At 46.4% G+C, this 72,089-nt stretch overlaps 1 protein-coding gene across 2 annotated transcripts; it reads right to left on the bottom strand.

The window, feature by feature from the left end:
- Positions 1-46,420: 46,420 nt before the first annotated feature.
- FAM216B (family with sequence similarity 216 member B) lies at positions 46,421-71,021 on the bottom strand. 2 transcript variants are annotated; one of them, XM_069232895.1, is made up of 4 exons: positions 70,139-71,021; positions 61,859-61,941; positions 60,674-60,794; positions 46,421-46,770 (listed from the first exon to the last, which is right to left on the bottom strand). In XM_069232895.1, exons 2-4 carry the CDS (start codon positions 61,937-61,939, stop codon positions 46,655-46,657), a joined length of 318 nt encoding a protein of 105 aa, XP_069088996.1. In that variant the 5' UTR covers positions 61,940-61,941; positions 70,139-71,021; the 3' UTR covers positions 46,421-46,654. The 2 variants fall into 2 exon arrangements, with proteins under 2 accessions (XP_069088996.1, XP_069088995.1); XM_069232894.1 differs by having other exon boundaries at positions 70,103-71,003.
- Between the last annotated feature and the right edge of the window lie 1,068 nt (positions 71,022-72,089).

Here is a 72,089-nt window from a genome sequence, read left to right as displayed (position 1 = left end):
CATAACCCAAAAGGGCAAGTTTAGGGGTGTATAACAGTTTGAGATCAGTCATCGCCTCTATCGCCCGCAGCACCTCTGTCCAGTATTCACGCAGAGCAGCACAGCTCCACGCTAGATGCAGAAAATCTGCATCCGGGGACCCGCATTTAGCACAGCATGCATCCGCATGCAGACCCATACCTCGCAAGCTATGGGGTGTGTAATACAAGCGATGCAGGTACTTAAAGTGAATAAGGCGCAGCCTGTAGTTAGAGGACAGCTCCCGCAGATGCGCACAACATTTTCGCCACACTTCATCAGGAATTGTCTCGCCAATGTCCGTCTCCCATCGCGCTTTAGCTTTGATCTTAGTTTCAGGTGTCTCACTCTGCACACAAGCATAAAGCTTGGTAATAAGCCTGCGCGGGGACCGCGTTTGACACATTAGCTCCAGCGCCCAGCACACCAGAGGCATCTCAGGGAAACAGGGAAAATGCGTGCGTTGCATCGTGCCAGTCCTGAGTACATACAACCGGTGCAACGCAGTATCTCGCCCGTCCTGAAGAGCTGCCTCCAAGGACATAAAGACACCCCATCAGGAAACCACGCACCCAGGGCAGCCAAGTTAGCCTCCCGAAGAAACTCACGCACAAGGGCATCTCCCGACAGCTACGTATCCGCAACATCCAGCACCGGCATCGCAGGTGCAAAGGGCGCACATAGATTGGCACGTCGCAACAACGCAGTCCAAGCTCTCGCTGTACAATTCACAGTGTTAACCCCATACGATCGGGACCTAAACGGGCTCCCGATCACCCGCGGTAATCTGTCAGGCCACACGGCATCACTTTCAGGTGCCAAGTGCGGCAGGTATCTAGTGGGGTGCAGCCAAAAATGTGCAAAATGTGCCTGAGCACAGTGAAAATATAGCTCTTAAGTCCGGGGCAGCCAAACCTCCCATCTCAAACGGAAGTGTCAATTTTTCCCACGATATTATGGGCTGTCCACCCGCCCAAGCCAGTTTTATTAGCGCAGACCTGAGTCTTTGTAAAAAACTTGCAGTTAAGACAAGGGGTAGGTTGACAAACAGATATAAAACATTTAGGCAGAATGACCATTCTCTCATTCTTAATGGGATTCATTGGCATACATCTTGTCTACACTTCTGGAAGCTATTAGGAGCACTCTTACCCCTAACATTCAAGATGGCCAGCAAGCAGCTAAACTAATCATTCGCTGCGGTATTGATACTACTGACTGGGTCGAGCTATGGCTTCCTCAGTCGTTCTACGTCACCGTGCCTGATTAGGTACCCCCAGGTTTCCAAAGCCAGTCCAAGCCACATTTATTGACATTCCGTTTGATTGCGCCCATTTATTTGGTGCACAGGCAGACTAATCTTTAAGGCATTTTCGTGACAGTAGGGGTGGAACAGTGAATTAGCTTGGTTCAACTCTACCTTTTTGCCTAGTTGATAACTCCTGTACTTTTTGATAAAGTGTTATTTGTCTTTACTTATTTCATGGATCAGGCAAGTTTCGGCAGGGCTGTGAGGCTTTTTTAGTTATGTCTGTTCAACCGAATGGCGGAGTTTCTGCTTTCAGCAGGTGTTACTTTTCCTTAAACTGTTTTTGGGGTATATAGTGCCTGGAACCCTGTGGTGCTTTTCATGTCTGATGTTTCAAGGCTGCTTTCATTATCGCCATCACTTGGTGCAGAGTGATGGTTTTCCACTTTGTTTGTCAATAACAGCCTTTTAGAGGATAACCACTTTTAATGCACTTGATATAAGAAAAGCTTGTGCTTAAGAGTTCTTACCTTCATGGTATATACCATACTGTAAGTGGAGTATTTGCTTGTATGCTGGTGAGCATTCTTATATATGAGCACAGTTGGATTCCTTAACTTGTGGGCTGTTGCACCTTCATTTGAGGGTACAACAGAGTTGCTCCCCCAGCAGAGAGTTAGTTTTTTAACTTGTGAGATTATGGATTTATACTAGTGTAGGAAGTTGGCTCTGTATGTGCTATTTCAAAGTAAGGAATAGCATGCACAGAGTCCAAGGGTTCCCCTTAGAGGTAAAATAGTGGTAAAAATAGATAATACTAATGCTCTATTTTGTGGTAGTGTGGTCGAGCAGTAGGCTTATCCAAGGAGTAGTGTTAAGCATTTGTTGTACATACACATAGACAATAAATGAGGTACACACACTCAGAGACAAATCCAGCCAATAGGTTTTTGTATAGAAAAATATCTTTTCTTAGTTTATTTTAAGAACCACAGGTTCAAATTCTACATGTAATATCTCATTCGAAAGGTATTGCAGGTAAGTACTTTAGGAACTTTAAATCATAAAAATTGCATGTATACTTTTCAAGTTATTGACAAATAGCTGTTTTAAAAGTGGACACAGTGCAATTTTCACAGTTCCTAGGGGAGGTAAGTATTTGTTAGGTTAACCAAGTAAGTAAGACACTTACAGGGTTCAGTTCTTGGTCCAAGGTAGCCCACCGTTGGGGGTTCAGAGCAACCCCAAAGTTACCACACCAGCAGCTCAGGGCCGGTCAGGTGCAGAGTTCAAAGTGGTGCCCAAAACACATAGGCTAGAATGGAGAGAAGGGGGTGCCCCGGTTCCGGTCTGCTTGCAGGTAAGTACCCGCGTCTTCGGAGGGCAGACCAGGGGGGTTTTGTAGGGCACCGGGGGGGACACAAGCCCACACAGAAATTTCACCCTCAGCAGCGCGGGGGCGGCCGGGTGCAGTGTAGAAACAAGCGTCGGGTTCGCAATGTTAGTCTATGAGAGATCTCGGGATCTCTTCAGCGCTGCAGGCAGGCAAGGGGGGGGGTTCCTCGGGGAAACCTCCACTTGGGCAAGGGAGAGGGACTCCTGGGGGTCACTTCTCCAGTGAAAGTCCGGTCCTTCAGGTCCTGGGGGCTGCGGGTGCAGGGTCTCTCCCAGGCGTCGGGACTTAGGATTCAAAGAGTCGCGGTCAGGGGAAGCCTCGGGATTCCCTCTGCAGGCGGCGCTGTGGGGGCTCAGGGGGGACAGGTTTTGGTACTCACAGTATCAGAGTAGTCCTGGGGTCCCTCCTGAGGTGTTGGATCTCCACCAGCCGAGTCGGGGTCGCCGGGTGCAGTGTTGCAAGTCTCACGCTTCTTGCGGGGAGCTTGCAGGGTTCTTTCAAGGCTGCTGGAAACAAAGTTGCAGCCTTTCTTGGAGCAGGTCCGCTGTCCTCGGGAGTTTCTTGTCTTTTCGAAGCAGGGGCAGTCCTCAGAGGATGTCGAGGTCGCTGGTCCCTTTGGAAGGCGTCGCTGGAGCAGGATCTTTGGAAGGCAGGAGACAGGCCGGTGAGTTTCTGGAGCCAAGGCAGTTGTCGTCTTCTGGTCTTCCTCTGCAGGGGTTTTCAGCTAGGCAGTCCTTCCTCTTGTAGTTGCAGGAATCTAATTTTCTAGGGTTCAGGGTAGCCCTTAAATACTAAATTTAAGGGCGTGTTTAGGTCTGGGGGGTTAGTAGCCAATGGCTACTAGCCCTGAGGGTGGGTACACCCTCTTTGTGCCTCCTCCCAAGGGGAGGGGGTCACAATCCTAACCCTATTGGGGGAATCCTCCATCTGCAAGATGGAGGATTTCTAAAAGTTAGTCACCTCAGCTCAGGACACCTTAGGGGCTGTCCTGACTGGCCAGTGACTCCTCCTTGTTGCTTTCTTTGTTCCCTCCAGCCTTGCCGCCAAAAGTGGGGGCCGTGGCCGGAGGGGGCGGGCAACTCCACTAAGCTGGAGTGCCCTGCTGGGCTGTGACAAAGGGGGGAGCCTTTGAGGCTCACCGCCAGGTGTCACAGTTCCTGCCTGGGGGAGGTGTTAGCATCTCCACCCAGTGCAGGCTTTGTTACTGGCCTCAGAGTGACAAAGGCACTCTCCCCATGGGGCCAGCAACATGTCTCTAGTGTGGCAGGCTGCTGGAACCAGTCAGCCTACACAGATAGTTGGTTAAGTTTCAGGGGGCACCTCTAAGGTGCCCTCTGTGGTGTATTTTACAATAAAATGTACACTGGCATCAGTGTGCATTTATTGTGCTGAGAAGTTTGATACCAAACTTCCCAGTTTTCAGTGTAGCCATTATGGTGCTGTGGAGTTCGTGTTTGACAGACTCCCAGACCATATACTCTTATGGCTACCCTGCACTTACAATGTCTAAGGTTTTGTTTAGACACTGTAGGGGTACCATGCTCATGCACTGGTACCCTCACCTATGGTATAGTGCACCCTGCCTTAGGGCTGTAAGGCCTGCTAGAGGGGTGTCTTACCTATACTGCATAGGCAGTGAGAGGCTGGCATGGCACCCTGAGGGGAGTGCCATGTCGACTTACTCATTTTGTTCTCACTAGCACACACAGGCTTGTAAGCAGTGTGTCTGTGCTGAGTGAGGGGTCTCTAGGGTGGCATAAGACATGCTGCAGCCCTTAGAGACCTTCCTTGGCATCAGGGCCCTTGGTACTAGAAGTACCAGTTACAAGGGACTTATCTGAATGCCAGGGTGTGCCAATTGTGGATACAATGGTACATTTTAGGTGAAGGAACACTGGTGCTGGGGCCTGGTTAGCAGGGTCCCAGCACTCTTCTCAGTCAAGTCAGCATCAGTATCAGGCAAAAAGTGGGGGGTAACTGCAACAGGGAGCCATTTCTTTACACAAGCCCCCCCCAGCCCACAGGCCAGGAGACTCAGCCCAAGCTGGGAGAGTCTTCCTAGTCTGTCAGGCGAGGAAGAGTAGGAGAAATAGGCTGGTTAGTTGCAGGGCCTACTCTGCCTTACATCCTTCTGTTCAGGTCATTCCCTTTGGGGAACTGACCTACTTCCACAGTGATAGGACCTAGTCTGAATTGCCTCTTGTCTGCCTCTTCAATGTCTCCACCCATTCTTTCTATTTTGGTCTTAGAGGTATCCACCTCTGCTAACCTTATCTTGGCCAGGGTTACCCCTAGCTTACCCAGAGAGGTTACCCAGAGCTGGAGTAACCCCACCATGACCAATAGGGTCAGGGGGCCTAACTTGCTATTTGGCATGGGGTCAGACCACCATGCTAAGGATAGTGCAGCCATAAAGGCTAACACCCAGCAGAGGCCACTGACAGCTGTCAGTGCCCAGAACCACACCTTTAGCTCTTCACCTAAAAGGGAAGGGGCTAAGTTACAGGCCTCTTTGGGTTCAGGTTGCCTGTCTGCTGTATTAGAGTGGGGGGTTACCACATCTTGTAGTAAACACCCTTCTTCCACTCTTTCTTCTGTTAGCTGAGGAGCCACCCACTCAGGTTTAACAGTTGCCTGACTAGCCAGGACTTCTTGTGGGTCAGGTTGGACTTTATCAGGGCCATTTTTGGAGTTCTCCCCTACTGGAGCAGAATCTCCTTGGCTTGCTGTAACCTTGGCTAAAGGTTGTCCACCCTTCCTACTCTGTTTTCTTTTCTTCTTCTTCTGGGGCCTGCTTGCATTTACTGCAGAGGCAGGACTTCCAGAATCCTTGGGAGAGGACTGGCACTGGACCAGTTCCTCTCTTGGGCTCTGACTAACCTCTGGGTAGTCATTTCCAAGGAGACAATCAAGGGGGAGGTCTGTACTGACTACTATCCTTCTCCAGCTAAGAGTGCCACCCACTTCTATGGGTACTAAAGCCACAGGCCTCTTAGTGACCCTGTCTAGGCTAACTCTTACCCTGGCAGTCTCACCTGGGATGTACTGGTTTGAGAGCACCAGCCTGTCATGCACAATAGTGTGACTGGCACAAGTGTCTCTCAGGGCAGTGGTTGGGATTCCATTCACCAGTAGGTGGTGGAAGTGTCTACTTCCCTCTGGAATCTCCAACTCACCTGTTGGGCCCTGTTTCCAGTTGAAGGCTATGAAGACCTCCTCATCTGAGGAGTCATCTCCCATGGCTACACTGGTTACCCCTGGAATTTTGTTCTGGGGTTTGTTTTTGGGACAAGAAGTGTCCTTGGTGTGGTGCCCAGACTGTTTACAGTTGTGGCACCATGCCTTAGTGGCATCCCAGTTCTTACCCTGGTACCCACCTTTGTTTTGGGTTGTGTCTTGGGGCCCACCCACCTGTTCTGGTTTTTGGGGGCCTACAGAGGACTCTTTTTCTTTGTTTCTAGTGTCACCCACTTTCTCCTGGGGAGTTTTTGTAACCCCTTTCTTTTGGTCACCCCCAGTGGAAGTTTTGGTTACCCTAGTCTTGACCCAGTGGTCTGCCTTCTTTCCCAATTCTTGGGGAGAAATTGGACCTAGGTCTACCAGATACTGATGCAACTTTTCATTGAAGCAGTTACTTAAAATGTGTTCTTTCATAAACAAATTATAAAGCCCAACATAGTCACACACTTCATTTCCAGTTAACCAACCATCTAGTGTTTTTACTGAGTAGTCTACAAAATCAACCCAGGTCTGACTCGAGGATTGTTGAGCCCCCCTGAATCTAATTCTATACTCCTCAGTGGAGAATCCAAAGCCCTCAATCAGGGTACCCTTCATGAGGTCATAAGATTCTGCATCTTTTCCAGAGAGTGTGAGGAGTCTATCCCTACACTTTCCAGTGAACATTTCCCAAAGGAGAGCACCCCAGTGAGATCTGTTTACTTTTCTGGTTACACAAGCCCTCTCAAAAGCTGTGAACCATTTGGTGATGTCATCACCATCTTCATATTTTGTTACAATCCCTTTGGGGATTTTTAGGATGTCAGGAGAATCTCTGACCCTATTTAAGTTGCTGCCACCATCGATGGGACCTAGGCCCATCTCTTTTCTTTCCCTTTCTATGGCTAGGAGCTGCTTTTCCAAAGCCAATCTTTTGACCATCCTGGCTAACAGGGGGTCATCTTCACTGGAGTTATCCTCAGTGATTTCAGAGGTGTTGGTCTCTCCTGTGAGGGAACCAGCATCTCTGACTATTATTTTTGGAGTCAGGGTTTGAGGGACCCTGTTCTCCCTAGATAGGACTGGTAGGGGGGAATTTTCCTCCAAGTCACTATCCTCTTCCTCTGAGTTGCCACCCTCAGAGGGGTTGGCCTTTTCAAACTCTGCCAAAAGCTCCTGGAGCTGTATTTTGGTAGGTTTGGGGCCCATTGTTATTTTCTTTATTTTACAGAGTGACCTTAGCTCCCTCATCTTAAGATGGAGGTAAGGTGTGGTGTCGAGTTCCACCACAGTCACATCTGTGCTAGACATTCTGCTTCTAAAAGTTGGAATACTTTTTAAGAATCTACAACTGGTTCTAGAATCTAATTCAAACTTTTACAAACTTTTAAACTCTAAAAAGAAATGCTAAACAGGATCTAACACAAGGCCCTAGCAGGTCTTTTAAGAATTTAGAAAACTTTTCAAATTGCAAAAATCAATTTCTAATGACAATTTTGGAATTTGTCGTGTGATCAGGTATTGGCTGAGTAGTCCAGCAAATGCAAAGTCTTGTACCCCACCGCTGATCCACCAATGTAGGAAGTTGGCTCTGTATGTGCTATTTCAAAGTAAGGAATAGCATGCACAGAGTCCAAGGGTTCCCCTTAGAGGTAAAATAGTGGTAAAAATAGATAATACTAATGCTCTATTTTGTGGTAGTGTGGTCGAGCAGTAGTCTTATCCATGGAGTAGTGTTAAGCATTTGTTGTACATACACATAGACAATAAATGAGGTACACACACTCAGAGACAAATCCAGCCAATAGGTTTTTGTATAGAAAAATATCTTTTCTTAGTTTATTTTAAGAACCACAGGTTCAAATTCTACATGTAATATCTCATTCGAAAGGTATTGCAGGTAAGTACTTTAGGAACTTTAAATCATAAAAATTGCATGTATACTTTTCAAGTTATTGACAAATAGCTGTTTTAAAAGTGGACACAGTGCAATTTTCACAGTTCCTAGGGGAGGTAAGTATTTGTTAGGTTAACCAAGTAAGTAAGACACTTACAGGGTTCAGTTCTTGGTCCAAGGTAGCCCACCGTTGGGGGTTCAGAGCAACCCCAAAGTTACCACACCAGCAGCTCAGGGCCGGTCAGGTGCAGAGTTCAAAGTGGTGCCCAAAACACATAGGCTAGAATGGAGAGAAGGGGGTGCCCCGGTTCCGGTCTGCTTGCAGGTAAGTACCCGCGTCTTCGGAGGGCAGACCAGGGGGGTTTTGTAGGGCACCGGGGGGGACACAAGCCCACACAGAAATTTCACCCTCAGCAGCGCGGGGGCGGCCGGGTGCAGTGTAGAAACAAGCGTTGGGTTCGCAATGTTAGTCTATGAGAGATCTCGGGATCTCTTCAGCGCTGCAGGCAGGCAAGGGGGGGGTTCCTCGGGGAAACCTCCACTTGGGCAAGGGAGAGGGACTCCTGGGGGTCACTTCTCCAGTGAAAGTCCGGTCCTTCAGGTCCTGGGGGCTGCGGGTGCAGGGTCTCTCCCAGGCGTCGGGACTTAGGATTCAAAGAGTCGCGGTCAGGGGAAGCCTCGGGATTCCCTCTGCAGGCGGCGCTGTGGGGGCTCAGGGGGGACAGGTTTTGGTACTCACAGTATCAGAGTAGTCCTGGGGTCCCTCCTGAGGTGTTGGATCTCCACCAGCCGAGTCGGGGTCGCCGGGTGCAGTGTTGCAAGTCTCACGCTTCTTGCGGGGAGCTTGCAGGGTTCTTTCAAGGCTGCTGGAAACAAAGTTGCAGCCTTTCTTGGAGCAGGTCCGCTGTCCTCGGGAGTTTCTTGTCTTTTCGAAGCAGGGGCAGTCCTCAGAGGATGTCGAGGTCGCTGGTCCCTTTGGAAGGCGTCGCTGGAGCAGGATCTTTGGAAGGCAGGAGACAGGCCGGTGAGTTTCTGGAGCCAAGGCAGTTGTCGTCTTCTGGTCTTCCTCTGCAGGGGTTTTCAGCTAGGCAGTCCTTCCTCTTGTAGTTGCAGGAATCTAATTTTCTAGGGTTCAGGGTAGCCCTTAAATACAAAATTTAAGGGCGTGTTTAGGTCTGGGGGGTTAGTAGCCAATGGCTACTAGCCCTGAGGGTGGGTACACCCTCTTTGTGCCTCCTCCCAAGGGGAGGGGGTCACAATCCTAACCCTATTGGGGGAATCCTCCATCTGCAAGATGGAGGATTTCTAAAAGTTAGAGTCACCTCAGCTCAGGACACCTTAGGGGCTGTCCTGACTGGCCAGTGACTCCTCCTTGTTGCTTTCTTTGTTCCCTCCAGCCTTGCCGCCAAAAGTGGGGGCCGTGGCCGGAGGGGGCGGGCAACTCCACTAAGCTGGAGTGCCCTGCTGGGCTGTGACAAAGGGGGGAGCGTTTGAGGCTCACCGCCAGGTGTCACAGTTCCTGCCTGGGGGAGGTGTTAGCATCTCCACCCAGTGCAGGCTTTGTTACTGGCCTCAGAGTGACAAAGGCACTCTCCCCATGGGGCCAGCAACATGTCTCTAGTGTGGCAGGCTGCTGGAACCAGTCAGCCTACACAGATAGTTGGTTAAGTTTCAGGGGGCACCTCTAAGGTGCCCTCTGTGGTGTATTTTACAATAAAATGTACACTGGCATCAGTGTGCATTTATTGTGCTGAGAAGTTTGATACCAAACTTCCCAGTTTTCAGTGTAGCCATTATGGTGCTGTGGAGTTCGTGTTTGACAGACTCCCAGACCATATACTCTTATGGCTACCCTGCACTTACAATGTCTAAGGTTTTGTTTAGACACTGTAGGGGTACCATGCTCATGCACTGGTACCCTCACCTATGGTATAGTGCACCCTGCCTTAGGGCTGTAAGGCCTGCTAGAGGGGTGTCTTACCTATACTGCATAGGCAGTGAGAGGCTGGCATGGCACCCTGAGGGGAGTGCCATGTCGACTTACTCATTTTGTTCTCACTAGCACACACAGGCTTGTAAGCAGTGTGTCTGTGCTGAGTGAGGGGTCTCCAGGGTGGCATAAGACATGCTGCAGCCCTTAGAGACCTTCCTTGGCATCAGGGCCCTTGGTACTAGAAGTACCAGTTACAAGGGACTTATCTGAATGCCAGGGTGTGCCAATTGTGGATACAATGGTACATTTTAGGTGAAGGAACACTGGTGCTGGGGCCTGGTTAGCAGGGTCCCAGCACTCTTCTCAGTCAAGTCAGCATCAGTATCAGGCAAAAAGTGGGGGGTAACTGCAACAGGGAGCCATTTCTTTACAACTAGTATTCCTTATAGGGAACTTGTAATATTAACAGCTCCTTGGGAGTGTTAGTATATTGTTTTCTCTGTTCAAAGAGGTTTCTTTATAAGGACTTTACAGCACTAAAGGTTTACTAAGTCCTAATAAAAATGCACTGTTCCAAGATAGTAAAAAAGAGAAAAGGACATAGGGCAGTCCTATTATTTGAAGCAAGAGCCCTCACACATCCAATGGATGTCATGCTTCATCATTGGGTCTGCTCCTCGTCAGACCGGCGCTGCAATGTCTGCGGGCACCCCACAAGGGGGTCTCTTTGCCGGAGATCTTTTCTCAATGGTGCCATAAACCACGGTGTAGGCGCAGAAAAAAAGAGGAGAGAGAAGAGAAGAAAGGGATAAAATTGGCTCAAGGCCCAAATATAGAGCAATCAATTTATTAATCCTAAGTGGGTATTGGCCAAGGTTAAAACAACAGAGAGAGTGTAGAATGAGATAATGCTCATTCACTCTCTACAATGCTTAGAAAAGCAGGAGGCGAGGGACTACCTTGCACTCCCTTCGATGGGTCAACATGTTTCGCGTCTCAACGGTCCATACGGATCCAGTGACTCTTCTTCAGGACCAAACAAATCAATACTTCTCCTTAATTCAACAGATAGACATCAGTTAATCTAAAACTGTCAGTCTCAATGTCTCCAGTCACTTACACAAGTCAACTGCACATCTGGCTAGTCACATATACAGCTCAACCGTCCCCAATATGGAACAGGCTCCATAGGAAACCACAGGCCTGGAGACGGGTGCAAATACCTTCCAGGCTGCCCGTTCACCGGCGGTACACCTACCCACGGCCGCATTCCCATAACTAAGTCCTTCTTTTATTGTCAAATAAGGTAGCTGTTGATCTACACTAATTGTGGTCTACGTTCTACTTTTACCTGTGATATGGTAGTATCAGTTTTGGTAGAGTGGATACTTTAGAAGCCAGAAAGTATCATCTTGGGGACCTTAAGACTTTTCCTTGTTTTGGTCTTAAAGGTTTTATACTAGATAGCAGTCACAGTTTGATGTATTTTCTATACTTTATCATAGACATTTGAATGATGTTGACATGTTCTTTGAACATTGTTCTTAACTTTTTCTTACTTATGTTATCATGGGTCTTTGCTGAGACGTATCCATCTGTAGATTCTGTTCATTTTCTTGTATAGAATAATTAATATTATTAACTCTTTAGGAGTTGTTCTGTCTGTTTGCATTCAAAACATCTTTTTTTTCGGAAGTACTTATTCTCTATGAAGATATTTTTATCTGTTGTGCTTGAAGAGGGTAGATGCTAATACCTCATCTAGGTACAACTGTTTTCATTGTTACCTGACTCTAGTTGTTGTAGGTTGGGTTCACACTTTAAGAAGGGTTGTCATAAGACATAATATACAAAATCAGACAGATTCTTTTTATTTCAGAATCTTGTAAATTTTCAGTTTTTGCATCATTGACACCTTTTCTAGTTCATCTGTAGATAAGTCTTATTCATTATAAGAGACACATATTCACCTTGGTTTCCGTCACACTACCACAGTCCCTCTTTCATACTTGGCAGTTTATTCAGCCTTTTATAAATATTTAATATAAATAAAGAGAAATATTTTTCATTGGTTACTACATAGGTGTTTGTTGTTTATTCCCCTATATCAGTATGTATATGTATGTGTGTGTGTGTGTGTGTATGTATATATGTTCGATGGCATGTGTAGCTGCAGATACACATGCTGTGCACATCCCGCCATCTAGTGTTGGGCTCGGAGAGTTACAAGTTGTTTTTCTTCGAAGAAGTCTTTTCGAGTCACGAGATCGAGGGACTCCACCCCTTTCGGCTCCATTGCGCATGGGCGTCGACTCCATCTTAAATTGTTTTCTTTCCGCCATCGGGTTCGGACGTGTTCCTTTTCGCTCCGCGTTTCGGTTCAGAAAGTTAGCTAAAATCTCGGAAACTTTGACGGTATTGTTTGCGTTCGGTATCGGGTTAGTTACAACAGATCGACACCGAATTTTGAAGAGCTCCGGTGGCCCTTCGGGATTTTCGATTCCCCAGCGGGGCCTGGTCGGCCCGACCACGTGCGTCTTCAAGGCTAATGGAACGGACCCCATTCCGCTTCTGCCCCGAATGTCACAGCAAGTATCCTTATACAGATCAGCATCTGGTCTGTAATTTGTGTCTGTCTCCAGAACACAAAGAGGATACCTGTGAGGCCTGTCGAGCGTTTCGGTCGAGGAAGACGTTAAGAGACCGAAGAGCAAGAAGACTACAAATGGCGTCGGCGCCGACAGGACAACAACATTTGGAGGAAGAGGAAGAAACCTTCTCCATCTTGGATTCGGACTCGGATGAGGTCGATCCCGAACAGACGCCGAAAACCGTGAGTAAGACGTCACAACACAAAACTCATGGAAAAACCGCTAAAGCCCAGGGGACGCCACCGCCAGCAGGCGATGGCTTAACCTGAAAAATAGGTGACCGACCATCGGCACCAAAAAAGGGCATGCATGTGTCGAAGTCATCCGACTCCGGTTGAGATACCGGCACAGAGCAGACTCGACCCCGAGTCAGAACAATCTCGACACCGAGAGGGCGGCACCGAAATGAGTCGGCATCGAGAGATCAGTACGCCGGAAAAAAAAAAAAAAGTATCTTCGGAGCCGAAAAAGACTGCCGAAAAAGTTTCCATACCGAAACATCCGGCTTCGGAACCGAAATTGAGTTCCTACACCGAGGAACAGGGCCTGTCCTCACAGATGCAAGGACACAGATTCGGACAGGAACTAGAGGCAGGGGAGCCAAATTACACTCAAAGAAGGCTCCACATTCAAATAGACACAGGGAAGATCAGTACTCTCCCTCCAATTAGAATGAAAAGAAAACTTGCCTTCCAAGAGAAAGACAAGCAGCCACAGGCAAAGGTGGCAAGACAAGTGACTCCGCCACTATCTCCACAACGCTCACCACAACCATCACCGGTAGCCACTCCACCAATGATGCAGTCCCCAACTCATACAGCGAGGAGTCAGGATGATCCCAATGCATGGGATCTTTATGATCCGCCTGTATCAGATAACAGTCCCGACTGTTATCCAGCAAGACCGTCACCACCTGAGGACAGCACTGCCTACACACAGGTGGTATCAAGAGCAGCTGCGTTTCATAATGTCACCCTGCACGCAGAACCTATAGAGGATGACTTTCTCTTTAATACACTGTCGTCCACACATAGCCAGTACCAGAGTCTCCCTATGTTACCAGGAATGCTCAAACACTCCAAACAAGTGTTCCAGGAGCCTGTGAAGGGCAGGGCCATTACTCCAAGGGTGGAGAAAAAGTACAAACGGCCACCAACAGACCCTGTGTACATCACGCAGCAATTAACACCAGACTCAGTGGTAGTAGGGGCAGCTCGCAAAAGGGCGAACTCGCACACCTCAGGAGATGCCCCACCTCCAGACAAAGAAAGTCGCAAGTTCGACGCAGCAGGGAAAAGGGTTGCGGCACAGGCAGCCAACCAGTGGCGCATTGCCAATTCACAAGCATTGCTGGCGAGATATGAAATGCAACATTTCATAGAACACCTGCCCAAAGAGTTCCAAAAAAGAGCACAACAAGTGGTGGAGGAAGGCCAGAGTATCTCGAACAATCAGATACGTTCAGCAATGGATGCAGCCGACACAGCTGCTAGGACTGTAAATACAGCAGTAACCGTACGGAGGCACGCATGGCTACGAACCTCAGGATTCAAGCCGGAAATACAACAAGCGGTCCTGAATATGCCCTTTAACGGACAGCAGTTGTTTGGGCCGGAGGTGGACACTGCTATCGAAACACTTAAAAAGGACACAGATACGGCCAAAGCCATGGGCGCACTCTACTCCCCACAGAGCAGAGGCACTTTTCGGAAAACACATTTTCGAGGGGGGTTTCGGGGACAGAGCACAGAACCCTCACAAACAAGACCCACTTATCAAAGTCAATATCAGCGGGGAAGTTTTCAGGGACAATACAGGGGAGGACAGTTCCCAAAGAGTAGAGGGAAGTTCCAGAGTCCCAAAACTCCACAAAATAAACAGTGACTTCAACGTCACAAATCCCCAACACGTAACACCAGTGGGGGGGAGGCTAACCAATTTCTACAACGACTGGGAGGAAATAACAACAGACACGTGGGTCCTAGCCATTATCCAGCATGGTTATTGCATAGAATTTCTACAATTCCCTCCAAATGTCCCACCGAAAACACACAACATGTCCAAACAACACATGGATCTCTTACAACTGGAGGTCCAAGCGTTGTTGCGAAAAGATGCAATAGAGCTAGTACCAATTCATCAGAAAGGAACAGGAGTTTACTCCCTGTACTTTCTCATACCCAAAAAAGACAAAACTCTAAGAACTATACTAGATCTCAGAACATTAAACATATACATCAAATCAGATCACTTTCACATGGTGACACTGCAAGACGTGATCCCATTGCTCAAACATCAAGACTACATGACAACACTAGACCTCAAGGATGCGTATTTCCATATACCTGTACATCCTTCCCACAGCAAGTACTTAAGGTTTGTAATCCAAGGGGTACATTACCAGTTCAAAGTGTTGCCATTCGGGATAACAACAGCGCCAAGAGTTTTTACAAAATGTCTGGCAGTAGTGGCAGCTCATATCAGAAGGCAGCAAATACATGTGTTCCCGTACCTAGACGATTGGTTAATCAAAACCAATACGCAAGAACGGTATTCACAACACACAAAGTATATCATAGAAACCCTTCACAACCTAGGTTTCTCACTCAACTACAACAAATCACACCTACAGCCGTGTCATATACAACAATACTTAGGAGCAACAATCAACACAACAAAAGGGATTGCCACTCCAAGTACACAAACGGTACAGGCATTTTAAAACGTAATACAAGCCATGCACCCAAAACAAAAGTTACAGGTAAAATTAGTGATGAAACTACTAGGCATGATGTCCTTATGCATAGCCATTGTCCCAAACGCAAGATTGCACATGCGGCCCTTACAACAGTGCCTAGCATCACAATGGTCACAAGCACAGGGTCAACTTCAAGATCTAGTGTTGATAGACCGCCAAACATACACCTCGCTTCAATGGTGGAACACTATAAATTTAAACAGAGGGCGGCATTTTCAAGACCCAGTGCCTCAATACGTAATCACAACGGATGCCTCCATTATAGGGTGGGGAGCACACCTCAACCAACACATCATCCAAGGACAATGGGACACTCGGCAGAGACAGCTTCACATAAATCACTTAGAACTACTAGCAGTATTTCTAGCGCTGAAAGCATTTCAACCTATAATAACACACAAACACATTCTTGTCAAAACAGACAACATGACAACAATGTATTATCTGAACAAACAGGGAGGAACACACTCGACACAGTTGTGTCTCTTGGCACAGAAAATATGGCATTGGGCGATTCACAACCACATTCGCCTAATAGCGCAGTTCATACCTGGAATTCAAAACCAGTTAGCAGACAATCTCTCTCGGGATCATCAACAGATCCACGAATGGGAAATTCATCCCCAAATACTAAAGACTTACTTCCAAAGGTGGGGAACACCGCAAATAGACCTATTTGCAACAAAAGAAAATGCAAAATGCCCAAACTTCGCATTCAGGTACCCACAGGCTCACTCTCAGGGCAATGCATTATGGATGAGTTGGTCAGAGATATTTGCATACGCTTTTCCCCCTCTCCCACTCCTTCCATATCTAGTAAACAAATTGAGTCAAAACAAACTCAAACTCATACTATTAGCACCAACTTGGACACGACAACCTTGGTACACAACACTACTAGACCTCTCAGTAGTGCCACATATCAAACTACCAAACAGACCAGATCTGTTAACTCAACACAAACAACAGATCAGACACCCAAATCCAGCATCGCTCAATCTAGCAATTTGGCTCCTGAAGTCTTAGAATTCGGACATCTAGACCTTACACAGGAATGTATGGAGGTCATAAAACAAGCTAGAAAACCAACCACAAGACATTGCTATGCAAATAAGTGGAAAAGATTTGTTTATTACTGCCATAATAATCAAATTCAACCATTACACGCATCTGCTAAAGACATCGTAAGCTACCTACTACACTTACAAAAGTCAAAGTTAGCTTTTTCATCCATTAAAATACATCTCACCGCAATTTCAGCTTATCTGCAAATTACGCACTCAACTACATTATTCAGGATCCCAGTCATAAAAGCATTTATGGAGGGTCTGAAAAGAATTATCCCACCAAGAACACCACCAGTTCCTTTGTGGAACCTCAACATAGTCTTAACACGACTTATGGGTCCACCTTTTGAACCCATGCACTCATGTGAGATACAGTACTTAACATGGAAAGTAGCATTTCTCATAGCTATCACATCTCTCAGAAGAGTAAGCGAAATACAAGCATTTACTATAGAAGAACCCTTTATTCAGATGCATAAACATAAAGTAGTTCTACGAACAAATCCTAAATTCTTACCTAAAGTCATATCACCGTTCCACTTAAATCAAACAGTGGAACTAACAGTATTCTTTCCAGAACCAGATTCTGTAGTTGAGAGAGCATTACATACATTAAACATTAAAAGAGCACTAATGTACTACATAGATAGAACTAAACAAATTCGCAAAACAAAACAATTGTTTGTTGCATATCAAAAAACTCATACAGGGAATCCAATATCCAAACAAGGCATTGCCAGATGGATGGTTAAATGTATTCAAACCTGTTATATAAAAGCAAAAAGAGAACTGCCTATTACACCAAAGGCACACTCAGCTAGAAAGAAAGGTGCTACCATGGCCTTTCTAGGAAACATACCAATGACTGAAATCTGTAAGGCAGCCACATGGTCTACGCCTCATACATTTACCAAGCATTACTGCGTGGATGTGTTAACAACACAGCAAGCCACAGTAGGACAAGCAGTATTACGGTCTTTATTTCAAACAACTTCAACTAGTACAGGCTGAACCACCGCTTTTGGGGAGATAACTGCTTACTAGTCTATGCACAGCATGTGTATCTGCAGCTACACATGCCATCGAACGGAAAATGTCACTTACCCAGTGTACATCAGTTCGTGGCATGAGATGCTGCAGATTCACATGCGCCCACCCGCCTCCCCGGGAGCCTGTAGCTGTTTTAAGTTGAGAAACAATTACCCCGCCATCTAGTGTTGGGCTCGGAGTGTTACAAGTTGTTTTTCTTCAAAGAAGTCTTTTCGAGTCACGAGATCGAGGGACTCCTCCCATTTTGGCTCCATTGCGCATGGGCGTCGACTCACTTTTAGATTGTTTTCTTTCCGCCATCGGGTTCGGACGTGTTCCTCTTCGCTCTGTGTTTCGGTTCGGAAAGTTAGTTAAATCTCAGAAAATTTGACGGTATTTTTTGCGTTCCGTATCGGGTTAGTTAACGCAGATCGACACCGAATTAAAGAAGAGCTCCGGTAGCCCTTCGGGGCTTCTATCCCCCAGCGGGGCCTGGTCGGCCCGACCGCATGCGTCTTCAAGGCTCATAGAACGGACCCCATTCCGCTTCTGCCCCGAATGCCACAATAAGTATCCTTACACAGATCAGCATCTGGTCTGTAATTTGTGTTTGTCCCCCGAACACAAAGAGGATACTTGCGAGGCCTGTCGGGCATTTCGGTCGAAGAAAACGCTACGGGACTGGAGAGCACGAAGGCTTCAAATGGCATCTGCGCCATCAGGACACCACGACGTCGAAGAAGAGGAGACTTTCTCCATTGCTGACTCTGACAAGCCTGAAACGGAGCAGCCGGCGAAAACCGTGAGTAAACCAGCCCCGGCCAAAACTCATGCCAAAATCATGAAGGCCCAGGGGACACCACCGCCAGCAGGCCATGGCTTAACCCGTAAAATCGGTGACCAACCATCGGCATCGAAAAAGGGCACACACGTGTCGAAGTCATCCGACTCCGGTCGAGATACCGGCACAGAGTATACTCGACACCGAGAACCTGGCTCCGACCAAACTCGACATCGAGATACCGGCTCCGACCAAAGTCGGCACCGAGAGATCGGCACCCCGAAACCGAAAAAAGTGGCATCGGATCCGAAAAAGACTGTTGAAAAAGTTTTGCTGCCGAAACGCCCAGCTTCAGAGCCGAAAACAAGCTCCTACTCCGAAGAACAAGGCCTTTCAGCTCAACTACAAGGCCATAAATTTGGACAAGAGCTAGAGGTGGGGGAGCCAGATTATACACAAAGAAGGCTCCATATTCAAAAGGAAACAGGGAAAATAAGAACTCTCCCTCCTATTAAGATGAAAAGGAAACTTGCTTTCCAAGACACAGAAAAACAACCAAAATCAAAGGTGGCAAAAGAAGTAACTCCACCTCGTTCTTCGCCACAACCATCACCACACCACTCACTGCAACCGTCACCAATTGCAACCCCCCCCTACGATTCAATCTCTAACGCACACAGGGATGAGCCAGGATGATCCAGATGCATGAGATCTATATGATGCACCAGTATCTGACAATAGTCCAGACTGCTACCCAGCAAGGCCATCACCACCTGAAGACAGTACTGCTTACACGCAGGTGGTGTCCAAAGCAGCTGCATTTCACAATGTGGCACTGCACGCTGAACCGATTGAGGATGACTTTTTATTTAATACTTTGTCGTCAACACACAGTCAGTACCAAAGTCTTCCAATGTTACCAGGGATGTTGAAACATGCGAAACAAGTATTTCAAGAGCCTGTCAAAGGCAGAACCATCACACCTAGGGTGGAGAAAAAGTACAAGCCTCCCCCTACAGACCCTGTGTACATCACGCAACAACTGACACCTGACTCAGTAGTAGTAGGCGCAGCATTTAAAAGGGCTAATTCACACACCTCTGGAGATGCACCACCACCCGACAAAGAAAGTCGAAAGTTTGATGCAGCGGGGAAAAGAGTTGCAGCACAGGCAGCCAATCAATGGCGCATTGCCAATTCACAGGCTTTATTGTCAAGATATGACAGAGCTCATTGGGATGAAATGCAGCACTTTATAGAACATCTTCCCAAGGAGTTTCAAAAGCGTGCACAACAAGTGGTGGAGGAGGGCCAAAGTATCTCCAACAACCAGATACGATCGGCACTGGACGCAGCGGACACAGCCGCAAGAACTGTGAATACAGCGGTCACTATTTGGAGACACGCATGGCTACGCACCTCTGTATTCAAGCCAGAGATCCAACAGGCTGTGCTTAATATGCCTTTTAATGGACAGCAGTTGTTTGGGCCGGAGGTGCATACAGCTATAGAGAAACTGAAGAAGGACACTGATACGGCCAAGGCCATGGGCGCGCTCTACTCCCCACAGAGCAGAGGCACATTTAGGAAGACACAATTTAGAGGGGGGTTTCGGGCCCAAAGCACAGAACCCTCAACCTCACAAGCCAGACCCAAATACCAGGGCCAGTATCAAAAAGTAGGCTTTCGGGGACAATACAGAGGTGGACAGTTCCCTAAAACCAGAGGAAAGTTCCAAAGCCCAAAGACCCCTCAAACTAAACAGTGACTTCAGTGTCACAAATCCCCAACACATAACACCAGTGGGGGGGGAGACTCACAGATTATTACAAAAATTGGGAGGAAATAACAACAGACTCGTGGGTCCTAGCCATTATCCAACATGGTTATTGCATAGAATTCATACAATTACCACCAAATGTGCCTCCAAGGACACACAACATGTCCAAACAACACTTGGATCCATTACAACTAGAAGTCCAAGCGTTATTACAAAAAGAGGCAATAGAACTAGTACCCAAACATCAGAAAGGAACAGGTGTCTACTCCCTGTATTTTCTAATACCAAAAAAGGACAAAACTCTGAGGCCCATATTAGATCTCAGAGCATTAAATATTTACATCAAATCAGATCACTTTCACATGGTGACACTTCAAGACGTAATTCCATTGCTCAAACAACAAAACTACATGTCAACATTAGACCTCAAGGATGCTTACTTCCATATACCTATATATCCTTCCCACAGGAAATACTTAAGGTTTGTAATCCAAGGAGTACATTACCAATTCAAAGTGCTACCATTCGAGATAACAACAGCACCAAGGGTATTTACAAAATGCCTTGCAGTAGTAGCTGCACATATCAGAAGACAGCACATACACGTATTCCCGTATCTAGACGATTGGTTAATCAAAACCAGCACTCAGAAACAGTGTCTTCAACACACAAAATACGTCATAGAAACCCTTCACAAACTAGGGTTCTCACTAAACAACCAAAAATCACACTTACAGCCGTGTCAAATACAACAATACTTAGGAGCAACAATCAACACAAAAAAAGGGATTGCCACTCCAAGTCCACAAAGGGTACAAGCATTCCAAAACGTAATACAAAGCATGCACCCAAACCAAAAGTATCAGGTAAAATTAGTGATGAAACTACTAGGCATGATGTCCTCATGCATAGCCATTGTCCCAAACGCAAAATTACACATGCGCCCCTTACAACAGTGCCTAGCAATACAATGGACACAAGCACAGGGTCAACTTCAAGATCTAGTGTTGATAGACCGTCAAACACACACCTCGCTTCAAAGGTGGAATCCTGTAAATTTAAACCAAGGGCGGCCTTTCCAAGACCCAGTGCCTCAATACGTGATCACAACAGATGCTTCCATGGTAGGGTGGGGAGCACACCTCAACCAACACAGCATCCAGGGACAATGGGACACTCAGCAGAAACAACTTCACATAAATCAGCTAGAACTACTAGCAGTGTTTCTAGCGTTGAAAGCATTTCAACCACTAATAGCCCACAAACACATTCTTGTCAAAACAGACAACATGACAACAATGTATTACTTAACCCCTTAGCTGCTGGGCCGTTTCCCCCCCAGTGCTGAGCCCTTTTTTGGCTATTTGGGGTAGTTCGCGCTTAGGCCTTCATACCTTTTTGTGCACATAAGCTATCCACGCCAAATTTGCGTCCTTTTTTTCCAACATCCTAGGGATTCTAATGGTACCCAGAATTTGTGGTTTCCCCTGGAGGAGACCAAGAAATTAGCCAAAATACAGTGAAAATTTTGTTTTTTCCACAAAAATGGGAAGAAAGGGCTGCCGAAGAAGGCTTGTGGTTTTTCCCCTGAAAATGCCATCAACAAGGGTTTCTGGTGCTGAAATCACCATCTTCCCATCTTTCAGGAACGGGCAGACTTGAATCAGAAAACCACATTTTCAACACAAATTTGGCATTTTACTGGGACATACCCCATTTTTACTATTTTTGGTGCTTTCAGCCTCCTTCCAGTTAGTGACAGGAATGGGTATGAAACCAATGCTGGATCCCGGAAAGCTAAACATTTCTGAAAACTAGACAAAATTCTGAATTCAGCAAGGGGTCATTTGTGTAGATCCTACAAGGTTTTCCTACAGAAAATAACAGCTGAAATAAAAGAATATTGAAATTGAGCTGAAAACAACAGCAATTTTTCTTTCTGTTTTACTCTGTAATTTTGTCCTGCGATGTCAGATTTTTAAAAGCAATATACTGTTATGTCTGCTGGACTCTTCTGGTAGGGGGGATATAAAGGGCTTGTAGGTTCATCAAGAACCCTAGGTACCCAGAGCCAATAAATGAGCTGCACCCTGCAGTTGGTTTTCATTCTATACTGGGTATACAGCAATTCATTTGATGAAATATGAAGAGTGAAAAATAGGTATCAAGAACACCTTTGCATTTCCAAAATTGGCTCAAGATAAGGTTTTGAGGAGCAGTGGTTTTTTGCACATCTCTGAATTCCAGGGTTCCCATAATAGCATGTGAATTGCAGGGCATTTCTCAAATAGACATTTTTTTTACACACTCTCTTATATTTGGAATGAAAAAATGCCAAGAAAGATAAGGGGCAATAACAATTGTTTTGCTATTCTATGTTCCCCCAGGTCTCCCGATAAAAATGATACCTCACTTGTGTGGATAGGCCTAGCGCCCGCGACAGGAAATGCCCCAAAACACAACATGGACACATCCCATTTTTTGACAGAAAACACAGCTTTTTTTTCCTAAGTGCCTGCCTGTACATTTTGGCCTCTAGCTCAGTCGGCACCTAGGGAAACCTACTAAACCTGTGCATTTTTGAAAACTAGAGACCTAGGGGAATCCAAGATGGGGTGACTTGTGGGGCTCTGACCAGGTTCTGTTACCCAGAATCCTTTGCAAACCTCAAAAAGTGGCTAAAAAAACAAGTTTTCCAAAGTTCTGGAATCTGAGAGGAGCCACAAATGTCCTTCCACCCAGCGTTCCCCCAAGTCTCCCGATAAAAATGATACCTCACTTGTGTGGTTAGGCCTAGCGCCCGCGACAGGAAATGCCCCAAAACACAACGTGGACACATCCCATTTTTTGACAGAAAACACAGCTGTTTTTTGCAAAGTGCCTGCCTGTAGATTTTGGCCTCTAGCTCAGTCGGCACCTAGGGAAACCTACCAAACCTGTGCATTTTTGAAAACTAGAGACCTAGGGGAATCGAAGATGGGGTGACTTGTGGGGCTCTGACCAGGTTCTGTTACCCAGAATCCTTTGCAAACCTCAAAAAGTGGCTAAAAAAACAAGTTTTCCTCACATTTCGGTGACAGAAAGTTCTGGAATCTGAGAGGAGCCACAAATTTCCTTCCACCCAGCGTTCCCCAAAGTCTCCCGATAAAAATGATACCTCACTTGTGTGGGTAGGCCTAGCGCCCGCGACAGGAAATGCCCCAAAACACAACGTGGACACATCCCATTTTTTGATAGAAAACACAGCTGTTTTTTGCAAAGTGCCTGCCTGTACATTTTGGCCTCTAGCTCAGTCGGCACCTAGGGAAACCTACCAAACCTGTGCATTTTTGAAAACTAGAGACCTAGGGGAATCCAAGATGGGGTGACTTGTGGGGCTCTGACCAGGTTCTGTTACCCAGAATCCTTTGCAAACCTCAAACAGTGGCTAAAAAAACAAGTTTTCCTCACATTTCGGTGACAGAAAGTTCTGGAATCTGAGTGGAGCCACAAATTTCCTTCCACCCAGCGTTCCCCCAAGTCTCCCGATAAAAATGATACCTCACTTGTGTGGTTAGGCCTAGCGCCCGCGACAGGAAATGCCCCAAAACACAACGTGGACACATCCCATTTTTTGATAGAAAACACAGCTGTTTTTTTTGCAAAGTGCCTGCCTGTACATTTTGGCCTCTAGCTCAGTCGGCACCTAGGGAAACCTACCAAACCTGTGCATTTTTGAAAACTAGAGACCTAGGGGAATCCAAGATGGGGTGACTTGTGGGGCTCTGACCAGGTTCTGTTACCCAGAATCCTTTGCAAACCTCAAAAAGTGGCTAAAAAAACAAGTTTTCCTCACATTTCGGTGACAGAAAGTTCTGGAATCTGAGAGGAGCCACAAATTTCCTTCCACCCAGCGTTCCCCCAAGTCTCCCGATAAAAATGATACCTCACTTGTGTGGGTAGGCCTAGCGCCCGCAACAGGAAATGCCCCAAAACACAACGTGGACACATCCCATTTTTTGACAGAAAACACAGCTGTTTTTTGCAAAGTGCCTGCCTGTACATTTTGGCCTCTAGCTCAGTCGGCACCTAGGGAAACCTACCAAACCTGTGCATTTTTGAAAACTAGAGACCTAGGGGAATCCAAGATGGGTGTGACTTGTGGGGCTCTGACCAGGTTCTGTTACCCAGAATCCTTTGCAAACCTCAAACAGTGGCTAAAAAAACAAGTTTTCCTCACATTTCGGTGACAGAAAGTTCTGGAATCTGAGAGGAGCCACAAATTTCCTTCCACCCAGCGTTCCCCCAAGTCTCCCGATAAAAATGATACCTCACTTGGGTGGTTAGGCCTAGCGCCCGCGACAGGAAATGCCCCAAAACACAACGTGGACACATCCCATTTTTTGACAGAAAAAAACCCTGTTTTTTGCAAAGTGCCTGCCTGTAGATTTTGGCCTCTAGCTCAGTCGGCACCTAGGGAAACCTACCAAACCTGTGCATTTTTGAAAACTAGAGACCTAGGGGAATCGAAGATGGGGTGACTTGTGGGGCTCTGACCAGGTTCTGTTACCCAGAATCCTTTGCAAACCTCAAAAAGTGGCTAAAAAAACAAGTTTTCCTCACATTTCGGTGACAGAAAGTTCTGGAATCTGAGAGGAGCCACAAATTTCCTTCCACCCAGCGTTCCCCCAAGTCTCCCGATAAAAATGATACCTCACTTGTGTGGGTAGGCCTAGCGCCCGCGACAGGAAATGCCCCAAAACACAACGTGGACACATCCCATTTTTTGATAGAAAACACAGCTGTTTTTTGCAAAGTGCCTGCCTGTACATTTTGGCCTCTAGCTCAGTCGGCACCTAGGGAAACCTACCAAACCTGTGCATTTTTGAAAACTAGAGACCTAGGGGAATCCAAGATGGGGTGACTTGTGGGGCTCTGACCAGGTTCTGTTACCCAGAATCCTTTGCAAACCTCAAAAAGTGGCTAAAAAAACAAGTTTTCCAAAGTTCTGGAATCTGAGAGGAGCCACAAATGTCCTTCCACCCAGCGTTCCCCCAAGTCTCCCGATAAAAATGATACCTCACTTGTGTGGTTAGGCCTAGCGCCCGCGACAGGAAATGCCCCAAAACACAACGTGGACACATCCCATTTTTTGACAGAAAACACAGCTGTTTTTTGCAAAGTGCCTGCCTGTAGATTTTGGCCTCTAGCTCAGTCGGCACCTAGGGAAACCTACCAAACCTGTGCATTTTTGAAAACTAGAGACCTAGGGGAATCGAAGATGGGGTGACTTGTGGGGCTCTGACCAGGTTCTGTTACCCAGAATCCTTTGCAAACCTCAAAAAGTGGCTAAAAAAACAAGTTTTCCTCACATTTCGGTGACAGAAAGTTCTGGAATCTGAGAGGAGCCACAAATTTCCTTCCACCCAGCGTTCCCCAAAGTCTCCCGATAAAAATGATACCTCACTTGTGTGGGTAGGCCTAGCGCCCGCGACAGGAAATGCCCCAAAACACAACGTGGACACATCCCATTTTTTGATAGAAAACACAGCTGTTTTTTGCAAAGTGCCTGCCTGTACATTTTGGCCTCTAGCTCAGTCGGCACCTAGGGAAACCTACCAAACCTGTGCATTTTTGAAAACTAGAGACCTAGGGGAATCCAAGATGGGGTGACTTGTGGGGCTCTGACCAGGTTCTGTTACCCAGAATCCTTTGCAAACCTCAAACAGTGGCTAAAAAAACAAGTTTTCCTCACATTTCGGTGACAGAAAGTTCTGGAATCTGAGTGGAGCCACAAATTTCCTTCCACCCAGCGTTCCCCCAAGTCTCCCGATAAAAATGATACCTCACTTGTGTGGTTAGGCCTAGCGCCCGCGACAGGAAATGCCCCAAAACACAACGTGGACACATCCCATTTTTTGATAGAAAACACAGCTGTTTTTTTTGCAAAGTGCCTGCCTGTACATTTTGGCCTCTAGCTCAGTCGGCACCTAGGGAAACCTACCAAACCTGTGCATTTTTGAAAACTAGAGACCTAGGGGAATCCAAGATGGGGTGACTTGTGGGGCTCTGACCAGGTTCTGTTACCCAGAATCCTTTGCAAACCTCAAAAAGTGGCTAAAAAAACAAGTTTTCCTCACATTTCGGTGACAGAAAGTTCTGGAATCTGAGAGGAGCCACAAATTTCCTTCCACCCAGCGTTCCCCCAAGTCTCCCGATAAAAATGATACCTCACTTGTGTGGTTAGGCCTAGCGCCCGCGACAGGAAATGCCCCAAAACACAACGTGGACACATCCCATTTTTTGACAGAAAAAAACCCTGTTTTTTGCAAAGTGCCTGCCTGTAGATTTTGGCCTCTAGCTCAGTCGGCACCTAGGGAAACCTACCAAACCTGTGCATTTTTGAAAACTAGAGACCTAGGGGAATCGAAGATGGGGTGACTTGTGGGGCTCTGACCAGGTTCTGTTACCCAGAATCCTTTGCAAACCTCAAAAAGTGGCTAAAAAAACAAGTTTTCCTCACATTTCGGTGACAGAAAGTTCTGGAATCTGAGAGGAGCCACAAATTTCCTTCCACCCAGCGTTCCCCCAAGTCTCCCGATAAAAATGATACCTCACTTGTGTGGGTAGGCCTAGCGCCCGCGACAGGAAATGCCCCAAAACACAACGTGGACACATCCCATTTTTTGATAGAAAACACAGCTGTTTTTTGCAAAGTGCCTGCCTGTACATTTTGGCCTCTAGCTCAGTCGGCACCTAGGGAAACCTACCAAACCTGTGCATTTTTGAAAACTAGAGACCTAGGGGAATCCAAGATGGGGTGACTTGTGGGGCTCTGACCAGGTTCTGTTACCCAGAATCCTTTGCAAACCTCAAACAGTGGCTAAAAAAACAAGTTTTCCTCACATTTCGGTGACAGAAAGTTCTGGAATCTGAGAGGAGCCACAAATTTCCTTCCACCCAGCGTTCCCCCAAGTCTCCCGATAAAAATTATATCTCACTTGGGTGGGTAGGCCTAGTGCCCGCGACAGGAAATGCCCCAAAACACAACGTGGACACATCACATTTTTTGACAGAAAACACAGCTGTTTTTTGCAAAGTGCCTGCCTGTACATTTTGGCCTCTAGCTCAGTCGGCACCTAGGGAAACCTACCAAACCTGTGCATTTTTGAAAACTAGAGACCTAGGGGAATCCAAGATGGGGTGACTTGTGGGGCTCTGACCAGGTTCTGTTACCCAGAATCCTTTGCAAACCTCAAAAAGTGGCTAAAAAAACAAGTTTTCCTCACATTTCGGTGACAGAAAGTTCTGGAATCTGAGAGGAGCCACAAATTTCCTTCCACCCAGCGTTCCCCCAAGTCTCCCGATAAAAATGATACCTCACTTGGGTGGGTAGGCCTAGCGCCCGCGACAGGAAATGCCCCAAAACACAACGTGGACACATCCCATTTTTTGACAGAAAACACAGCTGTTTTTTGCAAAGTGTCTGCCTGTACATTTTGGCCCAAAGCTCAGTCAGCACCTAGGGAAACCTACCAAACCTGTGCATTTTTGAAAACTAGAGACCTAGGGGAATCCAAGATGGGGTGACTTGTGGGGCTCTGACCAGGTTCTGTTACCCAGAATCCTTTGCAAACCTCAAACAGTGGCTAAAAAAACAAGTTTTCCTCACATTTCGGTTACAGAAAGTTCTGGAATCTGAGAGGAGCCACAAATTTCCTTCCACCCAGCGTTCCCCCAAGTCTCCCGATAAAAATTATATCTCACTTGAGTGGGTAGGCCTAGTGCCCGCGACAGGAAATGCCCCAAAACACAACGTGGACACATCACATTTTTTGACAGAAAACACAGCTGTTTTTTGCAAAGTGCCTGCCTGTACATTTTGGCCTCTAGCTCAGTCGGCACCTAGGGAAACCTACCAAACCTGTGCATTTTTGAAATTTAGAGACCTAGGGGAATTCAAGATGGGGTGACTTGTGGGGCTCTGACCAGGTTCTGTTACCCAGAATCCTTTGCAAACCTCAAAAAGTGGCTAAAAAAACAAGTTTTCCTCACATTTCGGTGACAGAAAGTTCTGGAATCTGAGAGGAGCCACAAATTTCCTTCCACCCAGCGTTCCCCCAAGTCTCCCGATAAAAATGATACCTCACTTGGGTGGGTAGGCCTAGCGCCCGCGACAGGAAATGCCCCAAAACACAACGTGGACACATCCCATTTTTTGACAGAAAACACAGCTGTTTTTTGCAAAGTGTCTGCCTGTACATTTTGGCCTCTAGCTCAGTCGGCACCTAGGGAAACCTACCAAACCTGTGCATTTTTGAAAACTAGAGACCTAGGGGAATCCAAGATGGGGTGACTTGTGGGGCTCTGACCAGGTTCTGTTACCCAGAATCCTTTGCAAACCTCAAAAAGTGGCTAAAAAAACAAGTTTTCCTCACATTTCGGTGACAGAAAGTTCTGGAATCTGAGAGGAGCCACAAATTTCCTTCCACCCAGCGTTCCCCCAAGTCTCCCGATAAAAATTATATCTCACTTGAGTGGGTAGGCCTAGTGCCCGCGACAGGAAATGCCCCAAAACACAACATGGACACATCACATTTTTTGACAGAAAACACAGCTGTTTTTTGCAAAGTGCCTGCCTGTACATTTTGGCCTCTAGCTCAGTCGAGATAGAGATACACAAAAGGAAAAGAAGTTCGCTCGCAGTTAAACGTAACAGCAAAAGTGCAATTAGCCATGTACCAGGGGCGATGGCCAAGGCGGTAACAAAACCTCCCGAAGGAGGGACAAAGGTAAACCATTTTCCATTTTGAAGGGCAAGCCCACGAACGAGTGGTAGTGATGGGCGTGAGGTGGGCGTTGTTAGAAGCCCAGATACACACCAACAAGTCAGAAAAGCAGCGCATGGGCGCTGCAATGCTTGTCCTTAAAAAAAAAAATATATATATATATATCTATATATATATATATATAGATATATATACATATAGATATATATACACATATATATGAGAGAGAGAGAAAACAAGACACTCATGTCACAAACCTTTTTTTTTATACATGTGTGCTTGCCCTTGGCAAAGCACACATGTATAAAAAAAAAAAATGGCCCCATTGATGGTCACCCTAAGGGCTGACCACCAACAATTTGTTTTTTTTTCCTGTTTTTACCCTGGCGATCGCCCCCCCCAGGCAAAACGACACTTTTTTTTTTGCCCCTGGGGTCGGCCCGTGTTCTAAGGGGCGACCCCGCCATTTTGTTTTCATTTTTTTGTTTGTTTTTATACTTTTTTTTTTTATTGTGGGGGGCGCGATCGCCCCCCAAAACAGTGGGAATGAATAAATATTGCCCCCGTGGGGGGGGGGGGGGGCCCAAAGAAGATCCCTGGTGCCTAGGGGCGATCCATGGCCAGGAAACTGTGCCAGGGAGGCATCGATGGAAAGGGGAGAGCCTCCCCTTTCCATCGATGCCTCCCTGGCATCTGGGGAGGCCGTTTTGGCCTTTTTTTCCCCACTGGAGAAAAAGAGAATGCTTACCTGCTTTTCTTCTTCTCCGGTGGGGAAAAACTGTGACGTCAGCGCGCCTCGCGGCGAGCTGACGTCATAAGGGGGCGGGAGGGGGGCGGGATGGAGACGCAGAAGTTCTTCCGCGTCTCCGACGAAAAATAAAAAAATAAAAAAAATCCTCCGGTGCATTGCACCGGAGGATTTTTAACCCCCTCCCTGGTGTCGGCCACTGGTCGTGACCCGCACCAGGGAAGGAGTGTGACGCCTGCACTAAAAAGGTTAAACAAACAGGGAGGGACACACTCATCACAACTGTGTCTCTTAGCACAGAAGATTTGGCATTGGGCGATTCACAATCACATTCGCCTAATAGCGCAATACATCCCAGGAATTCAAAACCAGTTGGCAGACAATCTCAGTCGAGATCACCAACAAATCCACGAATGGGAAATTCATCCCCAGATACTACAGACCTACTTCCAAAACTGGGGAACACCGCAAATAGACCTATTCGCAACAAAAGAAAACGCAAAATGACAAAACTTCGCATCCAGGTACCCACAGCCTCACTCCAAGGGCAATGCATTATGGATGAGTTGGTCAGGGATATTTGCTTACGCTTTTCCCCCTCTCCCACTCCTTCCCTATCTAGTAAACAAATTAAGTCAAAACAAACTCAAACTAATACTAATAGCACCAACTTGGGCACGACAACCTTGGTACACAACACTACTAGACCTGTCAGTAGTGCCTCATATCAAACTACCAAACAAACCAGATCTGTTAACTCAACACAAACAACAGATCAGACACCCGAATCCAGCATCGCTCAATCTAGCAATCTGGCTCCTGAAGTCTTAGAATTCGGACATCTAGACCTTACACAAGAATGTATGGAGGTCATCAAACAGGCTAGAAAACCTACTATAAGACATTGCTACGCAAATAAATGGAAACGATTCGTTTATTACTGTTATAATAATCAAATTCAACCATTACACGCGTCTGTGAAAAACATTGTAAGCTACTTACTACACTTACAAAAGTCTAAGTTAGCTTTTTCATCCATTAAAATACATCTCACAGCAATTTCTGCCTATCTGCAAATTACACATTCAACTTCACTATTTAGAATCCCAGTCATAAAAGCATTTATGGAGGGTCTAAAAAGGATCATTCCACCAAGAACACCGCCAGTTCCTTCGTGGAACCTCAATATTGTATTAACACGACTCATGGGTCCACCATTCGAATCCATGCACTCGTGTGAAATGCAATACTTAACCTGGAAAGTAGCCTTCCTAATAGCTATCACATCTCTAAGAAGAGTAAGTGAAATACAAGCTTTTACCATACAGGAACCCTTTATACAAATACACAAGCATAAAGTGGTTTTACGCACAAATCCCAAATTTTTGCCAAAAGTTATATCACCGTTCCACTTAAACCAAACAGTGGAACTCCCAGTGTTTTTTCCAGAACCAGACTCTGTAGCTGAAAGAGCATTACATACATTAGACACAAAGAGAGCACTAATGTATTACATTGATAGAACCAAACAATTTCGCAAAACAAAACAATTGTTTGTAGCTTTCCAAAAACCTCATGTAGGAAATCCAATTTCCAAACAAGGCATTGCTAGATGGATAGTTAAGTGCATTCAAACCTGTTATGTTAAAGCAAAGAGAGAACTGCCTATTACACCAAAGGCGCACTCCACTAGAAAGAAAGGCACCACCATGGCCTTTCTAGGGAATATTCCAATGACAGAAATCTGTAAGGCAGCCACATGGTCTACGCCTCATACATTCACTAAACATTACTGTGTGGATGTGTTAACAACACAACAAGCTACAGTAGGACAGGCAGTACTACGAACATTATTTCAAACAACTTCAACTCCTACAGGCTGAACCACCGCTTTTGGGGAGATAACTGCTTACTAGTCTATGCACAGCATGTGTATCTGCAGCTACACATGCCATCGAACGGAAAATGTCACTTACCCAGTGTACATCTGTTCGTGGCATGAGATGCTGCAGATTCACATGCGCCCTCCCACCTCCCCGGGAGCCTGTAGCCGTTCTAAGTTGATAAAAATAAACTTGTTCATTTGTAAATTTGTAAATATATCACTTTAAATCACACTATGTACATACATACGTACTCCATTGCATGGGCACTATTACTATACACACAACTCCTACCTCACCCTCTGCGGGGAAAACAATCTAAGATGGAGTCGACGCCCATGCGCAATGGAGCCGAAAGGGAGGAGTCACTCGATCTTGTGACTCGAAAAGACTTCTTCGAAGAAAAACAACTTGTAACACTCCGAGCCCAACACTAGATGGCGGGATATGCACAGCATGTGAATCTGCAGCGTCTCATGCCACAAACAGATGTACACTGGGTAAGTGACATTTTCCATATATATATATATATATGTTCGATGGCATGTTAGCTATATCGGCTCTGCTGACGTCACATCCGGTGGATGACGGCGATATGGAGTCGTGCAGCGCCCTCTTCAGACGCGCAGACGTTTAATGGGAAAAAAGTTTCCGGATCCAGGCTTGCATCTGGGGAAAATTCTAAAATAAAGAATCTGCGGCTAGATCCTCCTTCTACTAGGATCATCTGGGATTCACCATAAAAGAGCTGAAGTCTTTCTGCATCAGGTGATGCTTGATGTGCTGAGATTCAAAGCGTCACCCTCAGGGCTGTGAGGCTGGGATATTCCAGCTATGATTCTGGATAACAATGTGAAGGGCTCTGTTGCTTCTTGGCCTCTTAGCCTCATGCATCTTCCTTCTCAACTATACCAGGAAAGAACATGTGCAGGCCTTGCAATGGAATACGAAATACCAATGAACTCAGCATCAATACAGCCTTTCTGACTCAATTTAGGAAATGAATGGGATGTCCCAGCATCTGCAGCGCTGGCTGACCAATCGCAACTTGTGCTTTTGCAAACCATTCTGCCTTCCCCACCCAGAGCTGACAGGGATGACGGCTGTATCGCTACAGAGTTACAGCGTCATCGGGGGGAGGTGGAGATCTCCACTGGAGGGCAAGCTCCACATCAACCTATTGGAGCTGCAGGCAATTCGTCTGAAGGCTTTTGTGCTATCCATGAAGAGGAGTCTGGTGAAAGGTTCTCTTGGACAACACCACTGCCATGTGCAAAAAGCACGCTAGAATGGTTCCCTGGAGCAAGAGACTTTGCATCCTTGCAGGTGGCTGGAGTAGCACAACAATTTTCTAGTCGCCATCCACCTAGAGGGGTCCTTGAACACCAGAGCGGACAAACTGAGCAGACGTTGCCTGGTAGATCGCAAGTGGTGCCTGCATGCGGAGGTGGTGCTTGGCATTGTCTATCAGTGGAGGGAACCCTGGGTAGATCTGTTATCTGTTGAGAATGTCAAGTGTCCATGTTTTTGTATATTGGAGGTTCCGCAATATGCATTACGACTTGAATGGAGAAGGTAACTTACATATGTCTTCCTGCAACTACCACTTGTGCTGCAAATTCTTAAGAAGTTCAAGAATGACCAAGCCTAACTCATCCTAATTGCAACAGATTGGGCCAGAAAAGGGTGGTACCCTCTAAGCATCTGTTCACCAATCAAGCTGTCCCTCAGGGAGCACATCATGTCTCAACAGCATGGAAAGATCCTTCAGATGAACCTCCACTACTTACACCTCCATGCGTGGAGATTGAGCGGAGACAAATGACTGTGCTTGAGTTGTCTGAGGTCATGGATGTTATTGTCACCACCAGAGGCCCTTTCACAAAATCCATCTATACTGAGCACTTGGAGAAGTTTGTAAGCTGTTCAGGTGCTCGAAATACTGACCCCTTGCAAGCGAAACTGTCAGACATTCTTTTGTGTGTTCTATCTTTAGCCCAGCAAGGCCTTGCAGTAGGCTCTGTAAAGGTTTTTTGTAAGCCCGTTCTGTCTTTCTACGTTTACCAAACCAACTACCCTTGTTTAAATCCCCAGTTTCTTTATGTACACCTTCATACCTGTGCATAGTTGGAGGGTGAGTGTCATGTCTCTGAAACCTGCCTTCTTCATTGCCATTATATGAGCTCATCAAGTGACCAGTAGTGCAACCTCACTACACCACCTTCCAGACAAATAGGTGCTAAGGACTCGGGTTGCCCTTTTTCTAAGGTATTGACTCTTTTCAGAGGCAGTTGATAATTCTACCAACATTCTTAGCACCCTTTCACACCTTTAAAGAGGAGGAGAGCCTCCATTGGTAGGACCACAATTGGGAACTGAGTTTTTATCTGTGCAAAAGAGGACCAATAGAGGTGGATAGTCATCTGCATTAAAATCTGCTACATGCTGCCCAAGAAGCAGCACTCCCAAAGGTCTCAGACCCCATTTAACCTGCACCGAGGTGTTGCAATACCTTTGGCAAGAAGGGTGTCTGTTCTAAGCATCTGCCAGCCTGCGACATGGGCATGGTGCATACATCAACGAAATACTACTGTCTTCACTGCCATTCCCGGCAGGAAGGTCGCTTTCCTCACTTAGTCCTGCAAGATATTTTTTATCTTAGTGCATGCCTCAGACCCTTTACCTTTGATAAGTACTCCTTTAGTATCTATTTTAAAGGTGAGGAATCTTTGGTTAGGAATATCCATCAAAATAACAAGTTACTTACCTTCGGTAATGCTCTTTCTGGTTGTGTGGCCACTTTCACATCTTGAAACAGTCCCCAGTTAGAGATCGGCACAATCTCACAACCAATTGTTGCACGCTCCGCTTCTGAGGGCAATGAAAGGGAAAGACACAAACTAATTCCAGGGCACATGGGTGGCTCTTATATGCATCTCCGCTCAGTCACGTCTGTGGCAATACGGAGTAAATGCAGAGCTACACAATGCCAACTGCTGGTGCGTTGGAGTACTGCAGTTTAAATTCTTAGGAGCCAGTCAGGCACTTGAGGTTGTTCTACAAGTGAGAAATCTGTAGTTAAATAAAGCATCGACCAGACAGAGCATTACCGAAGGTAAGTAACTTGTTTGTCCATGCGGTCTGATGAAAAGCAGCAGAGGTTTGCCCACAGTGGAGGCTAGATCTAACATTTTCACAGTGTTAAATATCACAACCCCTGCTTCCTTTCACAAAGGCTTTGCCCGACCTCATCAAGGCAGCTTCAGATAAACCAACATCTGTCCTGGCTGTAAAAATGCTAATGACCAGCCAGTACACATTGGCTCCAGGGGCCCAGCCATTTTCTTGACACACCATTCGCTGGAGAGCTTGGTAATGTAGGCTTCCTCCTGCGATAAGTAGATTCCTGGGGATTTCCCTCTGCTCCCCCTGTGAGAGATTTCAAGAAATTGGAGGCATTGGCGAAAAAGGTGTTTTCTGCAGGACGTTTTGTCTTGTGCTCCATAAATGCCACATGTCTCATGGCGAGATGTACCCATGTATTATGGCAAACATGATGGGACCAAGCCTACTTGTAAGGAAATGCCTCCTTGGCATGGTTACCCCCTGACTTTTTGCCTTCTGTTGATGCCAATCATGATTGAAAGTGTGCTGGGACCCTGCTAACCAGGCCCCAACACCAGTGTTCTTTCCCTAAACTGTACCTTTATTCCCACAATTGGCACTGCCCTGGCACCCAGATAAGTCCCTTGTAAATGGTACCCCTGGTACCAAGGGCCCTGATGCCAGGGAAGGTCTCTAAGGGCTGCAGCATGTCTTATGCCACCCTGGGGACCCCTCACTCAGCACATGCACACTGCCTCACAGCTTGTGTATGCTGGTGGGGAGAAAATGACTAAGTCAACATGGCACTCCCCTCAGAGTGCCATGCCAACCTCACACTGCCTGTGGCATAGGTAAGTCACCCCTCTAGCAGGCCTTACAGCCCTAAGGCAGCCAGTGCACTATACCACAGGTGAGGGCATATGTGCATGAGACCAATGCCCCTACTGTGTCTAAGCAAAACCTTAGACATTGTAAGTGCAGGGTAGCCATAAAGAGTATATGGTCTGGGAGTTTGTCAAATACGAACTCCACAGTTCCATAATGGCTACACTGAAAGCTGGAAAGTTTGGTATCAAACTTCTCAGCACAATAAATGCACACTGATGCCAGTGTGGGATTTATTGTAAAATACACCCAGAGGGCATCTTAGAGATGCCCCCTGAATACCAGCCCAACTCCTAGTGCTAGGCTGACCAGCTTCTGCCAGCCTGCCACAACCAGACGAGTTTCTGGCCACATGGGGAGAGTGCCTTTGTCACTCTGTGGCCAGGAACAAAGCCTGTACTGGGTGGAGGTGCTTCTCACCTCCCCCTGCAGGAACTGTACACCTGGCGGTGAGCCTTAAAGGCTCATGCTTTTTGTTACAGCACCCCAGGGCATCCCAGCTAGTGGAGATGCCCGCCCCTCCGGCCACTGCCCCCACTTTTGGCAGCAAGGCTGGAGGAGATAATTAGAAAAACAAGGAGGAGTCACCCACTAGTCAGGACTGCCCCTAAGGTGCCCTGAGCTGAGGTGACCCCTGCCTTTAGAAATCCTCCATCTTGAGATTGGAGGCTTCCCCCAGTAGGATTAGGGATGTGCCCTCCTCCCCTCATGGAGGAGGCACAAAGAGGGTGTAGCCACCCTCCTGGACAGTAGCCATTGGCTACTGCCCTCCTGACCTAAACACCCCCCTAAATCTAGTATTTAGGGGGCGACCCAGACCCAGGAAATGAGATTCCTGCAACCTACAACAAGAAGGACTGCTAACCTAAAAGCCCTGCAGAGACGACAGAGACGAATACTGACTTGGCCCCAGCCCTACTGGCCTGTCTTCACTCAAAGAACCTGCACAGCAACCCCTCCGACAGGGACCAGCAACCTCTGAAGCCTCAGAGGACTGTCCTGAACTGAAGGACCAATAAACTCCTGAGAACAGCGGCACTGTTCAAAAACAGCAAGAACTTTGCAACTTTCTTGCAACTTGCAAAGACTTCACTCTTCCCGCCGGAAGCGTGAGACTTCACACTCTGCACCCGACACCCCCGGCTCGAGCTCCAGAGAACCAACACTGCCGGGAGGACTTCCAGGCGACTGCGACCTCGTGAGTAACCTGAGACGACCCCCCTGGACTCCCACAGCGACGCATGCAGAGAGGATCCAGAGGCTCCCCCTGACTGCGACTGCCTGGAACAAAACCCGATGCCTGGACCAAGATCTGCACCCGCAGCCCCCAGGACCAGAACGAACAGTGCAGGAGTGACCATCAGGTGACTCTCTGCCTAGCCCAGTTGGTGCTTGCCCGAGAAGCCCCCCTGTGCCCTGCCTGTACCGCTAGAGTGACCCTTGGGTCCATCCATTGATTCCTATTGAAAACCCGACGCCTGCTAAGCACACTGCACCCAGCCGCCCTCGTGCCGCTGAGGGTCTGTTTTGTGTGCCTACTTGTGTTCCCCCTCCCCCAGTGCTCTACAAAACACCCCTGGTCTGCCCTCCGAAGACGCAGGTACTTACCTGCTGGCAGACTGGAACCAGAGCACCCTCTGTTCTCCATAGGCACCTATGTGTTTTGGGCCCTCCATGAACTCTGCACCTGACCGGCCCTGTGTTGCTGGTGCAGTGACTTTGGGGTTGCCTTGAACCCCCAACGGTGGGCTGCCTGTGCCCAGGCAACTAAACTTGTAAGTGCTTTACTTACCTCAGAAAGTTAACCTTACTTGCCTCCCCCAGGAACTGTTGATTTTTGCACTGTGTCCACTTTTAAAATAGCTTATTGCCATTTTAACTAAAACTGTGTATGTTACTGCTCTAATTCAAAGTTCCTTCCTTACCTGTGTGGAGTACCTTGCATTTTATGTATTTACTTCAAATCTTGAATCTTGTGGCTCTAAAATAAATTAAGAAAATATATTTTTCTATATAAAAACTATTGGCCTGGAGTTATGTCTTTAAGTGTGTGTTCCGCATTTATTGCCTGTGTGTGTAAAACAAATGCTTAACACTACCCTCTGATAAGCCTACTGCTCAACCACACTACCACAAAATAGAGCGTTGGAATTATCTAATTTTGCCACTATCTTACCTCTAAGGGGAAGCCTTGGACTCTGTGCACACTATCTCTCACTTTGAGATAGTATATACAGAGCCAACTTCCTACACTACTCATTCACCTGAAGGAGCACTTTACAGAAGTGGTCAGAGATGGCCTGGTTGCCTCCAGGCAAATCATTAGAGCAATCCTGGATGCATTCGACTCAGTGGCCAGGGCCATCGGTTTATTTGTAACCCTAAGGAAGCCCGTATGTTTGTGATCCATCAGCTTTTCCAGAGATAGTCAAGTGAATCTCATGGAAATGCCATTTAATGACAAATCTGATCCTGTCCTGGAGAGGATGAAGACGGACAGAGAACTACCCAAACCTTGAGACTTGCATCCCCAACCTGAAACTTGCAGACAGTACTGGAAATTTAGACTACTCAAAAGGGTTTCCCTTTCACCAGCAACAGGATTCCCATCCCTTCCAAATCCATACAATTTTTTTGGGCAGTACAGAGGGAAAGGTAGACAGACATAGCAGCCCTCCTCCTCTGCCCCACCTGGAAAGCCATATAAGTTCCCCTTTAAGAGAACATATTTCCAGTTGGAGAAAGAGTAGCCTCTTTCTACAGGCCTTGATGGCCATTACAAGGGCCCGCTGTTGTAGGAAGCTGGGTTCTGGTTGCAGTACTCCCCACCTTTTGCCTGGTTTTTGATGCAACTTTGACTGAAGTGTACTGGGTTCCTGCTAACCAGGTCCCCAGTGCCAGTGTTCCTTCCCCAAAACAGGACATGCCTTTGCCTTCCAACAGGCCCTCCACAGATCCCTCCCCCTCAGTCACTTCAGTCAGAGGATAACATTCGGATTATGCAACAGGAGGTGGCTGCTTTGTGTCCTTTGCAAGGAAAAGTTCAAGATGCTGTCCCTGGCTCAGGTTCTTTTGAGGCTGGGAGCAAAATACTTGACTTGCATGATGCGTATTTTCACATACTAACCCTGCAACAGCACAGGAAGTGCCTGTCATTTCATGGTAGGTTCCACTCACTACCAATTCTCTGATCTGTTTGGACTGACATTGGTACCAAGGGTCTTCACTTAAGTGATGGCAGAAGTTGCAGCACATGTGCAAAGGTTGGACATCTCAGTGTTCCATCCCTCGACGATTGGCGGGTCAAGGTGAGCTCCCCGCAGCTGTTGTGGAACCACCCAAAGGCCGCAGCATCCCTGCAGTTCGACTTTTCCTCAACATGCCTGTCACGTTCACTCCTCCCTAGAGAGTCTGTATCATCCAGGATATGATTTAAATATTGTGAGAAGGATCTCAAATTCCCGTCCTAATGTTTTTTCACTTGCTAAGTCTGCTGGCTTCTGCAGTTTATTGGCTACTCACACACAAACACTCTTCAGTTAGGCCTCTGTATGTAGTGTTTCCAACACTAGTGTGATCTTTTAAACTTTGTCAGGATTCCACCAGATACTGCCATGGACTTGTGGTGGTCGGTGTAAGGGATACTGAAGCAAGGGACGCTTCTCTGTCCCACATTCTTTACTTTAGGGTTAAAGTCACACCTTGAGGAATTGGAGACCTCTAGTTAACAGAAGTGTAGTGTTGGAAAATGGGTTATTGGTAAGGGCGGGTAAGTACCTACACTTAGCAATAGGCCTCTAACAGGTCCAGTTAGGTCTCAGTAAACTAAACCCAGCTCAACCCTTGGTAGCTTGGCAACGAGCAACAAGGCTTAACTTAGGAGACAAAGTGTAAAGCATTCAAATATCACAATACAGTAATTAAATAAAACACAGGAAACAGTTTAAAAATCCAAAATCAATTTATAACAATAGGAAATATGTTTAGCTTTATGATGACACCAAAACAAATAAAATTGGATAAGGGGAACCGGAGATATGAATTTGTAAAGAATTATTGCTTTCTAGTGCACTGAAACAAAATCCAATCACACCTCGACCGGGGCAAAGTCAAATTTTAAGGCTGACCGCAATGGAGCCCAGCTCGGCTACAGCCCGCAGGAGGCCTCAGTCAAAAGTTTACCTTAGGACTTTGTCGTTTTTCTCAAGATTTTCTTCAGCGGGACGAACCTGCCAGTCCAATCCTACCTCCTGGAACTCTTCCTCAGATACACGTCGCGGGAGCCCTCGGTGGAGATTTTTACCTTCGGACTTAGTCGTTTTTTTGAGGTGAAAATCCTTCGACTGGGGCAAACCTGAATCTTGATCCGACGTCCTTGGAGCCCTCTTCGGATACGCTGTCTGGGAGGTACCGGTCAACTTCCTACGTTCGGACTTAGTCACTTTTTGGAGATTCTCTTCACTGGGACGAACCTGCAAGTCAGGCCGGGTCGCGGTTGAGGCAAGCCAGCTAGAGATGCCGCGGAGGGTCGGTCCCTCTATGGAGCTTTTTTCCAAAAGTTCTCCAAACTTCTGGATCTTGTTCCAAGTGTTGTTTTAAGGTTCTTTTGAGGTCCACAATTCACCCCAAGGTTCCAGAAGCTCTGAGATGCTCCTTGAGGGTGCGTACTACAACTCTCAGAATGCACCTGGTGCAAACTCGTTTTTGGCCACTGGACAGTGGTCAGCTGGTTGGTGCATGGGACTCTGGTTAGCAAGTTTTCACCTGTAGCAAACAGGGAGTCCCTCCTTGAACCAGTTGAAGCCAGGCAAAGTCCTTCTTGTGGTGAAGCCCAAGTGTGCAGCTGGTGCAGTCCTCCAGAGTGCAGTGTCCAGGTGCAGGTCAGGGGTCCAGCAGGGCAGTCTTTCTTCTGTAGTTCTTCCTTGTTGGAATCTGATAGGGATCTCAGGTGTGGCCGTAGGTCTGCCAGTTTTATCCTTGCTCCTGGGTGAAAAGCAGGGGGGTCCTGGTTCTCCAATCAGGGGCAGGGTCCTTCCCCCTGTGATGACCACTTCCTGGGAAGTGTGGCAAAAAACAATCCCAGGGAGCAACAGTCCTCAAAAATCCATCATGGCTGAAAGTGATTTTTGGATGTTACATCTGGCTGAGCCCAGCCACTGGTGTGGCTAAAAATCCTAAACACACCCCTGTCCAATCTAATCAAGGGGGCACCTAATTGTCTGGGTTTGCAGGATGTGAGGGTGTTACTGGGTTGCTCCAAATGTCTTCCCCTGCCTTTGAAGACCAGTTTGGCAGCCCTCCCCCTTCCTGCTTCCCCATCTGCTGAGGGAAGATCTCCTCCCCCCCAGGCACATCTCTTTGTGTTGAGCCAGGCCACTTCACACCTCATCAAGGCAGCCTGGCCTGGCTGCCAGAGTCTGGCCAATCAGAGCAAAGCAGCAAAAACACTGCAGGGCTAAAGTTGGCATCTTTTCAGGTAAAGTTTAAAACTCTTTACCTGAACAAGTTATATTAAATCCCACAACTGAAAGTTGTGGGATTTATTATAACAATTAATTTGATACCAAACTTGTAGTATCTATTACTTAAGGGGATTTTTTAAATTAAAATAAAGTCTCCCCATTCTAGCCTATGGAGGCCATTCACTACAATGAGGGAAAACTAATTTGGCTGTTTTACCTCACCAGGGCTTATAAAACTATTTTTATAAGATCCCTGCTTATAGTTACATGGCACCCATCCCTAGGGGCACACAGGGCACACCTCAGGGGTGGCATATGTAAAAATAGGGTAGTTTAAGACTTTGGAACTACTTTTAATTCCAAAGTTGAATTTGCATGTAACTTTAATTTAAAAGCAGCCAGCAAGGCAGACCTGCCTTTAAAATGACACAGGGCACCTCAGCAATGCACCTATGGGTGCACTATGTATGCTGGGGTCCCTAAACCTACATGCCCTACCACATACTAGGGACTTATAGGTAGGTTAACTTAGCCAATTATAATTAGCCTAATTTGCATATTGATTTTACACAGAGCACAGGCCCTGGGAGTGGTTAGCAGTACCCAGGGCCCCATCAGAGTCAGGAAAACACCAGCAAAAAGTGAAAAGTGGGGGCAAAAAGTTAGGGGCCTTTGCAATCAGCCCTATTTTCTCACAAGCAGGTTCAGCACAACAATTTGCTCAAGGCGCAAATGATTAGTCTGGCCATGAAAGCTTCCCTACCCTCCCCTTGCGACTGATCTGTGCTGATCTTGGCAGACAACACAACCGTCGTAAGTAAATAAGCTCTTCTCTGGCTGGAGGCTCTGGGCCTGGGTGCAGGTGCATAGGATCTGGCTGTTTACCAAACTGTCAACTACCCTGACAGGCTTTCTGAGCACCACTCTGAGTTGGCACTATCTTGCTGCCCAGGAGTAGTATCTCCACAGTGAGGTGGTCCAAGACATCTTCCCCCTATGCTCTCCTGAGCTGGGCCTCTTCACCATGAGAATGTGGACTGCCCCCAGTTTAGTGCCCTCCAATTTCCATTGTAGAGAGACTGGTGGGTGAGGGGGCAGGGTGAAATATTTTGGTTGATGTGAAACTTTCCTCTTCACTACACACTCTCCCCATACACCTAATTCCTTGAGTCTTGAGAAAGTTGTACGCTGCACTAAGACTGGGCCGAGCTATTCTGATCACCCCTGACTGGCCAAGAGGGTGTGGTGTGGAGACCGCCTACATTCTCCCTGTGTACTCTTACCCAGTGATCTCGCACAAGGGCTCTCATCTACAAGTCGGAGGGGCATGTTCTGCACCGAAACCTCCAGAGCCTCCACTTTTGTGTCTATAGGTTGATAGGGGATGCCTGAGTTACTTTTGCATGCTGTCTGAGGTGGTATGTCATCCTATCAGGTTGTCACCTGGACAGGATACCTTACCTAGACAACTGGTCCTGAGTGCTAATACAATTTTCCTGCCCAAATAACGTAAATGGGGTGCTTATGGAGATAACGGTCCTACACCCCACTCGAAAGCTGACATGTTTCAGCCCTCAACATTAAGGGCCATAGAGTACAGGGCTTTCATCAGGACTAACAGAATTAAATGCCCTGGTGTAATTTTGTCTAGTAGTGTCAATCAACCTAACGTCTACTGAATTATGACAATTCTTTACACACAACATAAAAAGCATGTGGAGGGCTGAATTGCCCTACCTACGACGATCAGGGATGAGAAAGGGGCAAAAATAGGTGCCACCGGTGACAGGACACCCATGACGAATGTGTGGCTTGAGTGGTATATCTCCCTCTTCTCCCATGTAGCATGACTCCCTGCAAGTTCAGGGACCCAAGACCAGGCTGTGGTAGGATAGGGCAATGCAGCATGTCAACTTCTGAGTACGGTTTAGGGTCATTATCTCCAAAAGCATGCCTTTTACTGTTTTTATTCATACCAGGAACATCAAAACTAAAGGGATAGCTGGGAGTTCCGGGGTATTTTTATTGCAAGGTGCCCAACAGGAAATTATCCAAAATGCTCCCTGGAATATGGTTGAGTCCATCATGGTTTATAAGGACCAGGATAAAACCCAAAGATGAAGCATGACATTAATAGAGTGTGGGAGGGGTTACATAATAAACAACTAGGATTGTGGATTTGTGATAGTTACACTCCCTAAAATGACTTGTGCTCACCCTCTGGTAGCCTGGCACAGAGCAGTCAGGCTTAATTTAACCGGCAATGTGTAAAGTATTTGTGCAACACTTTAAATTACAGTAACACACTGAAAGACACCACAAAAAGACTCCATACCAGTTTAGAAAAATAGAAATATTTATATCATTAAAACAAGACCAAAACGACAAAAATCCAATCAGTAGAAGTCAAGATAGGAATTTTAAAGAATAAACCCAAAATAGTTCTTAGAAGTCACTAGTGGTCGCAAATGACCGTGGCAAATCTAAAATACCAGACCAACTGCGATGGAGGGTAGGCTGGCTACAGAACCCATGCGTGTTCAGTGAAACACTGCCTCGGATGGAGCAAGCGTCAACATCGAGGAGCAGATGCGAAAGTGATGCATTGATATTTTCCATGCAGTTGGGTCATTATGTTGTTGTCGAGCCTCGTAGTGGGATTCCGCATCAAACTCCATTGAGTTGAATGTGATGCATCATCATCGATTCACTCAGACTGTGGATCTGCTGTCATCAGGCCGCCTCTGTGTCGATGGAGCGATGTGCAGCTTTTGCCCACGCACTCGGGTAGATGCACCAGTTTTTTTAGAAATCAGCTGCAAAACCCACTTCTGAGGCACAGGACTAGAGGGGCACCTCAGGCACGGGTAGGACGCAAAGATGGCAGAGTCCCGCAGCACCAGGAGAGGTGCACGCAGTCTGTGATGTCCCTTAAAATGCTGGAGAACACGGAGCACGCCAACAAGCCAATGGAGAATCTTGAGTTCAAGTACGTAGAGAACAGTTCCAGTCCTTTTCACTCCAGGCAAAAAGCAGCAGGCCAGCGCAGCAAAGTGGCAGTCCCTCCTGGCAGCACAGCAGTCCTTCCTGTCAAAATGTCCTTGGTCCCAGTAGAGTTCTGATTTGGTGGGGTTTGCGGTCCACTACTTATACCCAGTTGATCCTTTGAAGAAGAAGAGACTTCAAAAAGAGGCCTTTGAAGTGCACAAGGTCCCTGCCTTTCCTTCCCTGGCTCCAGAAACTCTACAGGCAGTTAGGCAGCCCTTTGTGTGGGGGGAGGCATAGTCCTGTTCAGGTGTGTCAGCTTCTCCCTCCCATCTAGCGCAGGAAGACCCATCAGCCTGGTGATGGCCCATCAGGATGCAAATGTGACACCCTGTGTGTGACAGCCTAGAGGGAATACACAAAGCTCACCTGTCATCCACCCCAGACATGTATTCAGAGACAGGCAGAGGCACAGAACGGTTGAAGTAAGAAAAGAAGTGTCATTTTCAGACTTACTATTTAAAATCCAACTTCACCACATGTTGTGGTTTGCTATGGTCAGCAAACTCCAACTTTCTATCTTTCCCCAAAAGAAAGTTATACTTAAAGGATGCTTCAGGGTAACTCCAGTGTTAACTTTTGGGTGACCTATATGTATTTTTAAAAAAGGAAGGTTTGCGCCTGAAAAGTGGGTACGCTTGCCAGGCCGAAATGGCAGTTTAAAACAGTGTGAGGCCTGAGACATGTTTAAAGGACTACTTTAGTGGGTGTCACAGTCAGTGCTGCAGGCCCACTAGCAGCATTTAATTTACAGTCCCTGGGCACATACAGTGCACTTTACTAGGGGCCTACAAATAAATTAAACATGCCAATTGTGGATAAGACAATGTTAACATGTTTAGAGTACAGAGCACATGCACTTTAGCACTGGTCAGCAGTGCAAAAAGTGGAGTGAAAAGGCAAAAAGTTTGGGTATGACCCTGCAGAAAGGGCCAGGTCCAACAGTATTCATTTAGTCATGTGTATATTTTTAATTGCAAATGCACACATTCCAATATTGTTCATATAGCTGTTTCATGGCAACATAATTCAGTTTGTCGAATGTTTGATACCGTGATTCTCTAATTATTCTTAAATAGTTAAAAGGTTCCATTGAATCTGATAACTTGATTCCTCAGTGTTTTTGTCTTAAACAGTAAATAAAGTTTCACAAAACATAAGTAGGGAAATGGCCAGAGTGCTTCTATATTGACTTGTTTGTTTTAAACCATTCAACAAAGCCTAAGAAGATATTATAAGCTACATTGGAGCGTTATTAGGGAGGGAGAGCAGTCTTCGTTTCAGGGATCGCAGGTTGAGGGTCGCGCAGTCGAAAAGCTGTAAACGCCTTTTCCCTTGCTGAAGGCTAACAGAAGACACATCAAGTCTTCAGGCAGGCTTATCTGCTTGCCTGAGGATACCACAACTGCTGAGGTACAAAGACAAGAACAACAGGCGTCTTCCTACTCAATACTGCCTCCCTTGTTCACATTAGGTGAGAGCAAGGCCATGCAAGAAACTCAATAGGTCCCTTCTAATGCTGAGATTAGCTGAGAGGAGGGAAAGTGTGGTTGGAGAATAAATACAGAACAATCTTAAATTATAGATTTAATGCTGCAGTATTTTCTGTTCCTCTTTTTATTGACAAATATTGTTGTCAGTAACCTTGTTTGTTTTTTGCTGCCAAAGGCTGTAGATAACCCTATCCCGGGCTGTATTAAGGATGAAATTCCAGAAAACATAACAGCCCTAGAGGAATGCCCCTACTTTTCATTTTAAGCGATTCTCGACCTGATGTTATTGAGGAAATTCTGCAGGTTAGTAGAACAAGCTTCACAAATATTTGATCTCCTAATGCCCCTGACTAATGGAGTGCTTAACCAAAAAAAGTAGTGCCTGAGAAGTAAGCAGTGGAAGGACACAAGTAATGAGGCCAAGCTCCAGTGGAGGGACAAACACAAGAAGAGGGAGGAAAGCACAGACAAGCTGACAAATAAAAAGCAAACAAATGAGAGTGACAAAGTCAACCAGTTGTAAGCAATGAGTGGGTTATAAGCCCACTGTAACCTGAAGAATAGGTCTTTTTACAAACAGACTGCTTGATTGCTTCAGAGCAGACGTCTCTTTGTTTGATAAGCTCCCAGAAGAGTAAAGGTGCCAGAGAGAGATTATACAAGGAGATCAAGCGTCAGCAGGCAGCACGGATACAACCACGACCAATTAACTATCACTAGTATTGAGACACAATGGTTGTCTCTGTACCATCACCTTCAGACTGAAAGTCCAAGTCAAGTTTTTGGGTCTACCCTTTAGACAAGCCTTCATTGTGACAAAGCACTTCAGGTGATAAACTTCAAAAGGAAAGAGGAAGATTGCTGAAAGCATTGCATGTTGTACCGATTATGTAAAAATGGATTATCTTCTAGAAGAGCGAACAACATTTTATTGCTGTAATGAAGATTGGAAAAAATAAATGATAAAAGTAAGGACTGCATCAACCACAATACTATGGTGCTTTACTAAAGGCATCCAGCTGTGAAAATGAAGATATAGAAGGTTCGAAAGAAGTGACTTCACATTTATGTTTCCAATGATCACAATTTAATTTACCTTGTGCAAAAAATAGTTTCACCCTAGGCAAAATCATACCACCCCTATAGTCCACAGCAATCAAACAGCACTCCAGCTCTGCTTTCACAGTTACTCAGCTTCACCTGTGGTTTCTGCTTCTATTGATACCTCATCTGAAAAAAAAGGCTTCACAGAATGCAGTAATTACATTTTATGTAAGACATTTTCAGCACAGCTCTTTTTGCATAGTTTAGAAAAGTTGGAACCAAAAGGCATCTGAAGTTTCCAAACTCTCTTTTTGAGAGGAAAGCGGGCAATAGGCTGCTGCATGGGTTGTTCCCCTTAAAGATGCTGTTGCGACCCACCATTAGGAAGGTGGTTAGAAATACCCCTGAAATGACAAAGACCCAGAACTTCTTCCTGCCACTTGTCATCTTCCACTTGTGTTTTTCCTCTTTTCTCTTGTGTCCTTGGTGGTGACGGGGTCCTTCTCTGGTCGCATCAAGACAGATATGTAGCGAGCCGCATCCTCATACGTGATGTGACCTGGACCAATGAGCGAGAAATGGATATATGGATCAGTGAGGAACAAGACACACCCGACTAAATTAGAGAGCTGGAATGCTGAACATCGAAGAGTTTCTGGAAGTGAGCTTGTCTTGGACATATAGATCAATGTATAGCCTGTTGGTACCTCATCTGCTTGACTGAAAGGGGTTCCCAACCTTTTCTTTAACAAGAGTTATTTATGTTGATTGAAAATCATCCCACACTACTAATATTATTAATGGTGCAATAGTGAACACATTAGGGTAATACATAACATGTTTAGATACAATGGCGCTAGCACCAAAGTAATATTATTAGTAATGTCTCTTCAACGACACATGATTTATCACTCAAATATGCGCTTTAAATATATTTTGGCTATTCAACCTTTTGTCTCCTGACATCAGCTTCTGTGGTCTGAAAATACACACATTTGCATCTTGAGTACACTCCTTTTAATTCTGGTATATAAATTGTTAGAAATGGGGTCTCTAGTTGGCAGTCGGTTTGCACCCTGTCCAAGTAGGGACCCTCACTCTAGTCAGGATAAGGGAGATACCCGCTCAGATAACCCCTGCTCACCCCCTTGGTAACTTGGCATGAGCAGTCAGGCTTATCTCAGAAGCAATGTGTAAAGCATTTGCACATAACACACAGTAATAAGTGAACACACTACAAAAGGACATCACACCAGTTTTAGAACAATAGCTAATATTTATCTGTGTAAAACAAGACCAAAACAATAAAAATCCGACATACAGTAATAAAGATATGAACTTTGCAAGATTTAACTTCAAAATACCGTTCCTTGAAGTCGATAGCTCCAGCTGGGGCTATCACGGTGTCGTGATCAACAAAATCAACAGTTCAGGCCAGCTGTGGAGTCGCAGGCCAGCTACGGTGTCAGGAAGACCCGCAAACAGTATCTTGGATTTGCAGGGCATCGTGATCCTCGCAGTGAGCTCCGGAGAGCTTTGTCACTGGTGTCGCAGTGTCGGTTACGGAGTCGGAGCAGGAGTCGTTGGGCCCTTGAAGTCACACACATTGCGGATCGAACTTTGGCCTGATGAAGTCAGGAGCGCTGGTGTGGATGGCGTCGGGGCTGCAGTGAGAAGTGGGACGATGCGATGTGCGGTGCCCACAGGTCACGGTGCAGGTAGCGACTCGGTGGTGGCGTCCAGCGGCGTCAGTGAGACCAGGATTGCAGTGTGAAGCGGAGCGGTGCGAAGTGAAGTCACTAGGTCATAGTACAGGCAGCGGCTGCATCGTTGCGGAAGCGCTGTCGTCGATAGGCCCAAGTCGGCGGTGCGGCACGGGACAGCTCTGGGCTGCATCTACGGGTTGCGGTGCAGACAGGGACCTCTGTTGACGATACTGGAGTCGATGGTGCTGGCGTCGGTGGACCTGGGCGGTGCTTCGTGTTCCTCATGAGCGGTGTCCGCAGGCCACGGTGCTGGCAGCGGCGTCGGTGTCAGCAGGAGCGTCGGGGATGCCCAGGCTGCGGTGTGAGCAGGTGCTGCCGGAGTGCAAGCCCACAGGTCACAGTGGGAGCAGCAGCTTGGTGAAGTCGTCGGTGAGACCAGAGTCGCAGGGCAGTGCGGCTCCATGCAGCGTTGGCAGGTCACAGTGCAGGTCAACGGCGTCGTTGAGGACGTCACAGTGGTTTTTCTCCTTGAACAGCACAAAACACACAGTTGCTGCAGGAAGATGAAACTGAAGTCTTTCATATCCCTGAGACTTCCCACAGGAGGCAAGCCCTACTCCAAGCCCTTGGAGAACTTTCTCAAGCAGGATACACAGCAAAGTTCACCCTTTGCTCTCTTTTAAGGCAGAAGCAGCAACTGCAGGCCAATCCAGCAAAGCAACACATCAAATGGACAGTACTCCTCCAGCTTTTATCCTTGGCAGAGGTTCCTCTTGATTCCAGAAAGATTCTAAAAGTCTGGGGTTTTGGGTCCAATACTTATACCCCTTTCTGTCTTTGAAGATGGAAAATGTCACAGCAAAGTCTCAAGTGTTTGCAAGATCCTTCCTTGCCCAGGCTAGGCCACAGACACACACCAGGGGGTTGGAGACTGCATTGTGTGAGGGCAGGCACGCCCTTTCAGGTGTGAGTGACCACTCCCCCTCCCCCACTCTAGCTCAGATGGCTCATCAGGATATGCAGGCTACACCCCTGCTCCCTTTGTGTCACTGTCTAGAGGGAATTCACAACAGCCCAACTGCCAAACTGACCAAGATGGGGAATCCACAAACTGGCAGAGTCACAGAATGGTTTAGGCAAGAAAATGCCTACTTCACTAAAAGATGTATTTTTAAATTGTGAGTCCAGGGACCCTAAACTCCATATTTCTATCTGCTCTCAGAGGGCAGTTGCACTTTAAGGATATTTAAAGGCAGCCCCAATGTTAATGTATGAGAGGGATAGGCCTTGCCCAGTGAAAAACGAATTTGGCAGTTTTTCACTGTTAGGACATGTAAAACCCATCAGTACATGCCCCACCCTTAACATACACTGCACCCTGCCCATGGGGCTACCTAGGGCCTACCTTAGGGGTGCCTTACATGTATAAAAAGGGAAGGTTTAGGCCTGGCAAGTGGATACACTTGCCAAGTCAAACTAGCAGTTTAAAACTGCACACACAGACACTGCAGGGGAAGGTCTGAGCCATGGTTATAGGGCTACTCGTGGGTGGCAAAACCAGTGCTGCAGCCCACTAGTAGCATTTGATTTACAGGCCCTGGGCACCTCTAATGCACTTTACTAGGGACTTACTAGTAAATCAAATATGCCAATCATGGGTAAACCAATCAACAATACAATTTACACAGAAAGCATAAGCACTTTAGCACTGGTTAGCAGCGGTAAAGCGACCAGAGTCCTAAAGCCAACAAAAACTGGTCAGAAAAAATAGGAGGAAGGAGACAAAAAAATTGGGGAAGACCCTGCAAAAAGGGCCAGGTCCAACATACATATTGATTCAACCATGCAAAAGCTTCAAATTTAGAAGACTAGGCTGCACTCAGGGGAGCTACTTTTAGGTAGCTGACGAGTTACCAGTAGGTCATGAGCTGCTCGTTGGAGAAGGATGGTTATATATCCATTGCTGCAACACCACAGACTAAGTCATTGGAAGCTGGAATACTGAATATCCGAGGAGCTCTTGACTGCCATTCCTGTAAATGAGAGCTTGACTTGTATACACATATGTATGTTTAGACCTCCATTATCCCATCTGCTGCAACATCAGACACTTTGCTTCATTGAGAACTGGAATAATAAACATCAGAGGTACTCCTGGCTGTTTGCTATGTGAGATAACTGGTTTGGCCATATGCTCAGCTTTTGCTCTCCCCCTATTGGGAAGCATGCAGGTCACTGCATTAAATACGTTTTTAGATGTACCCCAGCACCAAAATCCAACTGGTGTGCAGCGTAAACACTTCAAAACCTGTGTTACAAAGTGACAGGCAGCCAGTATCGGAGTTGGCAAAGCACACCACCAAAGCACACCTTGCAGCAGCTGTATACTGCATAACCTGATTGTAGGAGCATAGGGCAGTTATGCAGTTTTTCTAAATTAAGTAGGACTATATCTGGTCAACATAAATGTCAGTGTCTAGGGACTCAGTCCGCATACACCATCTGGAAATATTGAGACATTCTTAGCTAGATCACAGTACCCTATCTGAACCCATAAGCACACCAGGGTACCAGAAGTTGTCTGCAACCTCGAACATGACTCTTCATTCCTTTCGTTGTCACTCTGCGTACCCAGGATGAGACACAAGAACGATGCAGAAATGTTGTTTTAAGCATTTGTTGTAACAATTGTATCTTGCATAAAACACATGAGCTGTGATTATTAGGTAAAGGAGACAAAGTATGGTAACCAGCGTTACAAAAATAATGAAAAAGATAAACAGTTCAACCATGATAATGTTATTATGTTGGTACACTCCTGTCTGGTATTATCTACACTATCAAGCGCATAGTTGGGAGTACCTTTTGCTAGATCAATTGGGATAGCCTAACCCATCCCGCATACCTGGTAAGAGGTACTGGGAAGACAGTGTAGTACAGACTCCAGTCCTTTGGAGGGTAAAGGTCAGAGTCAGCAGGGGTGCATTTCGGTCGCAATGCACTGCGTTCCAGGGAAATCCCAGCAGAAGTGCTTCTCTTCCAAATGTGGCAGAGAGGCATTTTTTAATAATTGTAGCACCATCCGTGTTACACTGTGTCAGAGGTGGAGAGCCGATGCAATATGTCTGCAAGTGAGGAGCTGTCTCCACAGACAATCACGATACTAGAGCATGGTGTCTTGTGTGCCTAGCCTTGGATGGAGTGTACAGAATGGATAGCAGCAATGCTTACAAGAAACATGCAGCACATACAGTGATTTCTCAGTACATTATCACATGAGCAAAAAGATGAGTTAAAAGACACCATCAAAAAGAAATGCTAAGTTAAAATGTGCATTCTAAAATGGAGGTACTCAGCATGCCCTAACATGCTTTATCACAGGGTCAGATGTGTAAGGCAGTTTTCGGGCCACAAACGCTCCAATTCAGAGTTTGCAACTGAGGAACTGCTTTTAGGACTGTACTAAACCCATTTTAGAAGTCAGTACATTTCAACCAACTCCTAAAATATGTTTAGAAATGGATACTAAATGACTATTTGCAAGGGGTGTGTTTTAGACACCCCTTCCAAATAGCGATTCCTATTCATATGTATCAGTGGTTTAGGAACAGAATAGTGGTTGTAAAGCATTGAAAAGTTACTGACCCACAAGCTGGGCTAGCAACTCATTCGCAAGAGTGAGTTTGTTTGAGAGTGGGCAGTGCTCCACAGGACTCTCAAGCTAAAAAAAAAGTAAACTTTTCTTTTATAAACGTAGCCCTGCTTCCTTTATGTAAAACAGGCTGCATATTTTTTTTTTAGAGTTTCCTTTATTGAAAGGTAATGACAGACCCCTAGGGACTGCGAATCCCAACAGGCTCCAATCCGTTTGCTCTCCTTCAGTTGTAGCCAGTTGCAATTTGTGACCCACCTCATTAATATTCATGAGTTAGGTCGGATTGTGAACCACTCTGATTTGGGGTTTTAAGAACCAACCTATTAGTATATAGGATGGCGTTTAAAATTCTTCACTGGTCACAAAAATACTACTCGCAAATTACGTCCAGAATCAGTAAGTAGTACAACCGGGCCGCGGTTCTTTATGTAAACGCGGGTCAAAGTAATTGACAATCTTTAATCTCACCACGTTTATTCGATCTCTCCCCCTCACTTACAGTCAACTTCACTGTCCAGGATGGTCAATTCACCCTTTGCCTTGCCATTCGACTGATGTAAATTTGTCGATTGGCTGATCATTCATAATCCCTCTTCCAAATATCTGCTCCATGAGACCTGTTGTCAAGGACACTGCAGTTATAAGGAATATCTCACAGTAACAATAAGCCACAGAAAATGGACAAACCTCTGCACCTTCTCTCCTGGATTGAGTAATCCCAAAATTGTAAACCTAAACATTCCTCTGGCAGCTGCAGACCATTGAAAGGATCCGGCTGCAAGGCCACAGCCATGGGCTCCTTGTCCTGTAATGCTTCAGCACTTTTAAAAACACTTATCCCTGTCACATGGGCTCCACACAGAGGTAGTGCCCGAGCACATCTGCAGATCAGACACTTCACTAACCACAAATCATTCCTAAGCGAAAACTGACAACCTCCACACCGAGACATATGTTCTTCATCCAATGTCTCTACAGCGCCCATCATTTCCCTAATAAAAACAAACATTGGCAAAGCCAACCGGTCTCAGCAATCTGAGAACAACAGGCGTTGGCAATGTAAATGCATTTGTTTACAGCTCTGGGGCTGTTTTCATTAATATTCATACATACAGCAACATTGCCAATGCCTATAGCTCTCAGATTGCCGAGACTTTTTGGCTTTGCCAATGTCTGTTTGCCATTTAAAACACCTTGGTTTTAACTTACTCATCTGCGTTACTTGCAATGATGAATGGTGGATGAATCCGCCTATGGGCAGTGGCCCACAGGTTACAGACAGGACCTCTGTGGTGGGTAGCCAATCCAGGTCAAGTTCATTTAGAACCAGAGTCGAAAATATTGATCAATTGTCTTCAGAATAGGACAATTGAAAACAAAATTGAGGGAAATGTGCTCAGATTAGATGCAAAACCTCTAAATTAAAATTAAAATGTTTCCGATCTGACCTTTAGAACCTCTACTGATGGATAAAGTGCAGGGCAAATTGAAACGGATTTGAATCATATCTAGCTAAACAAACAGATAAACATTCTGTGTGACAGCATGATTTTAGAACAATGTGAGATTTTCCAGTGGAAGTGCATGCTCACTTGATCAACTAACGCGCAGCAATGTGTAGACGGTGCACGTGGGTGCGCCTAGGTCACAAGAATGGCAAGCAAAACACAACTTGGAAGCAACAGCACTTGCCAAGCGGAATCATGAGATTGGCCTGGTGGTTATAGTGGGTGACAAGTTAATCACGTTTTCCCTGGCTGCTGCCTGCGAGGGGAGGCATGGACCAGCATGCGTAAAACGAAGAACAGAGCGCAGCTGTACGCACTGCAATTAAGAAATAGAAAATTCATACCCAGATTTATACCCTGTTTGCACTGAATTAGCGTCATTGTTTTATAAGCTAATTCAGCGCAAACTTAACTACATATTTATATTTTGACACTAGACTAGCCGAACATCAAAATATTGGAGTTAAAGTCATTTTTTGGATGCGTGAACCCACCTTGTGACAATGAGACACAGGGTGGGCGTTCCCATCCAAAAAAATGAATCTAAGGCCCCAGCGCCTTACTTATCCTCCCATGCAAAAATGGTGCATGAGAGTGAGGCGGGCCTAAATATTGGCGCTAATCCTGCTTATCACCATTATTTAACGCCTGGGTCTGGGCGGGTGTTAAGGGACCCGTGGACCAATTTCCATGGTCAAACACCATGGAAAAAGCCCACAGGTGCCCTCCCTAAGCCCCAGGAACACCCCCACCCACACCAGAGGGACACCACAGGATGGGGGACCCCATCCTAGGTAAGTATAGGTAAGTATTTTTTTTTATTAAATGCCATTGGGGGGCCTGAAATGGCCCCCCTACATGCACTGGGTGCAATGGTCATGCCTAGGTGATCCTTGTCCCATGTGCTGGCCATTGGGGTGATGGGCATGACTCCAGTCTTTTATAAGACAGGAGTCATGTGATATGGATGGTTTTGCGTCAAGAAATAACTCTAAGCTGGTTAGAGTCATATTTTTTTTTTACTCTAACCAGCCTAACTTCATTTTTTGGTGCAAAACACCACTCTCCCAGACCGCCACCCCCACCCGGCTAACATCATTTTCCATGACGTTAGCCCACCCTTTGTGCCGGATTGCACCATTCCATAGATTCGACGCCCAGCTGGCATCCTGGAATGGTGCAAGCCGGCGATTTACTTTTTGATGCAAAACTGCATTTGCACAGTATTGCATCAAAAGGTATAAATCTGGGCCTAAGTTTTAGTTTAATTAAGAGATCACGCCCAGAATCACATGATGTTGAGGCAACGCTGAGACTCGAACCTGGTTCCCACCGCTACAAAGTCAGCAGCTCAGGCCATTATGCCACATCCTCCCTTATGGAGAAAAGAGGCCTTCCTTCTTCAGATGAATGTACAACAGCCTATTCAACTTAAGGGCTCTTGTTTCAGAAACTAGGGATGTATCTTATTTCTTTTGTGCGGAAAACACTGCACTCATTAAAACTATTTACATTTCACAAAAAATCTCACATTAAAGGGAATTAAATGTATTTCGAATTTAAAGAAAAGCAACCATTTGTTTATCACCCCAAAAGGAATTTGTGTTAATACTTGTCAAAAACATTTCTTTTATGTATTTTTGAGTCCTTAAAGGTGTGCGAATTTCCCTTAATCCATATGTTAATAAATTGTCTGTGTACCAGACCAACTGTACCTTATCACTGTTGATAAAAAAGCAGCTGGCAGCATAGACAGCCGTCTTAAGTGATTTTTTGTAAAAAGCAATAATGCAGGCAGCAGGAGAGATTAAAAGCAGTTGCTTTCCTGAAAAGCGCTCACAATGGAAAAATGGATTCCCGAAACACTGCCTTAAAATTGCTGCTGTGTAGGTTTAGAAGTAGTTGGTCACTGCTGTCGGGACCACTAAACCTTTCAAGAGGCATGACGCATGCATGCTGTGGACAAATGGGGGGAAGGACTAACGGAGCGACAAGGAAGCCAGCAAATGGCAAGCCTATGGGCAAGCTGAAGCCCTCAAAGCAGATACAGCAAGACTCAGTTCGAGACAGCGCATGCATGCTGTCTAGAGCCAAGACTTAACAACCACTATGACTTCACTCCTGGACGTCATTTAGAGGTTGGAGCTGTGACCCTGGCTTCATCTAGGCCAGATGAGGGGAATGCCTGGATGACTTGAGGCCACGGAAATCCGTTTCAGTGACCCACGGGGTTGCATCACTAGCACTGCTAAGCAGGACCGGCTTTAGGGCAGTGCAAGTGGTGCAGCCGCACCGGGTGCTGACCTGGATTTGGGGTTGCTGACCTCAGGGGGGCGCTGGGTTTAGCAATAACTTAGAAACTTGCGATTTAAAAGTGCCTCTTGAAAAGCTTCTTGTGCGTCCAGCCTTCAGGAAGCAATTACAGTGTCAAGATAATTCTTGTGATTAATGTTTCTGCTAGGAAGATGGGAGTCTTGTCTAACGGCAGCTTTCACTCGCCATAAAGTAGCACGGAGGGTTAATGTGATTGCTGCAAATAACAACGTATTTCATGTGGCTAGCTGAGTGGATTAGCAAAGCCAGCCTTTACAAGCGCTTTAAAACAAATGAATGTATGTGAAGGGGGGCTATGGAGGGATGAGGGGCACATTTGCCTGGTGGTAGTGAGGGAATCCCTGGAGGTGGTAATAGGGTGGGGGGTGCCAAAGAAGACTGTCGCACAGGGCGCCAGCAGTGCTAAAGCCGGCCCTGCTGCTAAGTAACCATCAGAACCGTGCAACTCCGTTTAGAAAGGTGAATTCGGTCTGTGTCATGTCCGAATCAACTACATTCACAGCGCATGCGCCGTAGCACTGGCAAGACGTGCAGTTTCACAAGTGGGCAGAGAGCAAACTGTGACAAAGGTGAGCGCAGGTGGGGCCTGCTGATTCAATCTAGCAGCAATGGCCTCTGTGCTAATGAAAAAAAAAAAAAACAAGCACTTATAGTATACTCGGCACCTGCACTTTGTCCCTATACGAACCCTATGTGAACCCTATGTATAGAACTCAGAGCACGAACCCCCAAACTACAGTATGTGAGTGATTCTATTTTGTCTTTCGGAGCAGCATGTATTCATGGACATTGATTCCCCAACATGCTAGGGGTACAGGAAGTGGCACCGTGTGCCCTTTGACCCTCAGATGACATCATAGGAAGTGACTTCAAATGATGTTTTACTTCAGCCCCTCCCCCCCAAGTGACATCACAGGAAATAGGGTAACTGAACATTTTGGAATTACCGGAAGTGACTTCACTGAAGTTGAAAAAAAACCGAATAATAAGTGGTAATGACAAAAGGATAGTAAAGTATGTAAAAGAGCATTTTAGTTACCGACCAAATACTGAGCAGGCTGCGGTCATGCAATGCCAGGAGTGCAACCACAGAAATACAAAAGTACAACCATCAGTGACCAGAGAAAAGCTTTCCTAGGTCAGCTAAAGTAATCAGATTCCTAAATATATCTTCAAAACACCAGCCACAACCTTAACTGCCCGGGCACAACCATCATTTGCTAAATACAACCGTTATTGGCTTAGCCACAACCACAATATGCCTAGACATAGCCTCCAATGCACACAAGCAACCTCTAAAGCCCAGAAAGAACCTGCACATGCAAAGACAAAACTAGTACACGCCTAAGCATAACTGCAAGTGACAAGTGCTGATCCAGAAGAACAACATAATCATTAAACACAGACTGACTCTGGGCAGCACACGCGTGTGGGCTCTCCTTATGGGACGGGGTCTGGAACACAGGCTGCTAGACCCGGCTCTGGGTGCAACTATGCCTGCCAGAAGAAGCAACAACTCATTTCACATTCACCTTCCAGTTCTTTTTTCTTGTATTACAACTGCCTGCAGGCATGGGGAAGGTGTGAGCCTATCCAGTGAAGAGCATGTTTAGTTTGTTAACTTACTTGTGTGTCATCTACCTAAACTAGGAATGTTAGTCATTATTTGTTTGGTGTATGCAGCTTAGGTCCTGGATCAAGAAGTGATTATTCTCTTATACTTGCCATAAATGAGTATAATTGTGTGTTTTATATGGATGGCTCTTGCAGCCTTCAGCTGTCACCAAACAGACGTATTCTGCTGCTTGTGCTACAATACAAGGTGTGCTCCAAGATGGAGAGTTTCAAGTGCTAAGATGTATACTTAACAGCGGGGGCCGCCACAAATGTCAAGGGGGCAGTGGGGACGGCAAGGAAAGGGGGGTAAACAAAAAATAAAGAAATACAAAATTTAAAAAGTACCTTTTTCATCGTACTGCCGACTCCTTCCGTCTCCAGCATTCACGGGGACACCAGCACAGGCTCCCCACCAATCCTGGCACTGCTTCCATGCAAAAGCTAGCGTGAAAGCAGTGTTAGGGTTGGTCTGAGCGGAAGTGACTGCCACTCAGACAGCCCTGGGGTCTGTGCAGGTCCTCCAGTCCGGCAGTTAAACACAGCCGGGCTGGAAAAACCTAAGTGCGCATGCGTGTTTGGCTGGCCTCAGACTGTCGGCCAAACAAATATGCACACTTAAGTGCACTCTCCCCTCCTCCCCCCGTCCCCACCTCCTGTGGCCCAGCCCCACCCCTCCCTGTACTGGAACCAGCAGATGAAAAATAAGAGCAGCACGCATAGAAAGAGCAAAACGCCAGACATGATTGTTTATGTGCAGGAAGGTGTCCCTTCCTGCACATAAACACTCATTTCAAAATGACGCTTTGGCACTTCTACAGCAAAATGCATTCCCACATCAAAAACTGATGCAAGGATACATAATGAGCTAAACATAGCACAAAATGATGAATTCACTTGTCAGATAATTACCTATGATTTTAGTAACATTTTGCGTAATTGCACAAAAGCGAATTACATTAATTTAGCACAACCCTAATTATTAGCCCTTCTGAATGATGATCCATTAGTTTTTGCATTTATAGTGCTGGATTCCACTTTATGTGTTCAAATTTATGATGTAGACTTACTCCTTTGGTGAGTAAATTGGTTCAAAGTTAAAGAGTTTTAGGGAATAAGCTGCCATTGTTCCATCCACAGAATACAATGACCCTTAACATGGAAGTAATGTATGCTAAAGGGAACTCTGCAGCTACAGTACTTGCAAAAACACTAGTACAAAGTGAGTTTGCTGCAGTAACACAATCTCTGTCCAGGATTCATGTTACCTAGATATTACTGTAGTGATACAGACAACATTAAATTGGGAAAAAACTTCCTAAAGGATTTCCTGATAAATATTCCTTAACTCATAATAAGGATAATATACCTGTGGTGCTTATCCCAGGTAAAGTCTATGCTTATTGGCAATGCTACATCAGAGATATTGGAGGGTGTATCTGCCCAAAACTGCAAAAGAAAATAATATATGGAATATTTTAACATTTTTCAAGAAATAAAGCCCTCCACTGCTGCAAGCCCTATCCTTACAGAGAGAGAGAGAGTGCCTTTCTTTTCGATAACTAAAATTTTGCCTCTCCCCTTCAGATTTCCCTCCTACCTAGAAAGTCGCCTTGTAAAAGATGAAGGAAACAAGTCCCACTTCCAGGTATCCCAAGAAGGAGATAAGGGTGTGAGGGCATTAAGGTGCGAGGAAGACGAGGACTTGGAGTAATGAAGATTGCCAGCAAGTAATCTGGACGTTTGAAGCCCTGAATCTCGTAGTGGTGTGGTAATACCAAACCTGGTAATGACAGTGCTCGTAAGGTGCAGTACTACTGCCTTGGTTTTCACATGAATCGTATAACGAAGACCTAGCTGAGAAGTATTCAGCCAGAACAATTAATGAAAATGACTATTTTGGATTTGGCAGTGATAGTGTGGCACTTACTTAAGCCGACTACCCTTCTTGTGGTTTAGGCCATCAACCAGGACTCTCCAACCATCTCTGTATCTTTTGTGAGGCACTGTGGCCCCCTATTCCCCCCCTTCAAGAGTACACGACTGAGAACATTATACGTTACAAACACCATAATGCTTGGGGGGCTGGCAGTGTAGCCCGGTAAAGGATGAGGCCACCTTGCTGCGGGGCTTGCAGTCAGAACCTGCAACCATTATTTCTCATGGGGATGTCTCAGTCCTCTGGATGTGCATGTTCTTTCAAGACTGATTATCAAACTCAAATTGCCCAAAAGACAACATATTGCCAACATCACACTCAGAAGGGTTGAAGACTTTCCTGAATGTCTCCATTTCAAAATATTTTACTAGTTTTGAGGGTACTGAAATACAGGAAGGGGTGATAGTCATTTGCAGTGGATATGTTGCTTATAACATGCAGGACATTTTCCAGGTGTAGAGCAAGAAACATACAACATACATGAGCAAAGCTATAATGGGCTGATTATATCTGAGCATTATTGTTTGCAAGCCCTAATAGAGAAGAAAGAAAGGGGTAAATTAGAGAGGGGGATAAGAATGGGGAAAGACAAAGAGGTAAAAATAAAAAGCTGAGATAGAAGGTAGGATGACAGAGGGATGTCGGGGGTAGTCCGGTGTCAGTAGCTTAACTGGACTGTAGCAGACAAAGCGTGTTGGCGTGGAGTCAAGTCACTTGTGTATATATATTACATTATAGTATATTATATATAATCGTGGCTTTTCGACTGATCTCTGAGGTCACCCCTCAGTGCCTTGAGACCCTATGGGTGAGTAGTGCGCTATACAAGACCGTGATCGATTGATACTATAGTATATAATATGTTATATTGTATTATGAACTTCTGAAAAATTATTTCCTATTTATACTGAGCAGCATTTCCAAAAGTGAATAGAAAATTACTTGTGGGTTTCAGAGTGACTGTGTTGCACCCCGTCTCCCCAGCCCCTCACAGTTTAACAGCATTCGACTCAGAACATTGAAAACTACAAGTACCAGAATCCCTTTGAAGATTTTGCCAAATAAAGGATATGTGCAAATATCCTTCAGAAAATCTGAATTAAGCCGCAAAATATCAGAGGGACAGATTGTTCAGGATTCTCAAATTTGGACCCCACAAACCTGGAGAGGTGTTTATAGGAACATGAAGGCCTTAGTGTCAGATGTTTATAGGATTCATCACCTACTAATATGATTTGTTTCTTGGGCTTGAAAATTCCCCTTATGGACAAATAAATCTATTTTTGTTCAGATCCACCAGTTCCCAATGATCAGAACAGTGCAATGACATTTAACAAGTGGTCCATACAACACTTCAACTTAAAATGTCATTTCCGTACTGACAGTTACACACAATGAACTATTAAGAAAAAAAACATGAAACCTAATAAAAAAGAAACCAAATAAATAAAATGTGGGATTACCTATGGTTTGAATATGGCTGCTGATGTTTGCTCGTATATTCAATAGAGAGTCGTTGTTGACTGCCCCTAGGTAGGCCTACTTCTCTGTTCTTTGGGGGTAATCAAAAACTGGAACTAGAAAAGGGTGCCGTTCGAAAATGGAGCAGGTTGGATTCTGCACATCATAAATATTCTTTGGGTTTTTATATAGCACTTAGAAGCACACGTTAGGTTCTTCATGGTCCCTTACCTCGGGTCACTTACCCAAAAGGTTCTGGCGTTGCAGGTTCTGGGCGTATCGGTAGTACATCAGTTCCCGGCCTGGTAGAGCGTCATACACCTGCATAGTGCTGTATAAGTAGCGCTTCTGTCCAGGCCGCAGGCCCTGGAAAATGAGGAGATGAGGCCGTGCTTAATTTGAGCCAGTGGTTTCAGGTGCTCGTCACTGGCACTTAATTGTCAACACCAGCACTTATGACAGTTTACCACATGATGGCGCTGCTCATCTAATTTACAGATGAGCACAACAACAGTTCTTTATGAATATAATAGTTACTAACACCTGCCTCCCCAGCCATTCCTGCAGATCTGGGGACCTGGAATAGTCTGAATTGTTACATTTGTAGGAGTGTGATGGTTAGAAGTTGTGCTGGTACAGTCATTGGCTGGGATGACAGGGGCAATGGGTAGTTCAAGCTGCAGTGGCCCCCTGTAAAAGCCCTGGCAATGCCATATTTTACAAATTAAGCACTGAGATGAGGGGGGACCAGGGGCCATATTTATAAGGCCCATGGCGCAGGGCGGTGAAGCAAGCGCCATCAGGAAAGGGCAGAAATGCACTGTATTTAGAAGATACCGCACATTTCTGTCCTCTCCCCCTGCGATGGCGCACAAACTGCTGCCATGTGCCAACGCAGGCGGGCACCATGGTGCAAGGGTGCCTGCGTTGTGGGGGTGATTGTTTTTGTGCAGGAAGGATCACCTTCCTGCATAAAAACAATGGAGGGGATTTCCTCCTTCTATGTGTGCTGCAGAACTCAGCACACATAGAAGGAGGAAAAAATGGGGAGAAATAAACATATTTCCCTCCGTTGCATCACTCTTATGCCACCGGCGTAGGCTTTTGACGCAATCCCAGGTTTACAAAACCTTGCAAATCTGAGAATGCATCCAAATCCATGGAAGTTGTGTGGGAACACACAAACAAGACCCGTGGAAATGCCCCCCTGACGCAAACTAAGGCTACGCAGCAAAGAGGCTTTGCGTGGCCTTGTAGATATGGCTGCCGGTGGACCCCAAAAAGTGACGCACCTCAGCGCTGGGCCACTTGTAAATATGGCCCCAGGAAAGCTGGAGATGATGAGCCTCAATAGATAACGTCACCGTACATACAACTCATTCAGTTCTCCCTTTGTGTCCCCCCATACCATGACCCATGTCTCTACTCACCCGGAAAATCGACATGGTTCGTGCAGAAGATGGGAGTCGGACTCTTTCTATCTTCTCCAGGTTCCGTACGGCCCCTTCCATTCCTGTGGGAGAGGAAGAAAGAGAGAGTGCTCCAGGTGAGACATCCATCCAAGTTTTCATAATTTATTTACTGAAGCGCTAGAACCTGACTAACCCACATCACAGCACTAGAATAGAATAGAAATTCTTGTGGAATCACAGGCAAACAAGATGCATAGCATGGGCCTGGACCCTAATCTCCACATGGGGACTAAGGGGTAGATCCTAAGCACAAGGGAAGGGTGTGCAAAATTTGTGAAGTTGGCTTGAAGTTTTTTTTTGGTTAACTTTCTGATGTTGGTGAACTTTAAAACAAACAACGGCTGAAAATCCCTCAAAAATAAATTGAGTGGTAAAAGATCACAACATATTTTTGCAGGAAAGTTGCTCACTTTTTTCTCTGTAATTTTCATTAGCAAGCAAAGCTTTGTCGTTATGGTAAATTTTGAAACTTCTTGAAGTTGTGAAGTTGACCAACTTTGCCAGCAGAAATATGATGAATTCATGCACCCCTATCTTAAACTAGCTCAGAGAGGCACATTCTCTTGGGGATGGGGGGTATGTTTAAATAGGTCCTGTGCATGCCCACCAATGAAGCATGATTAGGGGGTGGGGGACACAGTGGAGCCTCCTTTGCCACTGGAATCTCTGTATTCTGAATAAAAGTATTAAAGGGCCCAGCCAGCCCTCTTTGTTCATGGCTGCATCGCTAACAATCACCAACAGGCATTTTAATATGTTGCTTTGTTTGATGACATCAGCTGTTTTTTAAATGTATGTGTGACACCATTCGCTAGATGGCCCCTTTAAGATGTATGACGGGGAGTAAGGCCTCTTTCCTCACTCCACACTGGGAGGGGGCCACTCACACCTTTGCGAGTGGCGGTTTTCATCCAGAGAGGCGTATTACACCTACAGTGGGCGCTGAGCGGTGAGAAGTGAGACCCAACTTATCATAGCTATTGGGACCCAAAAGTGTGAGACGGTGCGACGCAGATTCACAAAGCTGTCACGCAACGCAGTGCAGCAGCCAAAAATGCTGCGTTGCTTCACAGGGAGAGAGTAGGAGAACAGCATATCTACTGAGATACAGCACTCCCCTCCCCTCCCCTCAGCGCCGACACAGAATTTTGCTGCTGAGCGTCATGCACACAGCCTTGCACCATAGTGCAAGGGTGTGTGTGTGCGAGTCTAGCATAGGTTTTGTACTGGAAGGCAACCCTACCAAGTTAGAAAAATAAGACTATTTCAATTAATAAAAAGGCACCAAAACGGCCAACATTCAATAAAGGGATCCAGAGTGATGAACTTTTAAAGTTTAAATTAAAAATGACAAGAAAAAGTGCTAAGTGCCAACTGCGACAATCTGGTTGCGCTTGATTGGTGCATATGTGTGATTTAAAGCTGACGTTGATGGAGAGAGGGTCAGATACAGAAACCAAGTTTAATTCATTGGAAATTTTACCTGTGGACTGTGATGCTATTAATTGTGTTTGACCAATGACTTTGTGTTTCAGCATTGCGCATATTAGTTGCTCAATGTTCACCAGTAGCACATTACATGTTGTGTTCAGTTTAGCTGCCTATTGGCTTTAACATGGCATTAGACATTACATTCTGTATTCAGTTTAGCTGCCTATTGGCTTTGACATGGCATTAGACATTACATTCTGTATTCAGTTTAGCTGCCTATTGGCTTTAACGTGGGGTTGGACATTACATTTGATATTTAGGTTAGCTGCCTATTGGCTTTAACGTGGGGTTAGACATTGCAGTTGAGACATTGCAGATGAGCTGTGTTTTTCCAAGCTGTGTTTTTCCACATGGTGGACCAAGCTGTTTTCTTCACACCAGACCTTAGCTGATAAGAGCACGTAGATTTTGTGTTTACCTTGCAATCCAGTCTGAGAACGAGTGAGCTCGGGAGAATTGGCCACTCTCCAAGTTTCTTCGGTTCTCACACTGAGTTTGCTTTTAAGGATGACTCTGGACTGCGGCAGGGGTAGATTGAATCTGCTTGACTTCAGACAGGAACGGAGACGTCAGTTGCCTGTCTCCCGTTTGGGTAGAAAATCTCTTTCTCGGATGTTGACCGGAATCATCAACTTGCAGACCCCAGAAAGATGAAGCTGAGCTATAGGCCCTACGGTGATGAATTTTGACTTTTATGCTTTGCTTTGAAGTTATGCTATAATATAATCACATCTATTTGCTGTGTACATTGCAACTGAGAAGTACTTTGATATATTTTGCTTTCATTGCTGCGACTACTTTTGAACGTGTGCTTCCAATCTACTAATTTCGTCTCTCAGGAACCTCGTGGTGGAGAATTGATAACAATAAATGTCTTCTTTAAACTCAGAAGTGCATTCCAGAGAGGTTCTGTAAGCTTGGTTATGAGAGAAGAGCAGGAAAGCAGAACATGGACTTAGTCTCTGAAATTAAAGTCAAAAATCCTCAGAAAATCCTCAGAAAGGCGAGGCAACAGGCTGTGTCCCAAGATGGCACAACATCACCAGGCGAGGTCTCAGAGAAGCTGTTGATTTTTAGTGATAAGCTCCGAGCTAGAGAAACTTGAATTTTATGTCCAGAGAAGGTCCTACATCAGCTGGATACTTTTGGAGCCTTCATCTGGTGATGATTTCTACGTTCATACTTATTCATATTTCTAAAGCTTGAATTCCTACAGTGAGGCAAGGCTGCAGGTTGTAACCAAATAGGGCTCCACGAGGTCGGATACTTCTCCCTGAGGTCTCACTGAACAGGATTTTCAGAAAAGCTCTGAACAGGGGAAACCTGAATCTTCAGCCTAAAAATAACACTCCTTTGTCAACTTTGGATGGCAGGTTTATTCCGGTTCTCCACAGGTCTTTGAAGCCAAAAAATCCCACGTTTCTCATGATTTTAGGAGGATTACACTTCGATACAGGTCAGGGTTGCAAGACCTCTGTATCAAAACCTGTCTTCTAAGCTCTTTTTAGGCATCAGAAAGCAGGTTCAGTCCTCTTCTGATATTCCACAGTTCCAGCAAGTGGTTTGAGGAGGGTATTGGAGATACCACATTTATAGCTGGCACCAGCTTGTGAGTCCTTATCCCTCCTTAACTATTATGGTGAAAGTTTCTGGCGATAACCCTACCCAATTTTAAAGCACTTCATGTGTGCCCCTCAGCAAATAATCCCACAGTGCCCCTCTCTGCCTAAATCCAAGATGGTGAGATTCTTCTTCCCTTGTGCGGAGCCGGTGTGCCCAACCAGGAAGTGTTGTCAGGGAAATAAGCAACTTTACCTTTGTGGCCTCTCTAAGCTAGCTGTAGGGGCAGCCCCTCTCCCTCGGGGATTGGAGACTGCCGGACTAAGGGAACAAACAAAGGGTCTGCCAAGGTGCTAACATTTGTCTGTCACAGGGTAAGCCCTTTTTAAGTTGATCAAGGCCCTGGGCATAGCTCACTGGCCATCCAGTAAGGGGAACAACAACACCTCCCCGCATGCAAGGCCTCGGTCCTGCTCTGGAATTGGGTGTTAGTTGCATAACTTGCTGTAGAGTAATTATGCAAAATTGCAGCAAAAATACATGAGATTACACTGAATTATGCGAGGAATGTAGCCCTAAAAAATGAACTTGAGGATGCATTATGCATCAGGAATTTGTGCTAAATGCAATAGGACATAAACAGCAGAAGCCGGCTGTGGTCTTGCGTAGGTATTTTTGCCCCAGATTACTCAAAATTATATGAGCAAGCTTAATTGCATAATTTTCTGTCATTTTGCTCTACAAGAATAACAAAAAATTACCAAAAATTACCAGAAAATACTCCAGCTACACTGATGTAATTAAACAATTTTGCCCATGCGGTCTTGTGAACAATAAGGTTACTTAGGGGTGACATAAATGTTTAGAAGAAAGGACATCCCAGCACGGTAAACAGCTAAGCGTACTATGATCATAAGAAGTACCATAAAGGGACCTGCAGAGCGGTTCAAAGCTGCCAGCGTACTGAAAACCATAAACTGTGAGTCTGTCTCTCACACCTCTTTACTCGTGACACTGATAAGTGTTGCATCCCGTCACACAATACTCACAAATCGTGGCCATCACACTCCCCATGGAAGCACTTCCTACACAGGATCAAAACAAAGACAGCACACTTCCAACCACACATCCTACATGGTGTAGCATGCCACCCGTGCAGGCAAGAGCTTCAGCCCCCACACAGAGTAGTAAACACTATACAATGTAGCAATTCTACTTAATAATGTTTTAAATTAAATTTTTCACCATGCTCCATATTCCTCTTGGGTGAAATCTTTTTTCCCTCTTGCACCCTTCAAATCCCTAGATATTGTTTTTTCTCCTCAGCTGGTGAGGTACAGGGTTTGTGCTGCTGTGGACAATCTGTTGGGCTCCCAAGATGCTCAGAAAAGCCCGTCTGGTATTGGTGTGATATCTTAGCACGCCTCTAGATGGCGGCGTTTGACCGATACTAAGCCTTTCTTAAGGCAACATTGGCCCGGCAGGACACTTCACCTGAAAGAAATAGGGCTCAGAGCAGGAGAGCAGCTCACAGGTGCTTGCTGGGACATTTCACAATAAAACACTCTCGCGCGGTAAATGTAAAGCAAACCCATGTGCAGAGCTCCTGCCAGAGCTCCAGTTAAAGGGGAAAACATACAGCAAGAATGCTTCCTTTTGGAAGTCTTAACACTTCCATGCCCAAACTAAAACGTTTGGAGAAAATGCACCCACGACAAAGGCAATCAGTGATTTTGTGAGGGGCCACGAGGGATACTGTACAAATAAAACAACCAGTTTAAGATACTTCTGATTCCCCAGAAGACCTGGGAGATATAATTTGAAAACAATGTAGCCTTTGGGCATCTTTGACTTATTGACTCATGTTTCGCTTTTTTAATCTTAAAAAAAGTCCAAGGTACCGAAGTACCGAACGGCTCTTCAGTCTGCAGCTTGAGCCTGTTGTATCTGTGCAATCGAGGGATAGCTCTGCTGTCCGAAACCTAAACTTGTTACATTGTACATTTGAGGGGCAGCTCTCATGTCTGCAGCATAAGCCTGTCCCATCTCTGTAACCGAGGGATAACTGCTGTCTGAAGCGTAAGCCTCTTACGTTGTACATTCGAGGGGTAGCTCTGCTGTCTTAAGCATAAGCCTGTTACTGTGTACATTCGAGGGATAGCTCTCTGCTGTCTTAAGCATAGGCCTGTTACATTGTACATTCGAGGGATAGCTCTGCTGTCTGAAGCCTAAGCCTGCTACATTGTACATTCGATGGATAGCTCTGCTGTTTTAAGCATAGGCCTGTTACATTGTACATTCGGGGGATAGCTCTGCTGTCTGAAACCTAAGCCTTTTACATTGTACATTCGAGGGGTAGCTCTGCTGTCTGAATCATAGGCCTGCTACATTGTACATTCGATGGATAGCTCTGCTGTCTTAAACATAAGCCTGTTACAATGTACATTCGAGGGGTAGCTCTGCTGTCTGAAACCTTAGCATGTTACATTGTACATTCGAGGGGTAGCTCTGCTGTCTTAAGCATAAGCCTGTTACTGTGTACATTCAAGGGATAGCTCTGCTGTCTTAACCATAAGCCTGTTACTGTGTACATTCGAGGGATAGCTCTCTGCTGTCTTAAGCATAGGCCTGTTACATTGTACATTCGAGGGATAGCTCTGCTTTCTGAAGCCAAAGCCTGCTACATTGTACATTCGATGGATAGCTCTGCTGTCTTAAGCATAGGCCTGTTACATTGTACATTCGAGGGGTAGCTCTGCTGTCTGAATCATAGGCCTGCTACCTTGTACATTCGATGGATAGCTCTGCTGTCTTAAACATAAGCCTGTTACAATGTACATTCGAGGGGTAGCTCTGTTGTCTGAAACCTTAGAATGTTACATTGTACATTCGAGGGTTAGCTCTGCTGTCTTAAGCATAAGCCTGTTACTGTGTACATTCGATGGATAGCTCTGCTGTCTTAACCATAAGCCTGTTACTGTGTACATTCGAGGGATAGCTCTCTGCTGTGTTAAGCATAGGCCTGTTACATTGTACATTCGAGGGATAGCTCTGCTTTCTGAAGCCAAAGCCTGCTACATTGTACATTCGGGAGATAGCTCTGCTGTCTGAAACCTAAGCCTGTTACATTGTACATTCGAGGGGTAGCTCTGCTGTCTGAATCATAGGCCTGTTACATTGTACATTCGGGGGATAGCTCTGCTGTCTGAAACCTAAGCCTGTTACATTGTACATTCGAGGGGTAGCTCTGCTGTCTGAATCATAGGCCTGCTACATTGTACATTTGATGGATAGCTCTGCTGTCTTAAACATAAGCCTGTTACAATGTACATTCGAGGGGTAGCTATGCTGTCTGAAACCTTAGCATGTTACATTGTACATTTGAGGGGTAGCTCTGCTGTCTGAAGCCTAGACCCGCTACATTGTACATTCGAGGGATAGCTCTGCTGTCTTAAGCGTAAGCCTGTTACAATGTACATTCGAGGGGTAGCTCTGCTGTCTGAAACCTTAGCATGTTACATTGTACATTCCAGGGGTAGCTCTGCTGTCTGAAGCCTAGTCCCGCTACATTGTACATTCGAGGGATAGCTCTGCTGTCTTAAGCATAAGCCGTTACAATGTACATTCGAGGGGTAGCTCTGCTGTCTGAAGCCTAAACCTGCTACATTGTACTTCCAAGGTGTAGCTCTGCTATCTGAAGCCCAACCCTGTTACTGCTGGGCAATCGAGGGATAGCTCTGCTGTCTGATGCCCAAACCTGTTACAGCTGTGCAATCGAGGGATGGCTCTGCTATCTGAAGACTGTCTTTTATTGTACATTCAAGGGATAGCTCTGCTGTCTGAAGCCTACGTCTTTTACATTGTACAGTCGAGGGATAGCTCTGCTGTCTGAAGCCTACGTCCTTTACATTGTACATTCGGGGGACAGCTCTGCTGTCCGAAGGCTAACCCTGTTACAGCTGTGCAGTCGAGGGATAGCTATCCTGTTTGAAGATTGCATCTGCGCAATCGAGGGACAGCTCTGCTGTCTGAAGCCAAACTTTGTTACATCTGTGCAATCGAGAGATGGCTCTGCTGTCTGAAGCCTACGCATCTTACAGTAGTGCAGTCGAGGGATAGCTCTCCTGTCTGAAGTCTACGTCTTATACATTGTACATTTGAAGGATAGCTCTGCTCTCTGAAGCCTACGTCTTTTACATTGTACACTCGGGGGATAGCTCTGCTGTATGAAGGCTAACCCTTTTACATCTCTGCATTCGAGGGGTAGCTCTGTTGTCTGATGCCTAACCCTGTTACATCTGTGAAGTCGAGGGGTAGCGCTACTGTGTGAAGGTTGACTAACCCTGTTACACCTGTGCAGTCGAGGATAGCTCTGCTGTCTGAAGCATAATCCTTTTACATCTGTGCAATTGAGATGGCTCTGCTGTCTGAAGCCTAACCCTGTTACAGCTGTGCAGTCGAGGATAGCTCTGCTGTCTGAAGCCTAACCCTGTTACATCTGTGCAGTCGAGGGATAGCTCTGTTGCACAGCTGGGAAGAACCAGTGTCCTGGAGACGGCAGAGACTGACAGGGCTCATCCGTACAGCAGACAAAAAAAGACATGAGGTCAGAGAGGGTCATGGGATAGGCAGCAAATACAAAATAGGGTAATTTATCCCTGGAATAGTTTAATAGTGATAATGCACCTACAAGTAAATGTGCAAAGGTCTCTGCTCATCTCACTCTGGGAAGAACAGGAAACATTTTCAAAGCGCTCTCGTGTTGCTAAATCAACTGCTCTCATAAATGTGCGGTGGGCGTGGCGTGAATATACTTGTGCTACCCCCCAAATGTGACCAAAAATATTCTCACTGAAACCTGTTCACGTCTGCAGACACATCTGATAGATATGTCCAAACGGGCCAGTTCTACACAGTGGAGTGGAGTGGAGGGGACCTTCAACTAGTTCTGACCTGTTGTAATCTGTCTGCGTGTTGCATTCTGGAACTTGTAGTTTCACTTTTACCGCTGTACTTGTGGGTTCAAAAACTTCAGCGTGGAAAGTGCTGTTGACTAAAAAGTCTGAAGTGCCCGAGGTCGCTTGGTAGCTACAGATCTGCCTTTTATGTCCCCTGCGATACCCCAGGCACGCACCAGCCCCTCAGACTCACCTGCGTGAGGGGCTCCCCTGCTCTCCCTTCACTCACTCTCTGGGCCCCGGCCTCAGCACGCCCTGTCCTCCCTCTGGGCTCTAATGTTTACACCTGGATCACCTAGCAGCGAGGGAGGGAGGAGAGGCCTGGGGGAAGAGGGAAGCAGCGAGGGAGGGAGGGGAGGCCTGGAGGGAGAGGGGGAGGAGAGACCTAGAGGGGAGCAGCGAGGGAGGGGCAGAGGCCTGGAGGGAGATGGGGAGGAGAGGCCTAAGGGAGAGGGGAGGCCTGGAGGGAGAGGGAAGCAGCGAGGGAGGGAGGGGAGGCATGGAGGGAGGAGAGGCCTGGAGGGAGAGGGAAGCAGTGAGGGAGAGAGAGAGGTCTGGAGAGAGGGAGGGAGGGAGGAGAGGCCTGGATGGAGAAGAGAACAGCGAGGGAGGGACGAGAGGCCTGGAGGGAGAGGGGGAGGAGAGGCCTGGAGGGGGAGGAGAGACCTCGAGGGGAGCAGCGAGGGAGGGGCAGAGGCCTGGAGGGAGAGGGGGAGGAGAGGCCTAAGGGAGAGGGGAGGAGAGGCCTGGAGGGAGAGGGGAGCAGTGAGGGAGGGATAGAGGTCTGGTGAGAGGGAGGGAGGGAGGAGAGGCCTGGATGTAGAAGAGAACAGCGAGGGAGGGAGGAGAGGCCTGGGGGAAGAGGGAAGCAGCGAGGGAGGGAGGGGAGGCCTGGAGGGAGAGGAGGAGGAGAGACCTAGAGGGGAGCAGCGAGGGAGGGGCAGAGGCCTGGAGGGAGAGGGGGAGGGGAGGCCTTAGGGAGAGGGGACGCCTGGAGGGAGAGGGAAGCAGCGAGGGAGGGAGGAGAGGCATGGAGGGAGGAGAGAAGCAGTGAGGGATGGAGGAGAGGCATGGAGGGAGAGGGGAGCAGTGAGGGAGGGAGAGATGTCTGGAGAGAGGGAGGAGGGAGGAGAGGCCTGGATGGAGAAGAGAACAGCGAGGGAGGGAGGAGAGGCCTGGGGGGAGAGGGAAGCAGTGAGGGTTGGAGGAGAGGCATGGAGGGAGAGGGGAGGAGAGGCATGGAGGGAGAGGGGAGCAGTGAGGGAGGGAGAGATGTCTGGAGAGAGGGAGGGAGGGAGGAGAGGCCTGGATGGAGAAGGGAACAGCGAGGGGGGGAGGAGAGGCCTGGGGGGAGAGGCCTGGAGGGAGAAGAGAGCAGCGAGGGAGTGCCACAGCTCTGAGGCACTCCCTGTCCGGGGCTGTCTCTAGGGAGAGTGTCCCGAGGGACAACAAAGGCGGAAGATTGGAGCTCTCAGGTCAAGGAGAGGGTGGTGGGAGACGCACAGGTGCCCATTCTGCCACCTTAGGACAGCGTCAGACACTGGTCCATAGGGCAGTCTGGCAGTGCCCAGTGGTCTGGTCTACCAGGTCAGTGTGTGGGCGATATTGTGGGCCTGTTTTATGATCTGATGGGTCAGCTTTACCTTGACTTACCTGACATTACCACAAAAAGTGCCTGCAGCGAGCACAAATGCACACACTCTCCTATACTTTGCAAAACACTTCCAGAGTGTGTCTTTATAAATTCACAACTGCGCTCATTTGCAAATATGCGCCACTTTTTTTCTGTCCCAGTCCAACCCTACCTTAGGCCCGTCACTATGGAGGGTGTCCTGCTGGTGAGCACAGGCGGAGGGTTGGAGCTCTCAAGGCTGAGTCCATAAAGAGGGTACTGAGGGGAAACACAGCTGAAGTGTTAAACTCTCAGGCCCCCTGCCTCAGAGTGTGTCCAGGGAGGGAAAGACAGACAGCTCAGGCTGGACATGGAAGGTCAGGACCCACTCAGCCTCAGGCCTGAGTCGAGAGGCAGGACAGCCAGGGTGTGGGAGATCTGGGCCCGCTCTGCCTCAGGGCTGAGTCCTGAGACTGCACAAGAAGGGTGAGGGATGTCTGGATGCTCCCAGCCTCAGGGCTGAGTCCAGACACAGCACAGGCAGGGCGTGGGAGGTGTGAGAAAGTAG

This window comes from Pleurodeles waltl, chromosome 4_2, assembly GCF_031143425.1.
Source record: "Pleurodeles waltl isolate 20211129_DDA chromosome 4_2, aPleWal1.hap1.20221129, whole genome shotgun sequence".
Lineage (NCBI taxonomy): Eukaryota > Metazoa > Chordata > Amphibia > Caudata > Salamandridae > Pleurodeles > Pleurodeles waltl.
Note: the sequence above shows the minus strand (reverse complement) of the source record. Positions and strands in the feature narration are given on the sequence as shown.

What these genes read in the sequence shown, in the direction of transcription:
- FAM216B (XM_069232895.1), bottom strand. Translation starts at nt 61,939, where the DNA reads ATGGAAGGGGCCGTACGGAACCTGGAGAAGATAGAAAGAGTCCGACTC. An exon ending in GAACCATGTCGATTTTCCGG is followed by an intron (nt 60,795 to 61,858) that starts GTGAGTAGAGAC and finishes CTCATTTTCCAG; the next exon opens with GGCCTGCGGCCTGGACAGAA. An exon ending in GCAACGCCAGAACCTTTTGG is followed by an intron (nt 46,771 to 60,673) that starts GTAAGTGACCCG and finishes TCATTGGTCCAG; the next exon opens with GTCACATCACGTATGAGGAT.